The 58509-nt window shown below is 48.0% G+C and overlaps 20 protein-coding genes across 20 annotated transcripts; 11 read left to right on the plus strand and 9 right to left on the minus strand.

Annotated features, from left to right (window-relative positions):
- Nucleotides 1–1506: 1506 nt before the first annotated feature.
- Nucleotides 1507–3541, minus strand: BGW36DRAFT_288636 (P-loop containing nucleoside triphosphate hydrolase protein; the record flags this gene model as incomplete). Its single annotated transcript, XM_046210598.1, has 2 exons — nucleotides 1507–2689; nucleotides 2745–3541. 2 exons carry the CDS (start codon nucleotides 3539–3541, stop codon nucleotides 1507–1509), a joined length of 1980 nt encoding a protein of 659 aa, XP_046076681.1.
- Nucleotides 3542–4260: 719 nt separating this feature from the next.
- BGW36DRAFT_355077 (ankyrin repeat-containing domain protein) lies at nucleotides 4261–10527 on the plus strand (the record flags this gene model as incomplete). Its single annotated transcript, XM_046213601.1, has 5 exons — nucleotides 4261–4419; nucleotides 4478–5549; nucleotides 5628–5675; nucleotides 5717–5935; nucleotides 5981–10527. The coding sequence occupies 5 exons, from the start codon at nucleotides 4261–4263 to the stop codon at nucleotides 10525–10527; spliced, it is 6045 nt and encodes a 2014-aa protein (XP_046076682.1).
- Nucleotides 10528–13221: 2694 nt separating this feature from the next.
- BGW36DRAFT_89870 (uncharacterized protein) lies at nucleotides 13222–15585 on the minus strand. The gene is made up of 4 exons (XM_046222685.1): nucleotides 15335–15585; nucleotides 14871–15183; nucleotides 14292–14817; nucleotides 13222–14239 (listed from the first exon to the last, which is right to left on the minus strand). The coding sequence occupies exons 1-4, from the start codon at nucleotides 15442–15444 to the stop codon at nucleotides 13407–13409; spliced, it is 1782 nt and encodes a 593-aa protein (XP_046076683.1). The 5' UTR covers nucleotides 15445–15585; the 3' UTR covers nucleotides 13222–13406.
- A 1601-nt stretch (nucleotides 15586–17186) lies between these two features.
- Nucleotides 17187–19486, plus strand: BGW36DRAFT_369731 (uncharacterized protein). Its single transcript, XM_046215168.1, has 2 exons — nucleotides 17187–17755; nucleotides 17834–19486. The coding sequence occupies exons 1-2, from the start codon at nucleotides 17516–17518 to the stop codon at nucleotides 19247–19249; spliced, it is 1656 nt and encodes a 551-aa protein (XP_046076684.1). The 5' UTR covers nucleotides 17187–17515; the 3' UTR covers nucleotides 19250–19486.
- Nucleotides 19487–19991: 505 nt separating this feature from the next.
- BGW36DRAFT_355080 (putative aspartate transaminase) lies at nucleotides 19992–21616 on the plus strand (the record flags this gene model as incomplete). The annotated part of the gene is made up of 4 exons (XM_046213602.1): nucleotides 19992–20327; nucleotides 20432–20563; nucleotides 20626–21474; nucleotides 21521–21616. 4 exons carry the CDS (start codon nucleotides 19992–19994, stop codon nucleotides 21614–21616), a joined length of 1413 nt encoding a protein of 470 aa, XP_046076685.1.
- A 33-nt stretch (nucleotides 21617–21649) lies between these two features.
- BGW36DRAFT_89951 (uncharacterized protein) lies at nucleotides 21650–23085 on the minus strand. The gene is made up of 3 exons (XM_046222686.1): nucleotides 22875–23085; nucleotides 22070–22797; nucleotides 21650–22014 (listed from the first exon to the last, which is right to left on the minus strand). Exons 1-3 carry the CDS (start codon nucleotides 22989–22991, stop codon nucleotides 21774–21776), a joined length of 1086 nt encoding a protein of 361 aa, XP_046076686.1. The 5' UTR covers nucleotides 22992–23085; the 3' UTR covers nucleotides 21650–21773.
- Nucleotides 23086–23527: 442 nt separating this feature from the next.
- On the minus strand, nucleotides 23528–25364 carry BGW36DRAFT_355082 (putative PB1 domain protein; the record flags this gene model as incomplete). The annotated part of the gene is made up of 6 exons (XM_046213603.1): nucleotides 23528–23551; nucleotides 23608–24389; nucleotides 24437–24707; nucleotides 24756–25091; nucleotides 25145–25294; nucleotides 25350–25364. 6 exons carry the CDS (start codon nucleotides 25362–25364, stop codon nucleotides 23528–23530), a joined length of 1578 nt encoding a protein of 525 aa, XP_046076687.1.
- A 1565-nt stretch (nucleotides 25365–26929) lies between these two features.
- BGW36DRAFT_423221 (putative superoxide dismutase copper chaperone Lys7) lies at nucleotides 26930–27829 on the minus strand (the record flags this gene model as incomplete). The annotated part of the gene is made up of 4 exons (XM_046219806.1): nucleotides 26930–27438; nucleotides 27507–27641; nucleotides 27689–27761; nucleotides 27812–27829. The coding sequence occupies 4 exons, from the start codon at nucleotides 27827–27829 to the stop codon at nucleotides 26930–26932; spliced, it is 735 nt and encodes a 244-aa protein (XP_046076688.1).
- Nucleotides 27830–27949: 120 nt separating this feature from the next.
- BGW36DRAFT_369746 (cmgc/cdk/pitslre protein kinase) lies at nucleotides 27950–29791 on the plus strand. Its single transcript, XM_046215169.1, has 3 exons — nucleotides 27950–28642; nucleotides 28755–29169; nucleotides 29221–29791. Exons 1-3 carry the CDS (start codon nucleotides 28107–28109, stop codon nucleotides 29671–29673), a joined length of 1404 nt encoding a protein of 467 aa, XP_046076689.1. The 5' UTR covers nucleotides 27950–28106; the 3' UTR covers nucleotides 29674–29791.
- Nucleotides 29792–29907: 116 nt separating this feature from the next.
- BGW36DRAFT_369747 (uncharacterized protein) lies at nucleotides 29908–31337 on the plus strand. The gene is made up of 4 exons (XM_046215170.1): nucleotides 29908–30088; nucleotides 30144–30295; nucleotides 30364–30756; nucleotides 30816–31337. Exons 1-4 carry the CDS (start codon nucleotides 30034–30036, stop codon nucleotides 31122–31124), a joined length of 909 nt encoding a protein of 302 aa, XP_046076690.1. The 5' UTR covers nucleotides 29908–30033; the 3' UTR covers nucleotides 31125–31337.
- A 220-nt stretch (nucleotides 31338–31557) lies between these two features.
- On the plus strand, nucleotides 31558–33277 carry BGW36DRAFT_288560 (putative S-adenosyl-L-methionine-dependent methyltransferase-domain-containing protein; the record flags this gene model as incomplete). Its single annotated transcript, XM_046210591.1, has 4 exons — nucleotides 31558–31707; nucleotides 31765–32037; nucleotides 32094–32298; nucleotides 32355–33277. 4 exons carry the CDS (start codon nucleotides 31558–31560, stop codon nucleotides 33275–33277), a joined length of 1551 nt encoding a protein of 516 aa, XP_046076691.1.
- A 49-nt stretch (nucleotides 33278–33326) lies between these two features.
- BGW36DRAFT_414127 (Rhodanese-like domain-containing protein) lies at nucleotides 33327–34056 on the minus strand. The gene is made up of 2 exons (XM_046219277.1): nucleotides 33824–34056; nucleotides 33327–33767 (listed from the first exon to the last, which is right to left on the minus strand). The coding sequence occupies exons 1-2, from the start codon at nucleotides 33936–33938 to the stop codon at nucleotides 33457–33459; spliced, it is 426 nt and encodes a 141-aa protein (XP_046076692.1). The 5' UTR covers nucleotides 33939–34056; the 3' UTR covers nucleotides 33327–33456.
- An 804-nt stretch (nucleotides 34057–34860) lies between these two features.
- On the plus strand, nucleotides 34861–36201 carry BGW36DRAFT_355088 (uncharacterized protein; the record flags this gene model as incomplete). Its single annotated transcript, XM_046213604.1, has 1 exon — nucleotides 34861–36201. One exon carries the CDS (start codon nucleotides 34861–34863, stop codon nucleotides 36199–36201), a length of 1341 nt encoding a protein of 446 aa, XP_046076693.1.
- Nucleotides 36202–37730: 1529 nt separating this feature from the next.
- BGW36DRAFT_423228 (polyketide synthase) lies at nucleotides 37731–43334 on the minus strand (the record flags this gene model as incomplete). The annotated part of the gene is made up of 5 exons (XM_046219807.1): nucleotides 37731–38963; nucleotides 39013–42417; nucleotides 42472–42546; nucleotides 42735–42963; nucleotides 43015–43334. 5 exons carry the CDS (start codon nucleotides 43332–43334, stop codon nucleotides 37731–37733), a joined length of 5262 nt encoding a protein of 1753 aa, XP_046076694.1.
- A 526-nt stretch (nucleotides 43335–43860) lies between these two features.
- On the plus strand, nucleotides 43861–45302 carry BGW36DRAFT_423229 (S-adenosyl-L-methionine-dependent methyltransferase; the record flags this gene model as incomplete). The annotated part of the gene is made up of 6 exons (XM_046219808.1): nucleotides 43861–43991; nucleotides 44050–44059; nucleotides 44116–44239; nucleotides 44290–44413; nucleotides 44471–44916; nucleotides 44989–45302. 6 exons carry the CDS (start codon nucleotides 43861–43863, stop codon nucleotides 45300–45302), a joined length of 1149 nt encoding a protein of 382 aa, XP_046076695.1.
- A 348-nt stretch (nucleotides 45303–45650) lies between these two features.
- BGW36DRAFT_404022 (putative monooxygenase) lies at nucleotides 45651–47060 on the plus strand (the record flags this gene model as incomplete). Its single annotated transcript, XM_046218915.1, has 3 exons — nucleotides 45651–46702; nucleotides 46758–47017; nucleotides 47049–47060. Exons 1-3 carry the CDS (start codon nucleotides 45709–45711, stop codon nucleotides 47058–47060), a joined length of 1266 nt encoding a protein of 421 aa, XP_046076696.1. The 5' UTR covers nucleotides 45651–45708.
- Nucleotides 47061–47753: 693 nt separating this feature from the next.
- On the plus strand, nucleotides 47754–49260 carry BGW36DRAFT_393945 (O-methyltransferase-domain-containing protein; the record flags this gene model as incomplete). The annotated part of the gene is made up of 6 exons (XM_046217863.1): nucleotides 47754–47775; nucleotides 47806–47993; nucleotides 48049–48561; nucleotides 48618–48961; nucleotides 49020–49131; nucleotides 49207–49260. 6 exons carry the CDS (start codon nucleotides 47754–47756, stop codon nucleotides 49258–49260), a joined length of 1233 nt encoding a protein of 410 aa, XP_046076697.1.
- A 1115-nt stretch (nucleotides 49261–50375) lies between these two features.
- On the plus strand, nucleotides 50376–51260 carry BGW36DRAFT_393946 (uncharacterized protein; the record flags this gene model as incomplete). Its single annotated transcript, XM_046217864.1, has 3 exons — nucleotides 50376–50657; nucleotides 50793–51031; nucleotides 51098–51260. The coding sequence occupies 3 exons, from the start codon at nucleotides 50376–50378 to the stop codon at nucleotides 51258–51260; spliced, it is 684 nt and encodes a 227-aa protein (XP_046076698.1).
- An 832-nt stretch (nucleotides 51261–52092) lies between these two features.
- BGW36DRAFT_355094 (major facilitator superfamily domain-containing protein) lies at nucleotides 52093–53764 on the minus strand (the record flags this gene model as incomplete). The annotated part of the gene is made up of 3 exons (XM_046213605.1): nucleotides 52093–52668; nucleotides 52734–53555; nucleotides 53615–53764. The coding sequence occupies 3 exons, from the start codon at nucleotides 53762–53764 to the stop codon at nucleotides 52093–52095; spliced, it is 1548 nt and encodes a 515-aa protein (XP_046076699.1).
- Nucleotides 53765–55739: 1975 nt separating this feature from the next.
- Nucleotides 55740–58191, minus strand: BGW36DRAFT_355095 (uncharacterized protein; the record flags this gene model as incomplete). Its single annotated transcript, XM_046213606.1, has 4 exons — nucleotides 55740–57104; nucleotides 57157–57895; nucleotides 57950–58119; nucleotides 58171–58191. 4 exons carry the CDS (start codon nucleotides 58189–58191, stop codon nucleotides 55740–55742), a joined length of 2295 nt encoding a protein of 764 aa, XP_046076700.1.
- Between the last annotated feature and the right edge of the window lie 318 nt (nucleotides 58192–58509).

Raw genomic sequence — 58509 nt, forward strand, 5'->3', positions numbered from 1 at the left:
CTGCCTATTGGTAGACGGTAACGCCACTCCCGCGACGATTGGGCGACTGGCACAGCCGTTGGTCCACCATGTTTCACTGTCAGGAACACTTGAACTTTGCCTGTCAATATTTATTATTTTAATACATTTCTCAAGGTTCTCAGAACTATACCGATTCTATTAATATTAATTACCATCGTATAGAATACAGGGAATCTTCGTTATTGGAATGACGATTGGGCTCCATTGACTGACGTGCTGCCTGGTCTAGAACGGCACCGCACAGTCGTGATGACACAATAATACGGAGTGCGTGGCGCACTATTGCCGGTATGGACTAGCGTGGGTCCCCCAAAGGGGCCGCATTGAGTCCATATGGAGATGATGGATTGAGAGTCGGAGTGTTCTTACTCCTTAGTTTGTACATGCGAGCCGCTGTCACGGCCTGTCAGACACCGAATTCAATTTCGCAGGGGCGGCAGGACTACGTGTTAATTAGTATTAGTAGATTAGCGTAGTTAATTAGGGGCATGCTCGATCGCGAAACGGCTATTCTTAGTCCAGAGTAACCTCGTCGTAGCCCATTTACTCCTTGCTGTCATCATTCTCGGCCAGTATACTGCTGCGTCATCAACATTACTCACGTCGAACCATTGGCCAATGGGCGAGCCGTATACCGTCTATCATGTATTATGCTATCAATGCACACTGCACAGCATTGCAACTCTTACTATTAAATTATTATCGTGATGATATGTAGTAATGGCATGTGTTTGTCCCATAATAAAGTAGAAAGTGATATGATGCCTGGATCCGACAAATTGACTTGTCAATCTAGGGCTAGGGCTGACCATCACAAATATACATGTGACATATTTGCTTGCGATTTGACATCAATTGATAAATTCGAGCAAACTCCTTTTGCCAATCAAGTATGCTAATGTATATTTAAAATATAGTTCTTTAATATTTCTATTATAACACACTCTATCTTTCTTATCTAGTAATCCCAGATCACTACATAAATAGCTACTACACACTACTCAAAATTAATAAACAGTAACAGGCAATTCATCATTATAATTCACTTGCTAATAGAGACAGTGTCAACAAGACCCAGATGTTAAGACTGTTAAGAATAAATTTGGTGCCCTGAAGTTTTCCTATCAAGAAGCTGTAAGTCAATGCTACCTGATCTGTGTTCATGCAACTTTTGTATTTTAGGCAACGAGAAAATGACATACAGCTCCTGATATGTAGCGTCCCAGGAAGCTGGTGTGATTGTTTGTACGATGGGGAACGTCAGAGGGCTCCATTTTAGCATGGCACCAGATGATCAACGATGCGCAGAAGGTAATTGGCTCGAGAAGATGAGGTGAATCAATAGATGCTCTCTTTTGCTCCTGATATACATGAAACAGACACCAATTAGTGAGAAACAGCAGACGGTGAATGGGATCAGTGTCACTATATCGCACGATTTTGTCCTAGCTACGAAAGAAGAATCTTCTGGCAGGGATAACCGTTTCATAGCCTTCTCCGGCGGTGACTGGAGGGTTGTACGTCGTCAGTTCTGGTGGCCTTGCGTTTTGTTCGGGACTCGGTTGACTCTCGAGTGTCGGTTTCCTTGTTCGTTGGATTGCGGGTAGGGCCCTCCACTGATAGTGGAGTTTCAAAAGAGCCACTCGATCCCCGAGTCGGCATTGATGCTATTTGACGGCTCTCAATGGATAGGATAGTGTCAATGGACTCTATTCGGAGAGACTGTTTGTTGCTTAACGCCAGGAGCTGTGCCATCCGTGCAATGTTTTTGATCTGCCTCCCGTTGATATCCAGATTTGACAGCCTCAGAATGTCCTCATGGGATAACTCGTGGGACTTGACGAGTGATTTTAGCACAGTATTCCACACCTGCAGTCGGGAGTCCTGATCGAGCTCGGGATATTCCAGAGATAGATGAATGCGAGAGGAAAAAGCCGGATCAATATTGGCAGTGTGATTTGACGTCATAAAGAGAATTCCTTTGTAGTATTCTAACGTGCGGAGGAATATTGAAACAATGTTATTTTGTTCCAATCGATCTGGTGAACGAGCCTGGAGAAACACATCGCATTCATCCAGTAACAGAATGGAGTTCCAGTGTGCAGCAAGTTCAAATATTCTCGACAGTTCCCGCTCAATCATGTAAACGTGGTGGCCGAGATTGGAGAATGTGATAGCAATTAATGGAACCCGCATATCCTCCGCAATAGCCTCTGCCGTGAGCGTCTTTCCAGTTCCGGGGGGGCCAGAAAGCAACATGATGATACCTTCTCCCTTACCTTCAATAAAGTCACTGAACTCGTGTTCGCCCGACTTTTTTGCTCGGGTTATGGCAGCAAGGAGATCTTTCTTGGGCTTTGGAAGTACCAGGCCCTCTAGTGTGTTGGTCCGCCACTCGATATCTTGAATATTGTCCACAAAAAAGTCCATCCAGGTGTGTAATTGAGGTGAGTATCCGTATAGACGGTCCATGCATAGCATATGGTGATCGGAAGTGAGCGTCTTGGGAATGTTATCTTTCTCGGGAGAAAGTCTTCGCCGAACGTGCCGGAAACTGAAGGGAGAATAGCGGGCAAATTCGTGGCGATCGATAATGATACGCCCAGAAACATGGACTTTTTCCTCATTACAGGAGGATCGATTCCAAGTTATGGCTGCGCCATTGTACCTGTTACAAGATATCAGCTATAGGAAGTCATAGCATAGGCAGGATGGTGTCTTACGATTTGTAGTGGTATCCCACTGAACTTTCAAATTTCTTCCCCCGCAGTGTTAAGAGGTTCCTGAGGTTTTTATCTTCATGGAAATCAATAGGATATATTGGAAGCGTATTAATCCCCCTTTGATCTTCGTACGGGCGGATTTTTTGCTCCTGCTCGTAATAACCGAAGAAATCACCACTCCAATCCACGGAGAAGTAATGAATGCTGAAAAACTCCCCGTCCTTGTCTTTCCCATATCCGGCTTGCAGCACCTTGGATGCAACGAAGCTACCGTTGTTGTTCGTAATGACTACTTCACCGGAAATGAGGATCATCCATAGATTATGCCATGGCACCACCCTGCTAATGGTATAACCCTGGTGCATACTGATGGCATCGCTTAGCTCCGAACTAAGGAGGTCATAAAGCAGGGCGATATGTTCTTTGGTTTTGCCGTCGAGGTTCCGACGCTTTTTCAACTTTTGGAATTTGGCCCAGCGATTAACAAACGGTCTGAATGGGGCTTCAAAAACCACTCGATCGACCTCCCACACCGGACCAGGGTAGTCTTTGAAAACATATTCACTCAGGGCATCTCTGAGTGCTTGACTCTGAATCACAATGGAATGGGCTTCAAGCGCCCTGAGAGGAGATTTGCTCTGCTTCTGCCGTAGAATTATAGCAAACTGCGTAGATTTGGCATTCCTATCCGGGCCGGTAGTAATTTCTTTGGGACATTCATCCACCCAAGAGACATTTTCTTCCTCGTCGGGACGTTGGTAAATTGTCTTGATCTCGGAAAGTTCGCCGGGCGCCATCAGAATTTCGTCTTTCAGGGTGCTAGTTGCATTGTTTGGATTCGAAATGATCCCATTGATGGGCTCTTCGCTACCTGGTGAATGGGTTTTTGCCTGATTTTGGTCGTCCATGGTCTGGAAAAATGTTCCCCTTCTCTTTTTCTTTTACGCCTTTTTGATTATTTTTCGTCGTTTCTTTTGATGGGTGAAAAAGTAGATGCAATGGAAGATTGGGATTGGGCTAACGACAAGGATGGAAAGAATCAGAATGAAAGGGACGGAGAAAGAAACAGTTCTAAGATACTTTTTCAGAGCGAGGTAAAATGCCTTCCTTTTAAGAAAAGACATGAGTGCAATGGCACCTGCGAAATCAATCCTCGTAGTATAGTACTTGGCCAATACGAGGCTGAACTCCTACACAGCCCTGGAACGAAAGGCTGAGATTATGCAGTGCTGAAGTGGCACGTCGAAAAACAACCACCCAATAGGTACACGAGGACCCGCAACGAAAGGCTGAAAAAATGGACGTCTGGCATCTATCTCTAAGATTAGTGAGGCAGTGAATTTTGTGATTAATTTAAATCTTTGCGTAGCCTCATTTGAAAATTGTGACGTGGAAAGCTCCCAACACCTTTCTTTTCTACCCATCCATCATTCACCAAACTGCTTTATAGTGACCAGCCTGGGACTGAGATATCATGGAATTGCCTTTCTCAAGATTTATTTTATGAAGCCTTACCATGAAACGACTACATTCATCTCATTCGAGTTCCATGGAATGTGCACCTCGGACGAAACTCAAGCTAGAGAGCTATTCCTCAGGTGTGGTTGCGAAGCCGGAAGATCAGTTTGCGGGGACAAGTGATGGCCCGCGTACCGGGCAGGCTCCGAGTAATTTGGTTTGTCTCGCGCCATCGACATTCTCAGATTTTAATTTCCTCATTGACATATTATTAGTTGGATATTTCTTTATGGCGCTCAAATGCGGACGGACTGGAGGTGACAAGCGCATACCCCTTGTCTAACCGGAAACGGCTGGATAAGAGCCAGTATAGTGTTGGTTGGGTATGCGCACTCGCAGAGGAATTCCGTGCGGCCCTTCTCGTCCTAGATGAGGAACACGAAGACCACTTTGTCCCGGGTGATCCCAATGACTACCGCTTTGGGAAAATAGGGCAACACAACGTAATTATTGCGAGCCTACCTGTTGGGCGGTATGGAATGACATCGGCAGCAACAACGGGCATCCACATGGCACGCAGCTTTCCCAATATGAAATGCGTTTTACTAGTGGGAATTGGTGCCGCGATCCCGAATGATGAGGAGGAGATTCGTCTCGGTGATGTTGTGATTAGTGAGCCGAATAATCAGTACAGTGGGGTGGTGCAGTTTGACATGGGAACACAAAAGCAGGATAACACTTTTCAGCTGAAAGGGTCCATAAATAGACCATCTCATGCTTTATTAGTAGCGCTGAAGCGTTTCACGACAGAATTGGACCAAGGGATCAACAAAAATAGCATACCTGCCTGCCTCAGGGAGGCCCAAGCTAAGGCTGGGGATAAGAGACGCCGGTATGAGTTCCCTGGACTCGAGAACGACCACCTCTTTCCACCTGATTATAAGTGTGTGAGCGATGGCAGCAGGTCCTGCACCTCCTGTGATAAAACTAGGACCGATACGCGTCAAGCGAGTCCCACTCGATCTCTCGACCCAGCTGTCCACTGTGGCATTATTGCGTCAGGAAACATGCTCGTCAAAGACGCACAACTACGAGATTCTCTGCGGGAGAGGTACAACGCGATTTGCATTGAGATGGAAGCGGCTGGACTCGTGAATGGGACCTTGCCATGCATCGTAATCCGCGGTATATGTGACTATGCGGATACACATAAGAATGATATGTGGCATGATTATGCTTCCCTGACGGCGGCTTCAACTGCAAAGGTACTATTGTCGCATCTGAATCCCTTATCTCTCGAGAACACTCCCTCCACATTCGTAACTTGGAGGCAATCGTTTCTCAAAGGTATGTTCGCAGTCACTTTTCATGACAAAAGATGTAGTATTTAATATATATATATTGACACATACTAACGGGACATAGTAAGCAATCTAGAATTGCACAATTTTATTGGTCCCGGTCATCAACACGGTGAGTTCTTCTTCTGGTGTGGCCATGGCTGGTTTATAGAGACAGGGCTGAGAGACATGCAGACGGACCCCTGAAGGGGCCGTTGCGTAACATTGACCCCCTCGGTATGAATAAACGACACCAATATTATCTGGATAAAACTCTGGAAGGAACGTGGGGGTCTGTCTTCGAGAGTGCCACTTTTGTGGCATGGTATAACGATCCCCAAACAACCCCACGTGTTTTATATTGCCATGGATTACCCGGTGCCGGGAAGTCGTGTATGATGTAGGTAACTGTCAATTGCTTATTTTTCCTCTTCTTAGCATTAGAACGTTTAGTAATCGTTTTCAGGTCTCTCGTTGTCAAGTGGCTTGAGGGGGAACAAAAGCAAAGAGCCCGCAATGCAGGGCTTGCTTATGTCTATTGCAGACCTGGGGACCTTGATCAGACTAGCGAAGGTCTGCTAACCTCACTGGCTGCGCAGTTGGTGATGAAAATCTCGATGTTTGGAGTGGATACGCTAGTCGAAGGTCTATTACCTCCCGACGAACTACTAGAATTTGCATGTTCGAGATACCAGCGTACTTACATCTGTATCGATGCAGTGGACGAAATGAATGGGCGCCAAAGAACAAAACTACTGGAAGAGCTATCTAAGATCGGCTCAAATCTCCATATTTTTATAACAGGACGTGATCATGTCAAGGACAAGATAATGAGTCAGTTCCCTGCCGCAAGAGACTTGACTATAAAGGCCAGCAGGGTTGATCTTGAGCAATGCATCCAAACTCGGGTCCTTGAATCAAGTTCCGGGTGGAACGATATTGGAGAACAAATGATGGACAAGATAATCCAAAATTCCGGGGAAAACTTTCTCTTCGCGGATAAATTAATCGCATTCGTCCTCGCCGGGGTTACAGAAAATGAGATTCGTGAACGCGCCAACATGATACCTGATAGTCTTGAAGCCATATATTCTGATATGCTGTTGAGAATCCAGAAGGAGACGCATAGAAAACTCGCCAATAGTATTCTTGCTTGGGTTTCGCACTGCAGAAGGCCATTGAAAATCCAGGAACTCCAGATGGCACTTGCCATCGAGCAGCAGATCTCAGGAGATGTCGTTTGGAAGTCACGTACCGTTCCCAGGTTGGAACACGGTGACCTGGTGAACCAGGAGGTCCTGAAGAATGCTTGCCTCGGAATAATCATGATTGACGAATCTGACCATACGGTTCGTCCATTTCATATATCGTTCCAGGAGTATCTCCGGGATTCGACACCCCCCAAAGGGGATATTAGGCGCCGCCTTTTCAACGATACAGAAGAATTACTTGCCAAAGTGTGCCTTGCCTTTCTCGCACATCCAAAAGTAATCCGATATTCCACCAAGCAGTCTGAGGCGCTCAGCTCTTGTCCACCTGAGTCTCTGGGTAATTGTCTGGATCTTCTTGATTACGCATCGTGTTTCTGGGGTTCGCATGCAAGGAAGTCACCTGGAACAGACTTTATATTAACTGGTTCCGTTGAATATCTTGCTGGTGACCTAACCGATCGATACGCCAGCCAGTGGTATCTCTGCCGTAGAATTGCCACCGAATACAAACCGCCTGATATGAATTCATTGGTGTTTTCCTTCTCAAGATTGCATATAGCGGCATATTTTGGTCTTAAGAATATTACTAAAATATTGGTTGCAAAGCGTACCCTGGATATTAATATGAAAGACTGCTATGGCGCCACAGCACTACATTGGGCAGCAGGAAGAGGACACAAAAGTGTCGTTAAACGATTGCTCAAAGCCGGCGCTGATGTCCGCATACGGGAATCGGTGGAAATAGGCGGCGCAACAGCCCTTACTCGCGCAATCTATTGGCCCACACACGCACTACTACACGACTCGAAAACCCAGGAGGGAGATGGGCCAGACTGTGTGAGAAAGGGGGTCGCTACTATCGTCAAATTACTCCTGGAAAGCGGCGCACCAGTCAACTACTGGTATCACCGTTACTCCGAGACCCATGCTCAATTTCTTGTCATAGCTGATTACAATGAAACTCTCAAGGAAGCAATCGCCAGAGTACAGAATAATCAAGGCATACTTCTTAATCAATACCAAACACCTCTGATAACAGCGGTCGAAATAGGGGCCACAGACATTATGGAGGACCTGGTGAGTCATGGGGCAGATATAAACGCGCAGGCCGAAGATGGCTGGACTGCGTTGCACTGGGCTGTAGCCTTCCGGCGTATTGATGCCATCACGGCTCTCCTTCGCTGGAAAATTGATGTGAATATCATAGATGCAAAGTCCAGGACGGCCTTGGAGCTAGCAACTTTCATGCGGTATGAAGAGGTGATTGACACCCTGTCAGCCTACACTGCAGTTGACAGGTCAAGAGTGAAGGGAGCAGGTTCCGATGACGCATCTGGATCAGTTTCTGTCCTTTTTAACATCGAAGGAATAGATCTTGGATATGCTGCCAAACCGTTGAACACTTTAATAGCCATCAGCCGACTCGGCGAGATACAGATGGCAAAAGTGGTTTTAAATAGCGGGGAGAAAGTCGACACACTGGACAGTGATCAGCGTACTGCTCTGTCTTACGCGGCTCAAGCTGGGAATATATCCATGATAAACCTCCTCCTTGATAAAGGGGCATATATACATCACTGGGACAAGGAATTCCGGACACCACTGTCTTGGGCGGCGCAGGGGGGGCATGTTAAAGCTGCAGCGCTGCTCATCAGTCATGGAAGCCGAATTCAGATGACGGACTTGTGCCATTATTCGCCGCTTACGTGGGCTGTGATATATCGCAGGACAAGCATGGCTAAGTTCCTTCTTGAACGAGGGGCTGATCCAGATACCAAAGATCGCGATGGATTGACACCACTCTCTTGGGCTGCTGCCATAGGTAGCAAAAAGCTCATTTCAACATTGTGCAAATACCATGCGAGCTTAGATCATGTCGACAAAGCTGGCCGTACTCCGTTGATCCACGCTGCGACTCACGGACATCATGGGTCTTTTCGTGCATTGCTTGGGCATGGCGCGAATATGATGCAGCAAGATAAGCTAAACAAAACCGCGTTAGCATGGGCAGCAAAAGGTGGATACATTGATATTGTGAAAGAGCTTCATCGGAGAGGGGAAAGCATCGACTCTCCAGACGCAGATGGACGGACGCCCCTGCACTGGGCTGCGGGAAAGGGTCACATGAAAGTCGTCAAATATCTCGTTGACAGTGGTGTGAATGTGAGAGCATTTGATGAACAAGGTATGAATGCGCTAGCATGGGCAGCTGCAGGTGGACATGAGGAACCTGCAAAGTATTTGATCAAACAGGGAATCGATGTTAACTGCCAGGACAAAAGCGGCTGCAGTCCTCTTTCATGGATGATCAAGAATAGTGACCAGATATCTCTATACATTGAAAAGCCTTTTCGAGGATTCTCTGGCTCTACACCAGCAATGCCAACTCTGGTGACACATAAAGGCGACCATTGGCGACTCGAGCACCAATCACAGATGAAGAGGTCGATTGGACATTACGAGACGATCGCTCATTCAGTTGTTAAGGACTACGCAAAGCTCTTTCGCACAATCTTCAAACGTGGAGTAACGCTTGATCTGGCAGATCGCAATGGACGGACACCTGTTTCGCTCGCAGCCGAGACTGGGCAAACACAGCTTCTGCGTGACCTCATTGATCGTGGCGCAGATCCGAACTCACCAGACATTGCGGGTCGCACACCCCTCTCGTGGGCAGTCAGTAGCCGAAAGGCACTTGAGGCATTGACGATTCTCCTAGGTGAAATCACAGATAATGCGGTTAATGCTACAGACGACCTTGGACGGACTGCGTTATCTTGGGCAGCAAGCCTTGGAAATGCTTCCGTCATCCGGAAGCTACTAGACAGGGGAGCAGACCTAGGCGTGCATGACAACACAGGTCGAACACCCCTCTCCTGGGCTGTTCAACGAGGGAATCGTAACGTCGTCGAGCTTCTTCTAAAGGACGGCATCTACCCTCTCTGTGAGGATACTAGTGGTCGGAGCCTCCTGTCCTATGCCGCAGAGGGTGCGGAGATCGAAACCTTCAAAGAAATCCTCCTGCATGATTCGAATCCTGACCAGAAAGACAAATATGGGCGTACTCCACTATCGTGGGCTGGGGACCAATATGATCATTTTCCCTGTGAACTTCGTCCTGGTATAAATCCTTCTCAAGAAGACTGGGAGTTATCAATAGAGAATATGACCGGGGGCGGGAGATCGAACATAGTGGAAGCTCTGCTTGAGAAGGACGTTGACCTAGAGTCTCGAGATCAAGATCTTCGAACCCCACTATCCTGGGTAGCGGCTGCTGGCTACGTGAATATTGTGCGCAGGTTACTGGAAAACGGAGCTGACGTTGACGCGAAGGACCGTGCTGGACGTACTCCTCTATTGTATGCCATAAGATGCGGATCACGGGAAACAGTGAAGGCCCTGCTGGATGCAAATGCAACGACTACCACGCCATCAGGTGAGCGTGATGACACCTTGTTCATAGAAGCTGTTAATGAAGCTGTTAATGGAAGGCGATCACAAGGGGCCCTAAAAGAACTTGCAGATCTCTGGCGCAGAAAAGGCCTAGGTGTTAGAGTTGGAAAAATAACAGATTCAGTATCAATTAGTTTTCGAATAGGGTATTGTGATCATTGTCATGAGGATATTATAGACACAACCTTCTACTCCTGTGAATCTTGCCACGTTGATGGTAGAAAATTCTGCCTCTGCGCAGCCTGCTTTCAAAAAGGAACCCGGTGTCCCAATCAGCACACCCTATCCCAAAACAGGATTGATGTATCACCAGGTAATTGATAGGCAAAATAAGAACAGGTCAATGTGTCTTTATACGTAATACAATTAATAAAGAGGAAGTAAACGATAGGCTTCGCTACCGGTGACACTGCAGTTGTGCCAGACAACCCTGCGCAGACTCACGAGCTAGAACAGTTATTTCCATCGACGATGACACCGATGAGAGAAGGGAGGCTTCCTCGTCAACCTCCTTCCACAAGCGACAACGAACAGATCGTAACATTCCACTAGTGCAAGACTACCTTGATGAAGACGAGCCCGAACTGTCACTTGCGCAAGTTTACTTTACTTAGTGAGAATACGCGTATTAGTTGTTGATAGCAGCGATACAGAACTGCCTATCTTGGACAATGTGGTTTTTTACCCGAAAGAATGCCACCTCTATCAACACGGATTTGAATGCAGCCAGTCTTTGCAGCCTCAAACACCTTGAGATATATTCTATATGTAATATATTGCGAGACCACGGGATCCTTTCATCTAGTGAATGATAAGTGGATACACCATTGGCCCTAGGGTACGTCTTATTCTTTTTGTGTCTATAATTGACTTCGTTGGTGTGGTGAACTAGATCTATGACTGGCCCTTTGCGATGTATTTTATAATTCCTCAAAAGGACTTTTGCTTCTTAATAGAAATTCCTGCCTAATTTACATGTAGTTAATGGTAAATATGTTGTCATGCATAATGTTGAATATATGCATATTAAAATCGTCGATTGATACTTTCAGTCCTCGGTTCTTGACTCCGTAAGATATAGGAGATGTGCAACCGAACCCTAGGGGACGAGGGGTTATGACGAAAAATATTGAAGTTAAGTAGCCCTTCGTTAAATTACCCCGATACAGGTCCTTGATTAAGATCTTAGTTCTTATAAAAGGAAACAAGGTAGGTAAAACAGCCTTTCAAAAAGTACGCCGTCGCCCACCAGCAAATCCATCTATTTTTTACAGTCTGCTGAGAATTGCAAAAACTGTAGTTTACCTGGCTAAATGAGCTCTCCATCACCCTAACAGCGCGTACAACTTGTGCGGCTGGAGAAATATGAGAGCCAAGCGAAGTAACAGCTGGATATGGACTCAGCTGTGAAGGACTGATCAACTGGTTAGAGAAGAAAAGCATGAGAGGAGAAGTTTTCATATGAAACGCATTTTCGTTTGCACACGTGGTACTGTTGCGTCAGGCAATAGCGAACGGTCAAAAGGAAAGAGAGCTCTATCATATGGCAGACTTGCTTGCCGTGTAAGTACCAAAGTTGCAATGTCAAGGATCATTGGTCACTGTTCACTTGCAAGGGCCAATAGTAGAGGATGCATGACAATACCAAATATCGTCAGGAATAAATATCTGTTGCCCAGGATATCAAATGCTCCTTGTTTCTCTATCTCCTGCTTAGGGAAATCCTTATGTCGGGCCGAGGCGCCGGGTGCCTCAGGCACCGAGAGCTAATACTGCTCAATCATATGTCGTCAACCATCATGCTTACGTTTATGAAGTTTAAGCAACTACATTCGTCAATCTTATATTGGAAGGCTCCTCTTGGGATAAGGCTCCTCCAAAACCAAATACATTCTCGCACACGAGCCCTCTCATTCGCCACCGCAGCATGGAAAAGCGCAGGGATTGAAAATTACCTCATCTCCTTTCTCCAAGGATGTGGGTGATATATCGTGACTAGAAATAATCCCGAAACTCTAATATCCGGAACACCATTTACCCCCCAGCTGAAACTGCTTGGCTGAAAGGTGAAAACCTCGTTGGGCCGGTTTTAAATGGCAGACGGCGCCTTACAGGGTCAGGAGCTGGCTGGCGATGTGCGCCGAGCGCGGGAGGGCAAGGCGCAGTGGTAGTGGTCGTGGACACCGAGATGGTAATCACGGTGCGGGTTCTGCGCTTTACCGTACCGGTTTCACGATGTTGGGTTGTGCTGTGATGTGGTATGCAGGGCCGGGCTAGGCATCGCTTAAAGAGGCAGAGCTAAGGAGTTGGGGTACATATTAGGTGACAAATGAGGGGCGGGGTTGGCGAGGGCTTGTTTGCTGAAGAAGTTCTAGATGCGGGTATTCGGCGCCGGTGGTGGCGAGTGTGGTCGCCTGGTTTCGGATGTTGGTTTTCGTGAGAGATGATGCCGTGGAAGGTGGATGTTTACATCTTTCAAGACGAATACGCCTGGGCCATAGACGAGGATGGTTGTACCATTCGTCCCGTAGCTTTCCGATTGTAGCTGTGTTACTGAGCTGGTGAGAGGGGAGAGCGAATTCCACAATATTAATCCCAACATTGAATACACGTAGTAGTAATGACAATAATATATAACCAGACATACCTATTATCAGAGTCCGTCACACACAACATCCAATCTACAATGTTACATGTAATACCCGTTGTCATGTATATGCAAAGTAGCTCACCGATATTGAAAATTGAAATTATATAATAAATTGATTCATAGTGCTACTATTGATATTTATCAACACCCGTCTATATCTACCGGTCAAAGGATAAACTGAGTCTGCAGAGAAGAGTGAAACATAGAACGGAACCAAATCCGCCTGCTTGTATTGGAAGATTGATAATTATGTAATGGTAGTTAAACACCGAACATCGAACTCGACAGGAATAACGAGGGTATAATAAACACTACTGGATAAGGAAACCATTCCCTTTCCAAGAATTGAAATCGAAAGAATGAATGGCATTATACCTTGCTTGCCGCTGCAGGCTCCCGTTCCCGTTCCAGCCCGTCCGTAGCTTTTTGCCATATCCCAAACGCCATCATTATGCGCACAAAATACATTCATCGTCACTGATTCATCGTCGAGTCCAAATTCGCTGCAAGGCACGTGCAAAAGAAATACATAGAAGAGTGAAAGAGAAAGTTAAGCGTCGATATCCATGGTATCTTCATTCACCACGTGGACGTGCGTCGGGTCCGTGGTTATAAGCAGTCCTCGGCCCTGGTTGAATGTATTCTGAATAGCCTGGCACTGTCCGGCGGTCGTAAAGAGAACTTTGATTAAACCGTCTTTGGGGATGCCGGTTTGCTGCACGTCCGAGTGAGCGGTTGAACAGCGGGTGGTGTGAGAGACTAGTAAATCAACCAGAGGTTTGACGTATTGCACTGTCGACTCATCTTCTAAAACGTCTAATGCGTCGATCACGCAGAACAGAACCGGTGGTTTATATCGTAGCAAGGCATCTAGAATTCCTAGAGCGTCGGTCCATGATGACATTGTCCCGTTGAGCCGACAGAAGCGTTCCTTTCCCAGGTCACAGTTGCTGTCACAATCCATCATGGGAGGCGCAACGTCGATCAACTGCCGAATAAGACTGTATACCAATGAAATAATTCCAGCCTCCTTGCTGGCACGGGGGGAAGCGGCGCAAAAGTGCGATACCGTAGGTATGCTATGTTTGCGGGCTATTGAGACATAACAAGCCGATATCAACGTCAGTCTTCCGGGAAGTCCAAGAGAGTGAGACCCCTCGACGGCAAGGGGTAATGACGGATTAACCCGCATCCAATTGTAAATTTCGGTAGCAACAGGCGCCGGGATGGCTAGTCGTTCGTCCACACCGAAAGGATGAGTTTGTTCGTTGTTGTCAAAGAAATCCTGAAGGGATGAAGAGTCTTGTTGTACTCTTAGTTTTAGCAGTCGACGTTTCGTGGTTATATCCACGGACTCGGGCTGGTGGTTCTGTTGATCCACTACTGCAAACATAATTAGTACTGAGCAATATACTGAACGAGTAATGCAACTCACGGCTACTCCCCGATAACTGGCAAAAAGCGCCATCAGCATCCACCTTGCGCACGCGGACCTTCAATTCCGATAAGAAGAGATCGAATATTCTACGCCATCCTTGGGCTAGTTTGGCGTTGACGGCTTTCTTTTTCTGGACGTTCCATATCAACTGGCGGATAAAGGTTGTCTGAGAAGCTTGAACGCGAGCATCTCCCTCCAAGCCAACCTTTACCAGACCGGCGGTATCGGTATATACGCATGGACTTGAACAGACCGAGTCCGTTTTCATAGCGGCGAAATTTTCAACGCTATCGATGAGGTTCTTGAAATTGGTCTTGAAGTCTTCGTTGTGACTATACAAGATGCGGCATCTGGACTTGGCGACATAGTCACGCATGAATTCGCCGAGGAAGAGGAAGATTTGGGCGTAGAGCGAGGCAGCGAGCTCGCTGGAAGCCAGGACTAGAGCGGATGAGACAGCCTTGTTGATCTTGGTGAGGAACTTGAGAAAGACACCGGCCACGCGGTATTGTTCCTTCGAAGCCTATATAGTGTTAGAACAGCCTGCCTGTCGCACGGTTAGTGTAGACGACGCACATTGATAACCGAATATACGACACCAAAAAACAAATCGTAGGCACGCTGGGGCTCCGGTAGAAATTCCATCAACCGCGGGTGCACATCGAGGGTATCGAGACATGTTTGGGCCCATTTGACGGACTTTTGGAGTAAAGGCTGTTGTTTGGGGGTGGACCAGAGCTGCACGGCCTCTTCTATTGATTCACGGACGAGGTCTAGGCTGGCCAGTGTCTGTGATCGTTGTTCATGATGGCGAAGCGAGTCTTGAAAGTCTCTCCACGACCGTTGCAGCTGTTTGATCTCGATTTCGAGTTTCATTCTCGCATTTCCACTGCAGGACCAATCAAGTTAGCCGATGAAAGAATACTGGGCTCGCTATTCTAGCCTTTGAATAATATATCCACGTTTAAAAACCCAGATATAAAGATCAAGACAGGGAATATCAAGTTCACAATTGTACCGCAGCGGGGGCGACGACTTACATTGTAGTCATGTTTGGTGCAGCACACACCGGGAACGATTTCAGACCGATAGTGCTGGGAGTAGGGCCATGCTGTCGAATCTGCCGAATGGTCGCGGTGGTCATTGACATGCTGCTGCTGCCGAGAATCGGGGGATGCTTCAGCCGGGCGCTTGGTTGGATATATGGTCAGCGGGACTGTGCGACGGAGGCCGGGGGAGTCGCAGCTGCAGATGGAGGAACTCAGCGCGCAGCACCGTGGTGGTGATGGCGAGGGTGAGGTCGGTGGCAGCAGTGGTGAAGGCAGTGTTGAGGGCAGGAAACAAACGTCTCAGGCAGGAAGGCAGCATTAGTAGTACGGTAATACTAATAGTTCATAGCAGTAGAGCAGAGCAGATGACTCGCGAGTGAAACATGGGCCGCCCATCGAGGCCAGACGCAGCTCGACCGGGGCTAGACCGCCCGGTGGAATGCAGACCCACCGCTGGGCCCGGAGGGGCTTGTGGCTGGACCGGCCTTTGGGTGTGTGTGCATATTTGCGTGTATTTGGCCGTATTCGCACTGTTTTTGCGGTTTGTCATCTGTTTTAATCTACGCGATGTCCATGCTGACTGGCTGCCTCGCCGCCTGTCTGCACGCAGGCACAAAGAGAAGGCATCGGCGCCGCCACTAAACCTTATCCCGGTTTTGCTTGACACTATCCAATATTGAACAACTTATTGAGAAGGTCTTGCGGCTAGCAATAGAAGAGACCTGTCGCACAGCGGCTGCACAAAGCAAATAGTACCAGGACTCTCCGTTAGCCCGTTTATCAATCTTTTGCGTGTGTTTCTCTCACCAAACGTCGTCTCGCGGTCGACGCGACACAACTGGCCACTGGCTGCGCAATGCCCTGTGCATCATGTACGAGATTCTCATTGCGGTTTAGCCCGGGCGGCAGCAGGCACATGCTGCCCGGTGTCAGCCGGTGCGTTTTACTATGCATTCTGGATGCCGCTGGCTTTCCTGTCAACATGGACTACTTTGTATTTCCAGACACCCTGGATGGATATATGTACACGTCTATCTTTTAATTGCAAGTGCTGGAACAGGGCACCAAAGTACCTGATGGTGGTAATCGCCCATCGGCGACACCCCTGCCGGCCGCCAGCACATCCCTGTCAGCGCTTGGACTATTGGCATCCCCTGCATCGTAGCGCAATCCTCCGACAATTTCGTAGATGGAAATAGCCTAAGCGAGGTGCAGTGCAATAGTACACACAGGCAATATGTATCTTCTGGTTGTCAGCATCGACGGAAGAATAGAAGTAGATAGTGAACAGATAATAATGAATAGGTAATAATTAACAGATAATAATCGATAGATAATTGATACTAGGTAGTAGTAGTAGTAGGGGAAGCAAGCCCGGAATCAACAAGCACAAAAACAAGAATGGATGAATTAATAGAAGGATTTAAGAGGAGGAAGCATAATTGATATTAATACGAAATGCGCAGAAGCACATGACCTCGGGAGCATCTCCGCAGTGGCCGAGACTGGTGACCTCATCGTGCCAGGGGCGGCAGTCCCAACTTCCAAGCCTCGGCGATCATCCGCTTAGCATGATATTCACCATCAATGCCATATGATTAACCTCATGCGCGTGCATGGCATGATCATGATCCCGACTTAATATTGATATTAAGGCAAGTGCTTTTCTTACCATGTACGTGTACGTGCTTAGTGCGCACAGTATACCACATCAGTCGTCGCGACCCGGTTATGAGACGCCTGCTAACCCGATGCGTCGTGCCGCCCCCCACGCATCCCTCACTGGTCGCTGCCGATTAGATACCACCAGATACCGTAGCCTCTCGTATCGCTCGCTTTGCCTGCTCATGCTGTTCTATGCTCTCTACTATTAGATTCATGCGTCGAGTCGATCTCACACTGCCTGATACTATTTTACGTACACGCCCACGCTGCATCACCTCCGGATGACTTAATTTTCTGCGCTGGTCGCCCCGTCGCTAGCCTGCTTACGCTCCTCTCTTTCACAAAAATTATCCATTATCCATTATTCTGATGACTGCAGCGCACTCTCCATCCTGAAGCAGTTGCCCCTCTTCCCTACCACCGGACGAAAACCCGACGCAGTCTGCGTCTCGGCCAGTCTCAGGCTCTTACCACGAAACTCACCCAGTCCTTCGATCCTGATTCAGAATGATGCTTCCCCACATCGATCGCCGCGCAGGACCCGGGAGCCTCTGTGTGCGATTCGCGTTATTAGCATTAGTATTAGTGTCAGCCTCCGCCACCCTCAATGCCACTCCCTCCAACGACTCTCTCCCGTATGGGAACCGCACTTTTCAATTGAGAAACACGCAACACTCCTATCCGACCCAGATCAATCTCGCGCCGTTGACCGCGTCACTGGCCACTTCGAGCTCTGGCGACTACGAGGTAAGCGACCCTATTCCCCTCACTTCTAAGCCACCGCACCGCGCACAACCCCGTTGCCGCTGACATCCGGGGCACCAGCGATTCCAAATCGGAGGAACCTTAATCCACACGACAACGTCCAACACTGCGTCTATTAACGCGCAGGATATTGCTTTAATTAGCTGCGACCCCTTTGAATATTCCGGGTATCTCAATGTTACGCAGACGTTGTCTTCTGCCATTTTAGTGTCTGGTGGCCCCGTTGCGGTGGTCTTGTATACGTCACAGTCCGACCACTGCACATACACCCCCGACGACTCAACCGCCGGCTTCTCCCCTGTTTTCTCAATTATTCACGCATCGGCATCTCAGGTCGTCCTAAATCAGCTTGCCACCAATCCCAGCGACACTCCCAACGGAATCTTTGGCAGCATGGCGACAAGCAGTAGTGGTGCTGGGTTCGGCGGCAATAGCTCCGACTCGGGCCCAGGCTCGTCAGGTCTTGCAGTTGCATCGCCTACCACGGCGGTAGCGATGATTATCCTGTACACAATTACAGGCATCATCACTGCGCTGTTCCTGGGGATTATTATCACTGGAGCAGTACGTGCCCATCGACACCCAGAACGCTATGGGCCTAGAAATATTGTTGGGCGGCCTCGGCAAAGTCGAGCGCGAGGCATAGCAAGAGCAATGCTCGAGACTATTCCCATTGTCAAGTTTGGAGACTCCAATGGGACCCAAGTGGACGCCGCTAAGCGGGATGTCGAGATGGCCTCCCGTAATGACGAGATGGCCTCCCGTAACGAGGAGGATGGAGTGACTGGAGCGAATGCTCCACCAACACAGGATGAAAGCAACCCCGATCATTCGGCTGCTGATGAGCAGTCGCGGGAGAATGCAGCTGAAGGACAGGGGCACAGTCATGAAACTGCGCCGGCTGCCGTAGAACCGGCACCGGCAGTGAGCCCCGAGGTGGCCCATGGCGAACCCGGAAACAATGTGTGCCCGATTTGCACCGATGAGTTTGTCAAAGGCCAAGACGTGAGAGTCTTGCCTTGTAATCACCAGTTCCATCCGGAATGCATCGATCCGTGGTTGATCAACGTGTCGGGAACCTGCCCTCTGTGTCGAATCGACCTGCACCCGGCTGCAGAAGAAGGAGCCTCGCCAGGCGATGAATTGCCTCAAGAGCAACGAGAAGATGCGACAGCAGAACCGACTCCAGAAGAGTCTACCACCGCCAATCGACCAGGGGCTGGCTCCGCTCAACACCGCAGATTCACGACATACCTGTCGGATATTCGCCGCACTCGTAACGCGCCCGTGGAAGAGCGCCTTGCTGCTCTTCGTCGTTACCGTCAGACGAATGAGCAGCAAGCAAATGCCACCGAAGAAGTGGCCGAGGAGACTCAAGGACGCCGTGGACTGACGATGCGTCTGCGGGAACGATTCCGTATCCGCACGCGACCACACGAACCGGGCACTGCCACGCCAGAGCCTTCCTCTTCATGATTTATTGCTCTTTATTCTTTTTGTTTATAAAATGTATGCGATTCCTGCTGGGACCGGGAACGCTAGCTGGCGGCGCTGTACATTGGTCAATAGCATATTTGTTTATATGGGACTGGGGATAAAAAAGGCTGGATTTGTCTTCGTCTTTTTCCATTGATGAGTTGGCGTTGCGAGCATGGTTATGTATTGCATTGTACATGAGCTAGAGGTACATACTATCCTCATTTTTTTTTTCCATTCCAATCCAACTTATCCTACTATTCTTAATCGTAGTATACTGGCTGTTACACTGTAAGTAAATAATTAATAGTAGCCAGGTAAGCATGTGATGGCAGCAGGCACATGAAGCAATAATTCACGCAACCACTTAAATCGGGCACTTTACTAAGAGTAGGTCGGCACTGACTCCGGACCTCGGCTGCTAACTTCGCAATTCTACTCTTCTCATTCCTTATTTATTCATCCAGATAGCCTCACGAGCCTGCTGTATATTATTTCTCCCGGAGTTTCTATTGTACATTATTGTATTTCTTTCATTCCTATCAATATATTGCATTCGGAGCGCTTCTAGTGCGGCGACCACGGCTAAATTCTGCAGCCAAGAGGATAATCCTTGCAGTATTCCTTATTCCTGCTACTAACCGCCGGTGAGCAGAGTCAGTTATTGTTACCAGCATTGCACTGCTGACGGAGGACTCGCCGCGACGATAGTTTAACTAGTATTCCTGACCAGCTGTAAAAGATGGCTCCCCCTCACCTTCTCCAACTGCAGTCCCCACAGCTGCCATCTACAAATAATCCCGCACCTTCACAATCATCATCCAACTCTACATCTGCACCTACTTCTTCTGCATCGACTCCTGTTTCTCGTCTCTCACAGCTCTCCTCGCACATCATGGGCTCGACTGCCACCGCGTCGGTCTTCACCCCGGCCCAGGTCGCCCAGGCGCCCGAGGACCCTCTGTTCGGCCTGATGCGTGCCTATCGCCAGGACGACTTCGACAAGAAAATCGACCTGGGCATTGGCGCCTACCGCGACAACAACGCGAAGCCGTGGATTCTTCCCGTGGTCAGGAAGGTACTTACTCCTATTCCTTTTCTCTCGATGATGTCCCTTCATCCGGATAAGCACGAGAATATGTCGGGTGTCATGGAATCAATGGCGTGACTAACACCCGCTAGGCCGACGAGATCCTGCACAACGACCCCAACCTCGATCATGAATACCTGCCCATCTCGGGTCTGGCGAACTTTACCTCTGCTGCCCAGAAGCTGATTCTAGGAGCTGATAGTGTGGCCATCAAAGAAAACCGCGTACGCCCCCCCTCACCCCGCATCATTGGCCCTAAAGTAGCTGCAGCTAACGTGGCGGATAGGTGACTAGCCTCCAGACAATTTCTGGCACTGGAGCAGTGCATCTAGGTGCGCTGTTCCTGGCCAAATTCCACCCTCGCCAGCCCCGACCGACCGTCTACCTGTCCAACCCGACATGGGCGAACCACAACCAAATCTTCACCAACGTCGGCCTGGCCATTGACAAATACCCCTACTTCTCGCCCACGACCAAGGGCTTGGATATTGATGGCATGCTCAGCAGCCTCAAATCTGCACCTCTCGGCTCGATTGTCGTGCTGCACCCGTGCGCCCATAACCCGACAGGCGTTGACCCGACCCAAGAACAATGGAAGCAAATCGCCTCGGTGATCCGCGAGCGCCAACATTTCCCCTTCTTCGACTGCGCATATCAGGGCTTCGCCTCTGGCGACCTGGCACGTGACGCATGGGCCATCCGGTATTTCATTGACCAGGGCTTTGAGACGTGCGTTTCCCAGTCCTTTGCCAAAAACTTTGGTCTGTACGGTGAACGGGCTGGTGCATTCCACTTTGTATCAGGCCCCGGCGCCGAGGCCCAGCGTGCAACCACCAATATTGCTAGTCAATTGGCGATCTTGCAGCGCTCAGAGATTTCGAATCCGCCTGCGTACGGCTCGCGCATTGCTAGCATCGTGCTGAATGACCCGAAATTGTATGCGGAGTGGGAGCACGATCTGAGGACGATGAGTGGCCGGATCATCGAGATGCGTCGCGGCTTGCGTCAGCGTCTCGAGGCCAAGGGCACTCCGGGGACGTGGGATCATATCACAAGCCAGATTGGCATGTTCAGTTTCACAGGGCTGAATGAAAAACAAGTCCAGATTCTGCGGGAGAAGTGGCATGTTTATATGGTATGTCCCTTTACTTGTACTTGTATACATTTGCTAATGATAGTAGACTAAGAATGGCCGTATATCCATGGCGGGGCTGAACACTCACAACATTGATTATTTCGCCGAGGCTGTGGATAGCACTGTCCGCGAGACATCATGATCTGGATATTGTGTCTTGTTCTTGTTTTTCTTAGCTATTCCCACCGTGTCTTACTACCCTTCTGACTATATGTCAATTCTGATTGAACCCTCATACAAATGACCATCGCATATTCTACCCATATATATATATTCATCCATTCATAAATATTGTAGAGCTAGAAAACAGCATCCCAAACAATCAACCACGTACACAACCCCACCGTCCCCCAAAACACCATCTGCGCCGGACTTCGTCTCTCCGTCGCCTTTTTCAGCTGCTTATTACCCTGCCCGACATTCTCTGACGTGCTCGATGCGTCCGTGACTAGTTGGCCGATAAATTCTTCCTGCGTGGACAGATGGCCGACGAGCGTTTGCTGGAGAGAGGAGATTTCGAGTAGCGATTTCTCCGCGTTCCTTATCCATCTAAGTTAGCTACAACCATATAAAGAATAAAGGGGTGCTGACGCACTGGACTTTGCTTAACGTATCCTCATAGTGTTTCAACATGCTATCATTCTCCTCTGCAAAGAGCTGGAGCTGTTCCGGCGTCAGCTGTGTCTCAATGGCCGCAGCTTCTTCCGCGGACAGAGCTGGATCTGCGCGCGAGTCTGGTCGCAAGCTAGGCTGTTGGTCTGCACCATATTCTCGTTGTTGGGGATGGATTTGTTTCTGTTGTTGCTGCTGCTGCTGCTGCTGCCGTACTTTATACAACACACTCTTCTCCTTCTCGCGCACCCGCTCAATCCGCTTCTCCACCATGCCCCTCTGCACCTCAGCCGCCTCCTCGAGCTCGCGACGTAAAAACCATAGTATGCTTTCGCGCACCGTACGTATAGACCTTGCCGTATCTTCTGCAGCGATTTGCGCGTCTGATTTACCGGCATTGTTGTCGCCGTCGTCCCCGCCGCCGCCGGCCCATCGCCAGAGCGCGCCCCCCGGCTGTCCGTACTTTTTCCTTAGAAGCCTGCTCTCTGTTTCTTGGCGGAGCGATTCGGCGGATTGGAGGTTTGTGATGCTCGACGAGAGGTCGCGGAGGAGGAGCGCGGTGGAGGAGTCGATTGAGTCGCGGTCTGCGTCGGTGAGGGGTTTTGGTTTGTTTGTTAACGGGGGTTGGTGTTTGTGGCTGCTGCTGCTGGTCGAGAGGTAGGATTGGCGGATGGATTGGAGGTAGTGGAGGAGAGATTGGATGTGGGAGTTCTATAACTCTTGAGTTAGTGTTTTTTTTTTTTTGTGTATGTGTTTTATTCAGGTGTAGGGGTTTAGTGGAGGTGTACAATTCGATATGCCTCTTTGAGAAACTCGTTGACGGTTTTCTCTGTCGGAGGCGCAGGCGTGCTGACGGGTTGTTTCTCCTGTAGGAGTTTGTGGATGGAGGGGGTTAGGTCGGTCATTTGCTCGTTCCTTATCGAGAAACTGTGATAAGTAATAAGTGAGGTGATAATTGCAGGAAAGCGTAGAGAGACGAGGGTGAAATCTGGCAAGACGTCACAGCGGTAGTCCGACTATTAATATTTAGCTCAGCAGCCAACTTGGCTTGGCGGTAGCCCTAACTCCGCATAACCACCAAGTGACTCCTGACATCCATTCATCACTCAGTTGCAGGGGAGAATTAATTAGAATACAACAATGTCTATGAATACAATATTGAATAACAACATGCTACCCTCTATACAAGGGGGGTAGTTAAATTCTCCTGGTCAATGGTGATAAGGTGACGGGGGTGTGACTGTACGAGGTGGAGGCTTGGAATTGATTGTAAATTTGGGATATCAAGTGCTTGAATACTGCTAATCATCGTATGTATGATCATGCTTATCTGAATAACTCCGCGCTCAACTCAACCAGTGCATGTATATCAACAAAATTAACCCATAAACAATAAAGAACAACAAAAAGAACAAAAAGGCCATCAGTTTGTCGTATCTATTTATTTCTTTTCTTCAACCCAAATCTGCAACCAGTTAGCCATGCAAAAAGCTTCAAATCATTGTAAGTGAAGAGACATACCTCCATCTTCCCCATCTCCTGATTCTCCCTTCTCGCCTCGTCCTTGGCCACACTCAGCAGCAGGTCGAGATCATCTTGATCCCCCATCGTAATCATATCGCCATCATCACGCATCCGGATTCGGAGTAACCCAGGAATCCTGAATTTATCTCTAATTTTACCCTCGAGTTCACCAAAATCAATACTCGCACTGATCATGATGTATCTTGTCTCTTCTTTAGCATGCACTTTGACTCGGAATTTGCGGATTTCAGGTTTTCGTGACGAGCCGCGGCGGGGAGCGCTGCGCTGTGATATAGATGATCTCGCTGTCTTTGTTTCTGGTTCTGCTGCTGGAGCCGCCATCATTTCAAATTCGCCCTCCACGATTGTGTCATCTTCGTATTCACTGGTGTATTCATTTTCCTCGTCGATGTATTTTGGTGCCCGACTTCGATTCGTGCCCGTCGACCGAGGACTGATGTACATTTCGTAAACTTCTTCGGCAAGGCCGTCTTCTGTAATACGGCCATATCCGTTACCAGTCGTCTCCCCATATAACCGGGGCCGTCCAGATGAACCCGAATACTGTCGAGAAGGTGGTCCTCGTGGTTCAGAGGCCGTCCTGCTTGTGCCAACTCGTGTTTTACCCATCGATGGCATGTCTCCCCCAGTCTGACCATTGCTTCCTGCAGCCCCTGGTCGTTCTAGGTTCAGGCGAGGCGGAGGCCCAGCTCGGACAGATGCAGCACGCTGTGTTAGACCGCCATTATTGTTACCGCCAGAGTTCCCCTTTTCTGACTCTGGTGGCGGTGTTGGGGGAATGTGTTTCGACCGATAGGTGGCTCACTCTGCTGCCGACTACGACTGCTAAGACCCTTGTGCACGAGGTTTGTTGCCCCAAAGGAAATGTTTTCGGCTGGGCGGTCATCCTTAGCGATGGCTTCGGCAGCCAGCGCTTTCTTCTGTTCAGACCCTTGGAATCCGGTGAAGGCATTGTTTCGGTCAGATGCGGCGACGAGTCTAGCTTTGCCAAGGTAATCTTTGGTCTTGAGGTTCTTTACCTTGGCCTCGTTGGGTCGGTAGATAACACCGACGGGGATTGAGAAGACCGTGTAGCCCTTGAAATTTGTGAGATTGGGATTTCAGTTGCGTTCGTGAGTACTTACATCTGCCTGTTCCCGAATGGCCTCGTCAATCACATCGTGATCAGCTGTGACCTTTTCTTGTTTTGCATACTGCAGATCTTGCATGCCAGGCTCGATTTGTTGGAGGTAGATGTAACATAGACCACGATTGAAGAGCACCTCGCATGAGTATAAGCGGAACTTCAAGCCCAACTGTTCATAGTCAATTGAGGTGTTTCCTCGCAGATATAACAATGTATCATTGAAATTGGCCAGGGCTTCTTCGAAATCACCCAAGAGAAAGTTTGAGACGCCTTCCTGGAAATAGGCAATAGCCAAGTAGTTGTCGCAGGTGATGGCACGCTGATAGCATTCCACCTGTCGAAGATTTATTAGCAGATGTATGACATATACAAAAGTTGTAGACATACCGCCTTCTCATGCTCGCCCAAGGTCGCATGGATAACTCCGCAATTAAACAATATTCTAGATGTATCGGCAATGCCGTCAAACACCTTCAATGCCGCATCGAATTCATTATTATCGTAGTGCGCGAGTGCCTGCACCCACGTCTCAATTTCCTAATGAGGTGTCAGAAATCACATCCTGTGACGATCAAACATACAGGTGACTCACTTGCTTCAAAGACATGTTTACTGTCTGCAAGCGGGCTTAATGTCGGGAAATTCGCACTTCTTTCGCTGGGGCAGAGAGGATAATAATATGGGTTCCGGTGCGTCGTACCACTAAGCGTCTAATGACCGGAGACCCGTTGATAAAGGTGGGATGATTGGCGTGTGATGAGTGTATAATCAGTGGCTGGTGGCACTCGAATAGTGCGGGGCTTCATGCACGATAAAAATAAGCCATCAACTAGCGCGAGAAGGTCATAGTCGAGTAGAATTCAAATTGATCATGTGATTGCCCGTGCAGGTACTGCGAGCGAATGCTTGGTGTAGGTCAACGTTGCAACGATGTGCGGAGATGCGCGTTGAATGCGGTGATAGGAGTGAATGGAGTGAATGGAGTGAAATGAGGATATTCGGTCCCGCCGATTAGCTACCCTCAGTTCCGACTTCCAGAGTCGGACCTGCAGTGTTCCTTGGTGGTGTTCGATGATTCGCAATATTTATAGAACGCCGGCTAGCAGCACATGGAAGAATTAAGCGAATTCGAAGAGGATCCAGCCACTACTCCAGGTAGTGACTCTGGTGAGCGATTTGGAGAGGACTTAGTGAAAGCGAGTCGGGGATGGAAGCGCCCATATAACGGACCAGCCGTGGCCATGGCCAGTCGGCGCTCGCAGGCCTCAAGTGAGCCACAGGGGCTTCGAGTCGTCGTCGAATCTGGTCGCTGAGTGGATGGGGGGGGCCAATGTTCCAGGGCGCTTGTTAGATGCATCATCTGCAGCAGCCCGTGCATCGGCCGTGATTGGCGTGGAGTCTGCCAATCAAGCATCTCACGGCACATCCTGATTCCACTGCATGTACACCTCGTATACTGAACTCCCCGTTCGCGTTGGTATAGGCATGATTCGCAATGCTGCCAGACGAGGTGGGACAGTGTGGAATTATGTTCCGGGCGAGGACAGGAAGGGGAAAGAGAGGGGAAAGCAAGCAAGGTGCGGGCCGTTGCCGTGCCTGCGTCGCCAATCGGCTTCACAACGACCTTGCATATAACATATAAAATTATCCTTGAACAGCCAACCGCGTCAGTCCGAGTTCGTGCCTTGTGGCATTCTATTTTTATATTCGTCGCTTCAAAGAACGCTGCATGCACAGAAAGCTGGTGTGATCACCTTGCATAAGGCCCCGTCCCCGATTGGCTGACGCGCAGCCGGGCAGCCACGGCGGTTGTGACCGTCGACGTTTGAGGATGGTTTTGCCTCTATACTGATCCTCTCATCGCATCTATTACTGATCCCGCTCATATTTACTAAGGACTTACTGGGCCCTGCGTCTCATATGCGTCACACATGCCGTCATTAAATTTGTGGATAAGCGAGCTGTCTACCACGGCATCGTATCAGACGACCTGTTATGCCTAGCAAACTCATGGCTGGTTCATGAAGTCGATGTATCTAATAGTCGCTAGGAAACAACAAGACAGATCTATGCAGTATTGCATTAGTTGCTGAGATGGAGGCCTTGCATAAGCCAAACCACTGCAGGCTCAGTCAAGCCGCTGCTGCTAAGAATATCACTAGACATCATCCATCATAACATCCCCTTGCTGACTTGCTCCTTGCGCTCTTCCCACACGTTCTTCCCGGAACAGGAGCAGACCATTTTATCATTATCCCAGACACCTGCGCTGCGGGCAATTACGCCCACGATCGTGTCAGGGTCGTCCGTCTGGAACGGTCCTTCTTTGCTTTTGGACACCACCATGCTGCGTCCAATCATCTCCCATACGGCAATTGGCTGGTCCAGCAACACGTTGCCTTTCCCCTTCTCATTAACGTCCACTGTTCCAAAAACTCCACGTGGCTCTTCTCGTCCTAAAACCTTGGCTTTCAGAGCTTCCCATACACCTCCTGTAGATGCTGCGCCGGCCGAGATATCTCCGGTCTCCCGAATAGTGGCCCAATACCGCCCAGGAGAAAGCCCATTTATTGTCAGATCAATCAAAGTCTGGTTGTTTGACACCTGCACCATGCGACTGAGCCCGCGAATCTTTTCCGGGACAGTGGTGTTGTGAGTCTCGAGAATGCAAACGGCAGCACCTTGGTGTTCAGTTAGTCAAACACAACAAGCCGGCAGTGGCCAACTGTATGCATGAAAAGGCACTCACTATTTGACTGCCCGCTTCCTCGTAGAATAGCGTCTCTACCAGTGTCTTGAATGGCAGCAACTATGGAGCTTGGCGCTGCTGTGCCCTCAACGAGGACTATTTGGTCGGCGAGTTTTGCTTCCACCTTCTTGATGCCTGCTCGAGTTAGACATGTGCATGCACCACCGCATCAAGCTGCCTACCCTGAAGCTTATTAATAGATTGCGAGACATCTTCCACGCAGCTGTCGCATGTCATGGGGACAGAGAAGGTGGTCTATGGCTGCATTAGTGACGATGCGGGGAATGCAGGTTGGATATGCATACTTGGAATGGCTCGATCATAGTGGCCAGCGATATTCTATCGTATCAGACTGTATAAATTCAATCTTGAATACATCAGCAAACAGTTATAAGTCCAGCAGATGATAAATGGGCGATTGATTCTCCTCTTACAAATCGGCGCATGGTGGGGTGCTCCTTGCTTTGAAATCGGCGCGGCCTCGGCAGGCGCTTCGGATGATGCGTGAGCTCCACAGCTCGACCTCGTTTTCCCTTACCTTACCTCTAGGAACCTGGAAGCTTCCGCACGCAACGCCATTGGGAGTAGTGTATACGCACCATGTCTGCACCGTCGAAATCGCGATGGGCAAACGAAGACCCCGAAGAAGAAGCTGCCATTGCGCGGCAAAAACGCGAAAAGGAGGAAAAGAAACGCGCCAAAGCTGAAAAACAACGAAAGCTGGAACAGCAAAAACAACCGCCCGCCACACAAGACAAGATTGAAAAACTTGAAAATGCAGCAGAAAGACCATCAAAGCGACGGCGACTCTCCAACGAACCAGGTACGTCCGCTGAAAACGCGGAAATTGAGACTCGCCGCAAGCTTCTCCAGTTCCCAGCGCCAGAGTGGGCACCGTGTCGTCATGTCGACAACTACCAAAGGCTCAACCATATCGAAGAAGGATCTTATGGGCTAGTTTCGCGTGCGAAGGACCTGGTGACAGGAGAAATCGTCGCCCTCAAGAAGCTGAAAATCGATAAATCGCCTGATGGATTTCCTGTCACCGGGCTACGCGAGATTCAGACTCTACAACGCGCGAGACACAACAATATTGTCCGTTTGCGTGAGATTGTCATGGGGAATAACATGAATGAGTGAGTATTTTTATTTTTATTGTTTTATCCCCCTGAAAAGTTCTAGATGCACAAGATTATTGACCACATGATCCCGGGGGCATTCTTGCACCTCGTTCCTTTCCTTTCGTAGTGTATACCTCGTTATGGACTTTCTCGAACATGACATGAAAACCCTACTTGATGACATGCAAGAACCGTTTCTCCCATCGGAGATCAAGACCCTACTTCAACAAATGATCTCAGCCACGGAATTCCTCCATTCGCACTGGATTCTACACCGCGATTTGAAAACCTCGAACCTGCTGATGAACAACCGTGGCGAGATCAAGATCGCTGATTTCGGCATGGCAAGGTATTACGGTGACCCGCCGCCGAAGCTGACACAGCTGGTCGTGACTTTATGGTACCGGTCTCCGGAATTACTTCTCGGAGCGGAATCCTACGGCCCTGAAATCGATATCTGGAGTGTTGGATGTATTTTTGGCGAGCTTCTAACAACAGATCCTCTCTTCCAGGGTAAGAACGAAGTTGACCAGCTGTCGAAAGTGAGTTCCTTTCTTTTATTATTGTAGACGTCATTCGCTAAATATCTACAGATTTTTGCCGTCACTGGCCCCCCTACACAGCAGATATGGCCAACTTTCCGTTCCCTGCCCAATGCAAAATCTCTCCGTCTTCCACCAGGGTCGGCATCATCGTCAGGCTCACTCACAAACCCACCATTACTTCCTCGCTCCAAATTTCCATATCTGACAAATGCCGGATTGCATCTCCTTTCATCGCTGCTGGCGCTTAACCCTGCTGCGCGTCCAACTGCTGCAGAATGCCTCAAGCATCCTTACTTTCGGGAAGACCCCAGACCTAAAGCAAAGGAGATGTTTCCCACCTTTCCCTCGAAAGCTGGGCAAGAAAGACGTCGGCGTAGAGCAACGCCTGAAGCGCCCAAACATGGCGAAGAAGCTCCGCATTTGGATTTCGCTAATGTTTTTGGGGGAGCAGCTGCTAGTGCTGAGGAGACAGGAGCTGGGTTTGCATTGAGACTGGGCTAGAACTATTCTAAACTTTACTATATCGTGAAGCTATATTCATCGTTTTTAAGCAATATCTATGTAATATATCTCGAACGAATATAAATTTTCGATCGGACTGCTTAATTACCTATCAAACAGCAATTGTATTTGGAACAACGCTCGCTAGCCGCGAACGAGGCGGCTCTGTTGTTATCGATTGGCTCCGTCCGCCTTCGCCGCCGCTATTTATTAACATCGGTTGCTCCGAGCTGCAGCTACACAAACACCAATTCCATTCTGTCTCACCACTTCTATCTCTTCGTTTTCTTTTACTCTCAATCTAGATCCAAAATTCTGACATAGTAAATAACTGTGCGACAAATATTACAAGACTAAATCATGGCAGCCGGCAAGAAAGCTGCTGCCCCATCGTTTGATTCCTTCATTGAGGCTGGTAAATACTCGACAGTCCAACCCTTGAGCTCTCCTTTTTTGACTAACGCGAAAAGAACGCCTTGAGCGACGAAAGAAGGAAAACCAAACCCTCGCAAATGAATTACTCGGCAAAAAGAGTAGAAGAGCTAGCGCTCCTGGTCCTGGAATCGGCAGCAAGAAAGCGCCTATCGAACGCAGCCTTGCGAGTAGGATTGGTGTTGTAAAGGTTGGCCTTCCCTATATATTTATAATACTTTCATGGCTGTATTGTCTGACAGTTAATGTCGATTACAGCGCTCCGCTTCAGCCTCGTCAAGACCGAAATCAAACCCCATCGCCGTTGCGCGCGCTGCCGCAGCTTCATCACGAACCGCTCGCCCCAGCGGCGCCCGACGCACTCGCGAGGATCGCATGATGGCAGACATTGACATGGGGAACGACGTGCAGGTGAATAGCTTCGGGAAGGGAATTTCCATCAAAGGCACTGGCTCGGGTCCCTTTGTCGTCCTCGGGAGAAATTTTGCACCGGGCACTAATGCGGCTGATATTGAGGCTGCCTTGGAACCCGTTGCTGGAGAGATAATTGGCGTGAATATCAAGTCGTATTCGCCGCATGTGAGTGCTGAAATCGCGTGCGCAGAGAAATGGGGCGCCGAGGCAATTGTCGCTCAGTTTCATGGTAAAAAGGTACAGATACGGCGTGGCGTTATAGTTTATACCGTGGCACAGAACTGACTATTAGGTAGGCGGATGGAAGGGTTCTTTCGCTGGAATATAAGGGCATTGGGTCTTCATCATCGTTCAACAGCTCTACCGCCCCATCTAACTACGACGCTTTCAGAGAACGGGCAAACCGCGAGCGCGTGGAGAACCGAAAGGGAGATCTATTCCAAGACGGGACCTTCGATAACAAGGGCCGATTTGGACGAGGTAGAGGGCGTGCTAATGGGTTGAACAATCGCAGTCAGCACCAGACCAGTGGTTTGTACAGCGATAAGATGATGGTTGATGCTCCGGCTACACAGACGTCGCAGCGCGGACGGAAGTTTCGTTGATCTTTTCATCCTACGAAGTTATTTCTCGTCTATTTGTTCGTAAATCATTTTTTTTTCATGGCGCTTGGATGTGGATGTAAGAGGGTTTATGGTGATTTTAGTTATGTATTACTAGTCATGTCTCTGGTTGAAGTGGAAACGGAGCACTCTGCGTATTTAATAACCATATCCGTCAAAAAGCTATTAAGAATACTCAACATCATTCAAAGTGGGAATATTGATTGAGACAACAGCACCATTTAAGCATTGCAAAATCACGTGAAATCGCGGAGGATGCGGAGTTTGCGGAGATCAAGAGAACAATTTTGATCAACCCAACACAGTCACATAAAGTGACAGTTGAATCTCGATAAAGCTTTGGTGCCAGATAATATCATATATCTGAACCACAACACTTGATTTGAAAGCATTGACACCATTGGAGGCGTCAAAAATGAATCATGGACTCAGGCGCGGAGCACAACACATAGCCAAACAATGCAGTCGCCAAACCTTGCTCACTCAAACCCGACGATATGTCTCTGACATCGTCAAAAAGGAGTGGTCAACACCCCTGGCCAAAACACTCGCCGATGCCATTAGGGTATACATCTCCAGACAGCCCTTTCCTCAAAGCTCGACTAATCTAAGAGCCATGCAGACAACCGGACCAATTTCTATAGCAGCGTACATGCGACAAGTCCTCACGAACCCCGACGCTGGATACTACACAACACCGAGCTCACAGAGCGGCACAGAAGTATTCGGCACAAAAGGTGATTTTATAACATCGCCGGAAATCACACAGGTATTCGGCGAGTTGGTTGGTCTATGGACGATTACAGAATGGATGGCGCAGGGGAGACCGAAAACCGGTGTCGAGCTTATCGAGGTTGGACCAGGGAAAGGCACGTTGATGGATGATATATTACGGGTGAGTGAGCATCTATTGCATTGTATGGGTTGGGTGCTGATTAGTGAGGCGGGTAGACTATTCGCAATTTCAAGACCTTTTCGTCGAGTATTGAAGCCGTATACCTCGTTGAAGCTAGTGCGTCGCTGCGGGAGATCCAGAAGAACCTGTTATGTGGATCAGATACCACGTTGGAGGAGATAGAGGTTGGACACAGGGGCGTCAGTAAGCATATTGGCGTGCCGATTATTTGGGTAGAAGATATCAGATTATTATCACACAGTGAGTTCTACCTGCAAGTTTCAGATTATTTACATGTTATTGATTCCTCCATCTAGATGATAAAACGCCGTTTATTTTTGCACACGAGTTCTTTGATGCTTTGCCAATTCACGCTTTTGAATCGGTTTCACCTGATCCAAACTCAAAACCGCAGCAGATCATGACGCCGACTGGCCCGATCAACATAGACAATGCCAATTCGGCGCAGGCCCATGCTTCCACTCCACAGTGGCGCGAACTGATGGTGGCACTCAACGCAAAATCCGTTGTTGAAGACCAGAAAGACCAGCCGGAATTCCAGCTCTCCCGGGCCAAAGCCGCTACCCCCAATTCATTAATTCTACCTGAGATTTCGCAAAGATACAAATCCTTGAAGTCTCAGCCAGGTTCTATCATTGAGATTAGCCCCGAGAGTCGTATTTACATGGCTGATTTCGCTCGTCGAATTGGTGGATTCACGCCATCTCCAAAGAAAACACCAACGAGGAAGCCCGGTGAAGTAGCACCAAAGGAGCCGATTGAGAACACCGATACACAAGCCCCAAAACCAAGGCCGTTAGGAGCAGCATTGATTCTAGACTATGGAACATCTTCAACCATCCCAATGAACTCTCTCCGTGGAATTCGACAACATGCAAAAATTTCCCCTTTCGCATTACCAGGCCAGGTAGACGTCAGCGCCGATGTGGACTTTACCAGCTTAGCCGAGGCTGCCATCGAAGCTAGCGAGGACGTCGAAGTTCACGGACCAGTGGATCAGGCCGATTTTCTCCGGTCAATGGGCATTGCGGAGCGTGCAGAGCAGCTGCTGAAAGAAGTGAAAGACGAGGAAAAGCGAAAGAATATAGAGAGTGCCTGGAAACGATTGGTCGACAGCGGACCAAACGGAATGGGTAAGTTGTATAAAGCTCTAGCAATCATCCCGGAGAACGGTGGCCGGAGGAGGCCAGTCGGTTTTGGGGGTGGTGTTGTGGGTTGATATCCTTTCTTCTCGATGTACAATCATGCATCAATATTTGTATTAATAGTGTAGTATAAATCGATTCTATCGAGGGTATCATCTAAAGACATAAATCCTGCCTTTGTAAAAAAAAACCGTTGCTCATTCAAACCATCATAGTGTGTGCAGAGACAAAGGAAGCCGCGAGTAGGAAAATTTCAATACTCCTTCCAGATATCCTCCACATACGCCTCTGTCAACCTCTCATCCGCGCCGTACTTTTCTTGCCATTGCACGAATCCGCCTTCAAGCACGTATACTTGCTGCTTTTTGCTTTCCTCGACGCCCAAAGCATTCTCTCGCTCGCGGGCATAACGCAGAGCTGCAGACGGACCTCGTTGCTGGCTGAGCGCGCAGTGGAAAACGACTTTTTCTTTATCTTTCAGGGTGCGTACGAGTTCGGGCATGCGGTAGTCGAGGGTTGAGCTGGGAACCCATGTAGACGTGTAAATGTGGCCGCCTACATGATCTGTACAGCAGATAGTGTTAGAGTAGGTATATATGAGTACTACAGGAGCCACGTACCAGAGTCTCGGACGTCGATAATGGCGAGTTTGGTGGGCGTGCTCGTCGAAAGGAGCAAGGACGAGAGAACATCTCGACTCATGCGGGGAAGAGTTGCAATGGAGATGGAGGACATTCTGGGGTTTGTTCTGTTTTTTGGCAAGTTTTATATTGTTGAATATCTTCAAAATGTGTATGTAAATGATAAATTATGTATGTCGTCTTGCACAGATTCCGTCTTCTTGCAGAGTTATACCAGCCATCAATTGATTATTATTGTCGAATCTTTAAGCGCATTAGATTACTCAGCAACAAATTTAGCTTAGTGACAAATTTAATTAGATTAAGATACAAACCTAAATTTATGAAAGTTATCTAAATATATTTATATACGAATTTATACTAATATTTATTATTTCATAAATGTCCGTTCTGGTGAAAGCGTAGTTATTTTCGTCGTCTTTTGACACCGTTTTAACCGACGTTTTCACCAGCCGGCCCTCACCCTTTGCTGGCCGCTTTAGAGCTTCCCACCGACTTCCTCTTCGACTTGCTGTCCTGGTCTCGGTGTGCCTTGTAACGGAGCTCAAATATCAAAATAAAACGTACGGCATAGAAAACTAACAAGACGTGAGCTGAAGAAGAGAAACTAATCTATATGGGAGCAAGCCTGTATTTAAGCCTGCGCAGGGCTTGCTCCAGAGCATGATTCCTGACGGAGTATGCTTTTATATCAATACAAAGATCCTAGAATAAAACCGTATAATAGAGCAAGCAACAAAGCCCTTGGTGAAACTATTCCCAAGACGTGAAACTGATGGAACAAAGATCGGCGGCGCCCAAAGCAGGCTCCAGGATTGGGACCGTGACACATCGCACAAGGCTGAGCTAATAATTTCTCTTATATCAACGAGGCTGGGTGGACTTGCATGGTTATGCTGTGCGTAATTTAATTTAAATCTCTTACGTCTCTCCTCTTACCTGTAACCTTGGGGTGCATTTCATAAACTTGTCCATACTTGTGAAGCCTGATTATATCTGCCCTCTACAAATCTAAAATGTTCACGCCAAGTTTCGAGTCTCTAGTCCTAGTTGTTTATACAATCATCCAGTTCCTAACTCCAGGTGCGGAAAGTGTCGGCGGCCTCTCTGGAAATGATTCAATTTTCCGGGCATCTATTGCATGCCTCGATGCTCCATCAGGCCTTCTATTTATATGGGCAGTTTCCGATTTCATTCTACACCTAGATCCGAATTCGCGATTTCGTTTAGCACGATTTGGTTTACTTCATATGCGTGATTCTCATGATCGAGGAACTCGGCTCCGAATTTCTACTCGACTATCACCACTGCAATTTTTTTCCACCAGTACAAGAATCGCAAAACTCTATGTTGTGAATGAAAACGATGAAAGCCACGATCCAGGTCCGAGCAATGTCCGCCCAGTTAACAATAAAGAAATCACATTTTACTTGAGTCTAAACTCTTTTATCGTACCGTATTTGTGGCAAGACCGTACAAAGGTCCTGGAAACCCGTCGATTCAGACTTTCTAGAAGGTTAATTCTTGAAGCCGGTGCTTTGTCTTTAACCAGGCTCTGCCACTTCTTCACCATATGTATCAGCTTGCTCGCCACTCGAATACTGCTCATTATCTTTTTATTTCCCCCGAGCTGGTCGAGAGTTGTGATAATTCTGTCTGAACTCAGCCGGTCCAGCATGGCCATCACCCAGGAGATCAGCGTCTTTACGTACTCATGTTACGCAAAGGGTATACACGCTTGGTTTGGCCCGCATGATGTGCAATTCCGTGAGAGACGGAAAAAGTTACCTCCTGATTTCCAAGCCAACTTTGAAGATAAATTCTATGAATTTCTTGGGATCAACTACCCAGCAAAACTCGCGTTCATAATGGCTAAGCGGCTATGGACATATCAATACCGAATTTGGGTGTTCCTAGCTTTGCCAGAGGGACTCAATCCTGGTGAGAAAATATTCTCACTTCTGAGCATACCAGCCGAAGAAGAATTCGACAAAAGAGCGGAGGCCAGGTCGATTTTACTCAAGGTATTCGAAGAGAGGCAGAATGGCGACAGTCATCTTTATGATGTTCAATTTGACAACGTACCGCGTCAGCTCTACAATGAAGCTATGTCGTCGGGCCTTCAAGCATTGCCAATTCTTCGCTATGGCCTTGGATCACTCCTCCTAGTTGGGCTTCTGATAGGCTTACTGGCTCCAGTTATATTAGCTTTGCCCGATACACCCTCACATGCTGGTATATACTGGGCTGTCGAGCAAGGTCTTGTGACATTGTTGAAATATTATGACTTCAGTACCTGTCGGGTTAATACAGCGTTCGGCGAGCCTCCAGCACAAGTACCAGACTCTGAGGCATGAGGGAACTCTAGGCTGAATAAGATTGTTTGCGCACCCTATTCTATCACGTTCGCATGGACTATCATTTGTTTGTTTTTGCTGGAATATAACGGTATAGTATATAGGCAGTGCAATGTGCCGTCAAAAATTCTTTGAATGTCTCTCAGTACCTAAAGAATCTGGATTCACTCTGCCGTACCTTGGTGGAACTGGACAGCATTTATATGGGGGAGGGGAGGAAAGAATGTTCCCAGCAGCCCAACTCGTATTATGCTTTACCATGCAGAAGAGTCACAACATGCCCCTCCATCTTCCTCCTTCGCACTTTGAGGAACGCAATCTTCCAACCATTCTCGCTCAACTCGAATTTCATTAGTATTCAGCCCGTCCTCTTTTACAATGTGAAGCTTGCCACTTTCATATGATCTCCAGTGTGCAACGCGGATCTGAAAATTGAAACCCCATCTTTGCTTCTCTGGCAATTCTTCCCATCTGCAGGCACCGATGAAATATTGACTGGATATGTCCGGATGTCCTAGTGGGCTTGAATAAGTTTGAACAAAGGCCTCGGGTGTTGGTATCTTTTATTTTGTTGAAGTATCGGATCGTCATAAGCCCTCTTCAACAGATCCCTTTGAGAGGGGTAGAATGTTTGTTGGTCACCATCATGGATATTGAAAAGTCTCATAGTGTGCTGCACTTGTTGGCCTTGGAGGGGTAGAGTGAGTAAACTATCGTAATAGTATGATCACTCACCTCGAATGACTCTATCGACTTGGATCTTTTCCAACAAATTAACCCTAACCCTGAGCATATAAATTATGGGGACGTTCATGATCCTCGACGGTATGGGAGTGATACAACAGAGCCTAATAAATGATGAAGGAATTTGAGATTATGGAATAGTGGAGACACATGCGCGGATTGTGGAGAATATAATTGTGATGAGCTGAGTTTTGGAGGAGGGGTTGATAGGCTTTGGGGATTGTTGGAGGGGTAGATCTTGGACATATGGTTAGGGCTATTTTCCCAATCTTAATTATCATCTAAAGCTTCAAAGAGATTTACAATAAGCGTTCTTTTTCTTCACTTTCTTCAATTTAGGTTTATATGATAAAGCGTCTATGTGTACAGTATGTCCACCTTTTTATAAGTGGATAAATGCAAGCCTCTTCATCGCGCTTCGCATCCCGTAGTATTATAAGCTTCCAATGAACCGTGATAGCAGATTGAAGAAACCTCACCACAAGTCTAACATATATTCTAACATCTATTTCGATCCTGTAAGAAGCATATCATTGGCTCGTCACATAAAGCCTTAGCGCCATGTAATGCCTCACCCGACTCTCGCGGGGTAAGACCCCAAGTGCAACATGGAGAGTTGATATACTTCACAGTCCTGTACGATAGATACAGAGAGTGATAGTGAGTATAGCATCATTCGCACCTCTAGTAGGTGACTTCCGTGTAGCTGGATAGCGTTCACTTTACCCCCTTTTCCCCTGATTTCACAACAGACCCCAAGGCTCAATAGCTATAAAATTGTAAAACTACCCCAACAAAGTTTTCAAATCCCCAAAAGTTGATACTTCCAAAAAGAAAGCGTCTCGGATTTCGGTCTTGAGCTCCTCACGTAGTCTCTGAGATAGTACGAGAGACATAAGTGAGTCCAGCCCGAAATCGGAAATGTTTGCATCATCAGTTAGCATCCGGACGTCAATGGCCAACTCCTCAGCTATGATTTCAAATGCGCGGACGACCGAATCCGACGCTATTGTGTTTGAATCGTCCTTGCTTTCTTGTGCTTGAACGCTCCGTGCTGGCGAAGGAGGAGTCAACAGACCTGTACCGAATTTAGGGTTGCCCACAAAGGGTGACGGCTGAACCGACTGCGTCTTGGACATAATTGCACTCGAGCCCAATGAAGTCAGAGGGAGGGCAACATGAGAGACATCGGGAGCCTGAGATGCGCCCTTTGTAGCTGGAGGGCGGAAAAAACGATCCAGCATGATGCGGGGCCATTGTGTGAACACAATCGCCTCGACGACACCGACAATCTCGTCACCTTGAAGGATGTACACATCGCCAACGAAGTCATGGTTGTTGTCGGCAGGGACCATTCGGACGTAGGCTAGGTATCGGCCGCCAGGCGCGAGCGGCTTTGCAAACCGCATGGATTTCCAGGATGGCGTGATGTAAAAGTATTTAGTGTTATCGAAATGGGTGCCTCCATTCAGGATGAAACCAGACAGAGACACGCATCCGTCGATGAAATGGGGAGGCACCGTCCACGAGCCCGCGGTATCGGCGGGGAATTCCACCTCAGCCACGGCTTCATCTTTGTTGAGAATCACAGACTTCATTGTTCGATACATGTCCGAGTAGCCGACTAATTTCCCAAAGAGGCTGTATGCAAGACTGGTCGTCAATCTATCGGCATTACCGCTCGCGGCCAGATCGTTCAGGGCCGCGATACGACTTGTCACAAGGCCTGCTGAACGGGACCATGTCGACAGCCAAGATGAGGGATCTTCGTAGAAGATAGACGCATGGCAATACCACAAGCCTTTGGCGGGATTATACCATTTGATATGGGCTTGCCCTTTTTCTAAATCGGCTTCGGCACTCACCACGATCGGCTGAGCTTCAGTTGGGCTGCGGTGCTTAACTACAGGTTCGTGATACTCGAAGTCGGCAACGTTGATGCCAATGTTAGCTGAGTTTGGAAGCCCTTTGTCAAGAATACGTTTCGCGACTGTGAAAGCCATATCCGCGTGGAGGAACTACTGATGTTAGAAATGGAGTGCTGTGGTCAATAAATATCAAACTTACAGAAGATGCAACTCCGTAGTTGTTCATGGCATGTCCGTCGATAACATCCTTGAGCGCTGGGTCGGTCATGTCTGACTCAGTCACGAGCTGGGCTAAGGATTCAGTGTAGTTCTCCGAACAAATTTCATGGATGCTTGTCGTGCGGAAGCCCTTGACAGTCTGAGTCAAGGCTTTGGTGAAGTTGGGATCAGACAGCGCCCGTCCCTTGGTCAGATTCCAGTCTCCGCTGTACTGAATCCAATAGTTTTTATTGTCCCACGCGTATGTCGGGGTATCGACCAGTCGGAGAGCCTGCTCGAAGGGTAAATGGTACTCCGTCCAATCTATGGTCAAACCAGCATTGTACAACGCAGTGAGTGCCTTGCCGAGCGTGGTCCAGTTGTCTTGGTCTCGGTTCAATGTTGGACACGTCAATCGAGTGTCTGACAATGTCTTTGCGATAAAGCTGACACAGCAAGGATGATGGCCGATCTCTATCCAGAGGCTGGATTTCGACAGAACGCCAGATGTCCAAGCGGCATTGAGTCCACCAACATAGTCGACTGTATCTCGAGTCGCCTTAGCCAAGTATGTAACATCAATTTCGGAAGTAAGAACTTTGGAGTAGAGGGGTGAAATGACGGGAATTCTGGGCGGCTTGCATACAACAGCCTGCGTCAGTTTGACAAAATCATTCACCAAAACTTCCATCTGGCTTGTGTGGTAGGCATGGGGCACATTAAGCCTTATGGTCCTGTAGCCCGCTTTCCCGAGAACGGTTGCAAGATCATCCAGGTCTGCGAGTGCACCTCCGAGTACTGTTTCCTCGGGACCATTGATGCAAGCCACTTCAAAGGGAATGCCGTCGGCGGCCTTTACGACATTTTCGTGAGACGCTCGAACGGACAACATGCCGTGCGTAGCAGGCGTACATTTTGTCTCTAGCAGTGCCGCACGTGTTCCGACGAGAAATACAGTGTCACTATCGGAGAAGACACATGCTGCATTCAATGCAGCATACTCGCCCAGGCTGTGGCCTATAACGACGCTTGGCTTGACGCCAAACAAGGCCCAGAGTCGTGTTAGAGCGATCTCTACGCACACGATAGCTAGATGCATGGAAACTATGGGAACATCTTCAACATTGCAGGTGCTCTTGATGATAGGCAAGAACGAAGGGAACTTCTGACGTCGCCCAATACCGTCGAGTCGGTCCAGTTGTTCCCGGAAAGGCCTAGAGTCGCGGTAAAGTTGTGCGCCAATGCCGATGTAGAATGTCCCTTGGCCAGTGAAAGCGAAGGCCACTGGTGCTTGTTTGGAAGAAGTAGGTAAGTGGTCTAAGGCGGTTTCAATATGCGGACGAAGCAGTGTAGCAGCCTCCGTGAGGGAAGACGCAAGTACCGAAACCCGGTAATTGTAGTGATTCTTCCGTGCAGACAAAGTGTAGGACAGATCAGCAATAGAGACATCTGGTCGCGTTTCAATAAAAGCCACGAGACGTCTGAGGTTCTCTTGAAGAGAGAATGGTGTCTTTGCCGAGATGATGATGGGGTGCGTAGGTCGCGTGTCGTTGCCAACCGTTGGACGCGGCGTCGCTTCTTCCAGTATCATTGCTGTATTTCCTCCAGCTGCTCCAAAATTGTTCACCATTGCCAATCTTTTCTGATCGCTTCTCCGTTCCCATGGTGTGGCCGTGAACGGAATGACAACGCCTTTCTTATCCAAATCCTTGGGCAAAGCCGGATTCAGCCGAGTCTTGATACCAACATGTGGAGGGATAACACTTTTTTGGAAAACTAGAATGGTCTTGATAAATGACATGATACCAGCTGCAGCCTCACCGTGCCCGACATTGGATTTTACAGATCCAATATGGAGGCTTGTGGTTCTGGGTTGCCCGTTAGCAAAGACACTGGTGACTGACCTCATCTCGGTTGGATCCCCTGCGATAGTGCCTGTCCCGTGAAACTCGACATAGCCTACAGACAATGGATCAATACCAGCACGTTTGACCATCTGGTTATAAAGATGGGCCTGTGCCAAGTCGTGGGGGTGTGTGATGGATACAGCCTCAGCCGAATGGTCGGTGCCTGCAGCAAGAACAACAGCGAGAATGTTGTCGTTGTCAGCTTCGGCATCTTCGAGTCGCTTGAGGACGATACTGCCGACACCATCGGCGCGACAGTAGCCGTCTGCTCCCTCGTCCCACGTTTTGCACCCTCCAGTAGGTGATAGAAAATGACCCTTGCTCAAGCCAGCGCTGACATCCGAGTTGGTGATAATGTTCATACCACCTGTGATCGCCATATCAATATCACCGCTCCAGAGTGAAGAACAGGCAGCTTGAATAGCTGCCAAACTGGACGAACAAGCTGTATCGATGCTGTAGCTTGGTCCCCAGAACTTCAGGAAATAATTGATGCGGCCAGGGCCAAAAGCTCTACATCCGCCAGGAATGAAATAAGTTCCAATATCCTGACCAGAGTTGACCTCACGGTAATCGTCGCTAGCACATCCGTAGAATGTGCCGACGCGACGCTGGTGAATACCTCTGCTATGAACGTATCCTGCACTCTCCAAAGCCTCGCAGGCTGTGACTAGAGCTAATCGCTGCATGGGATCGGTCTGCTCGGCTTCACGCGGAGACATACCGAAGAACAAAGCATCGAAGAGCCCTGGATTGTCTACAAAACAGCCGTAGGGTGTTTTGGATGTGTTAGACTTCTCTCCCGTCGGGTCGACATGACTTGCGACATCGAACCGATCAGCTGGTACAGGTGAATGGACGTCGCGACCCTGCACCAACAGCTCCCAGAACTTCTCAGTGTCGTCTGCGCCACCAGGAAATCGGCATGCCGTGCCAATGACGGCGATTTTGGCTGCTTTTGCATCGCGTGGTGGGCTTTGCTCCAGATTTAGACTTATTACGGCGGGCATCATCGTCTGGTGCTCTAGAGTTGTGGCAGGAAGCTCGGTGCTCCATCGTTCGAGGACGCTCTCCATATAATGCGAAGGTTGTAAACTCCACAGCTGTGCTTCGTCTGGTGAAAGTCGTTTCAAACGCGCAGAGACACCATCAATAGTCTGGTCCCATCGAATGCTTTGTGTTAGAATTTCCGTCATCATCTCTAGTAGTAGTGATGTACCATCTGTCGCCTCGAAGGGTCGGCCGGTTACAGGAGAGAATATAGGGAAGCACAATTGACTATTTACTGTGATGCCCTCGACAATCTGCTTGATATGCTCTGGGCCATAAGCTTTATTAGTATGCCACATGCCCTGAACCTTCCTCATTGGAACGTTTTTCGTGTGTTTGAAGAATTCTGACTCTGAGAAAAGGGATCTGAGAGTTGACGGCGGGCCGCCAATGCTCACGGATTTATCGTCGGTGTTGAAAACCGTCACCATGCTGGCCTCAGGGTACGCCTGAGATGATTTGTTGATCAGCGGTCGTTGAGTCCGCAGGTGCTATGAGCTTACCTTTTTCGCATTGAAATCCGCTACTGCTTGTTGGGACTCTTTTAGATCAGCCCCATGGGCGCAGTACACCCAAGCCTGCGACATAAAGGTCAGCAAATACTTCCTATTTAGGATGTATCGGGGTTGAAACATGTATAAGATACTGTCTTTAGAGTTGTTTCGAGAGTAATAGGCTCTAGTAACCTCTATATTTCCTCATGTGACAGTATCATAATTATGAATCCCCCCGGATTAGAAAATTTTCCTCCTGAAAGATTGCTTACTCCTTCAGCATTGATCTCGTTAGGCGACACCTCGAGTGATCGACAAACTTGATCTACGATAAGTCCAAATCGGAATGTGACTTTCGTGATTTCAGCGGCCATGACTGGAAGCAACAGCGGAGAAGGGGAGAGTGCAATGGCGGCCCCAGAGAGCAAACCTGGCCCCCGTCCGATAAGCACAGCATTTTCTGATCGAAAATCGTATTCAAGAGGATGAGCTTCATGGTAGCTTTGGTTGATGGGTCAGCGTTTGAAGTCTTTGCATTGCTTCTTGGCTTACGCAATGAAGATACCCAACTGGAAGACGAGAACAAGGACTCGCTCAATAGCTCCACCTAACGGCGTCTTCCTGAGCTCAATAACACTATCGGTCAGGTCTAATACGCTCTCAAACGTAGGGATGAACTCCCTTTGAGACTTCTCCAGTCGCCGGCATTCTTGCTTCACAGCAATAGTGATCGCCTCGAGAGCCGACGCAAGGATAGGGTGATTTCTCTCTTTGCTCAATAGATGCAATTTTCTAAACAAAGTACGCTGGTCTCCTTCGGGGTCCCCTTGAGGGATTTCGCCAGACAAATAGATGATCTTCGCGCGCGTCATGGTACTTAGGCTTCGCATTAGGCCTTTACCACGCGAAGTATCGGCGGCGATTCAGTATAAATAAGGGGCATTTACCAGGAAATAAGTCAGTCAAGGAGCACGTTGAAGTGATTGACTGATCAGGAAGTTCACTGTTCTAATCTATCAGCTTAACAGTCTATTTAAGTGATTACAGTGAATTGAAGGCATCTGGAATCTGAATAGGTAGAGTAGTCATTAATCAATGACAGCCGAATTGCCGACGCTTATATTTTCTGACTGTAGCCCTAAGCCCGCTAGTCGTTAATCCATGACGGCCGAATCCCGCAGCTATCTTATATCGGACTTTCGGCTGATCAAGCTATTCCCTAAAATCAGGTTTGAAAGAATGCAAGGTGTCGAGGTTGGCAGCCTGTATTTTCAAGAGGTGTACTTCTGTTAGCAACATATTGATGCTAAGCGATTGATTCGAAACATTCTTCCAGCCGAGCTTACACCTCTAGCCGTCCTATTTGCACAAGCATCTCAACCTCAAAAGTTTAACACGATGGCAGATCTTTTGGCAGAAGTTAGGAAACGCTTGACCTCCGAAGATGAGGTTTCACGAAAACTCTTCCAACGCGAGTTACACGAAACAATTGCCTCTGCTGAAACGCCAAAAGAGACGGCAATCCGCTTGTAAGCTTAGAATTTGCACTTGAAATAAAGAAGGAGACATGCCGCTGACTTTAGGGAGATCTCTCTATGTAGGCTCAGTCATTCTTGCAATCGCCTGCACGCCTTCACTAACTCTGCTCTGTAGCCTTTGCAAGCCGCAGCAGCTCGAATAGGTCATGACTTGAAGATTTTCCAGACATTGGATACCAAAGGCCCTCAGACTCTGAAAGACCTGCAAGCTTCGACAGGCGCTCATCCTCTGACCCTTGGTGTGTTTGTATCCCCCGGACTCCAACAGCTTGGCTGATCCCGCTGTCAGGCCGTCTGCTGAGATACATGGCTTCTGTTGGATTAATTCACCAGAGCGCGGCCGATAGATTCGAAGCAAACAGCAAATGTCACCACCTTGCGGCTCCTGAGGCTATCACAATTGTGACGCATTTGTACGTACCGCACTCGAACAAGTTATGCGTAAGCGCGTTGTAACCAAACATTTACAGCTTCGAGAACTGCGGTCCTCTCTTCCAGGAAATGCCAGCGTTCTTGCGGAAGAACAACTACCAAGATGTTACAGATGGCAAGGCCACCGTCTTCCAGCCTGCATACAATACAGAGCTCGATACCTACGCATACTTTTCTCAACACCCCGAGAATATGCAGGCTCTTATAAAGTACATGGGTCTGGAGCAAGGTGTACGAGGTCGCTGGCTGCAGGAGTATCCGTTTGAAAAGCAGACGCAAGGCTGGAACCCAAATCCCGAGGAGGCGCTTTTCGTGGATATTGGTGGCAATGTGGGACATTATTGTGCTTTGTTTAAAAGCAGATTCTCTGAAATCCCAGGCCGCATCTTGTTGGAAGATTTGACTGACACTTTGACTCATGCTCTGCCGACGCCAGGAGTCGAGAAACTGGGACACGACTTTTTCCAGCCGCAGCCGATTAAAGGTGTGTGCGAATTACACTTAAGCAGCTCCGAATGGTGATTTGGACCCGCAGACTGATTTTAGTGATTCTTAGGTGCCAAATTCTATCATCTAGGCTGGGTTCTGCGCAATTGGAGCGATGAGAAAGCAAAGACCATCTTGCGCCAAATCAAATCGGCCATGACGCCACGTTCTGTGCTGCTCATAAATGACATGATCCTTCCAGAAACGCAGATTCCGCCATTTGCCACTGCGCTGGACTTGGTCATGCTGGGTGCATGTGGTAGCCTAGAACGGACTGGGGAGCAGTGGAAGGATCTGCTCAAGGAGGTCGGCTTGGAAATCAAGGAGGCCATTGTATACGACCATGAACTCTTCCATGGTATAATCTCTGCGACAGTAGCATAGATAAATTAGAAACCAAATTTCAGGTTTCATAAAGATCAGCATAATTTTGCGTCTGACTCCTGTTATAAAACTAAAGTCTTCGGAATCGCTTAAGTCGCGCACCACCCTACGGTTAGGATTTTGCTTGTAATAAGGTGCGTTTGACCTCAGCTGATGACTGACTGACTTACTGGACAACTTGCGACTTAGCAAAGCATGCCCCTGTAACTTCATTTTTCCCTAGGGGTTCTGCGGACTTTCAGCAAGCCTTCCGTATGACAAGTGTAAAAAAGTCCCTCCGGACCCCGGGGCCCGGATTTTGAAAAGTTCGATTTAAGGGCTAAATTAGAATATATATACTAATATCGACGCAAACGCAGACTCGCAAAAGTACTGTGAAAACTTGGACTTTTCATTCACATACAACATGACAACACCCAAAATGTCGTCCCCTCACGTGCTTATCATCGGCGCTGGCATGAGCGGTCTCACGCTCGCGCAACAATTGAAGAAAAACAACATTTCCTTCACCGTTTTCGAGCGAGATCTGAACGACGACTCCCGCGGCCAAGGTTGGGCGCTATCGTTGTTCGGAGAGGCCCTCGACTTAATGAGGGCTTTGATGCCGTCGGAATTGGGCCCCGTGGAGCGGACGAGCGCTCTGTTTCCCCTTGAGCTCCCACCACAGTTCGCTTTCTATGACATTACCCGCCCAGACTTCCGGGTCGGTGTCGTCGTCGATGACACTCTCAAGGCCGTCCGAGCGAACCGCCGCAGGCTGCGCGACTGGCTGATGCAGAATATCGACGTAAAGTTCAACAAGCGTCTGCTCCGCGTGGAGGAGCACGGTGATAAAGTCACGGCGTATTTCGAGGATGGTACTTCGGCGACGGGTGATTTCCTGGTCGGCGCCGAGGGTACACGCAGTGTGGTGCGCAAGCACCTCCTCCAAGGCCAGGACGTGATGAAACCATTACCGGTCGGCTCAATTTTCGGCGAGACCTCGCTCAGCGACGACGACTTTTCACAGCAGCTCACACTCTCACATTCAAACTACATCGTCATGGACTCTAGGCTCCCTCCTGACCAGCAGGCGGTCATTTTCGGCGCCCTCAACCGAGTAAGCCCTGATGGTAAGACCGGATATTACTACTATATCCTTCTTTGGGTGGACCATCAGGCTCCTACGGACGCAGGTGAGAAGCGTTGGTTTGAGTCGGCATCAAAGGAACAGTTGGCGGCCTTTGCACGTGAAAAAACCAAGGGTTTCCCGGACAACCTCCGCTCCCTGGTGGATAGGATCCCTATAGAGGGATACAATGCCCCTGGCTTCCAGCTTCAGGGTGTGGAGTTAGAACTTGAACAACTGCCGGCTGGAAGGGTGCTGTTGATTGGGGATGCAGCGCACTCGATGGCTCCATGTAAGTCTTTTTCCCCTGGATGTATTGAACAACATACTGACGATAAGGGCCAAAGTCCGTGCTCTAGCTGCAAACACGGCCTTCGTCGACGCCTTCAAGCTCGGCGAAGTCCTCACACGCGCGCGGGATATGCAGGCGTCAGGCGAAACGCTGAAGGATCTCGTGTCAGCGTTCAACGTAGATATGATTACACGCGGCAAGGCGGCGATCAAGGCATCCAACTCGGTGCTCGAAGCCTACGGCGAAGAGACTAAGTTTGTTACATTCGGCAGGGAGGCGAGACCGATACCGCTAAAGACTGTAGTGTTGTCAGATGTGAGTGTTGTAGGGTAAATACTGCTTTTAGCATCGGATTTAGCTTTCTGGAAGAAACTTGCATAAAATATTATTTCTTATCTTTGATAATAAGTCTAGTAGCAAATGGATTCTTCTAAATCCAAGCTAAACCCTTTTCTTTTGCGATATAACAGTTCCACATATTCTAAGGCTTTATAACACTTCATACTTAGTTCTAGTAGGGTAAAGATAAAGACTGCTTACTGTAAATAGCGGGAATTCTAATACATTTTGGAATGACGATTACTGCAGTAAGAAGAACAGACATTTGGGAGTAATCATAGCCATATTATGTGCCAATTATTTATAACTAACTCGAAGAGAGAGAAGAAGATCTAAACTTAAAGCTAGATGCACCGTATTCCTTCTCTTGACGGATATGGGATTCCAAAGTCAGCGCTGGATTTGGCCGACTCGGGATTCGGGACATGAGTAACTAGGTTATTAATACTAGCTGCACTCAACTTAAACCCGAGCTTAGTGCATTCTGCTTTTGAGCATAGAAGCTCGAGAAGGTCCAAAAATAGCTTCTTTGAATGTAGCTGTACGGCCCGGCCGGCCGAAGCGAAGGAGCAGCCAAAATATGGACGGCCGAGCCCCGATCTAAACCAGAATGCAAGGCTATTATCTAATGTATTGAGAACTGCATATAGAATTGTGGAGAGCCCATGCTCCAATGACCAATTCCACAAGAAGTCCCGCGCAAATATCCAACATGCCTTCTATTAAAGATCTCAGTGAATGAATTGCCAGCAACTCGGCTCTAGTCGAGAAATGGTTGGTCAGCAGGAACGCCAGAATGCCGTCCTTCGAGCAGGATGCTGACGACGAATTCCCTGACACTGCCGGTGAGCCCGAGATCGAGGCAGCACGGCTGGCGGTTATAGACGACACAAGCGCACTACAAGACTTGCTTCTTGGCCCACGAGAAGTTCTGGCTCGGGTTTGGGGTGGTGTAAGTAAGCTTGGAAAATGATAAAGCATGGCTTGCTAATATCACATATGTCTAGTCCCTCGACAATGCCGCCCAACAATGCATCTACCACTTCAACATTCTTCAAGCAATTCCACTGGAGGGCGGTGCCACCTATGCGGAAATCTCCGCAAAAGTCGGTTTGGCTGAGAGGAAAATTAAAACCCTTGTGCGTAAAGCAGCCATTAACCGTATGCTGCGAGAGGACGTCCCTGACCATGTTGTTCACACCGCCGCCTCAGCCCTGCTTGTGCGAAATCGTAGCATGATGGATTACTACGGCTTCTTCGTTGAGCAGATGTTCCCTACCAGCGCAAAACTCGCCGAGGCGCTGGAGAAATACCAAGACAGCACAGCTGCAGAGGACACTGCCTTTGGTCTTGCCTTCAACACAAAAGAAACCCTATTCCAGTTTCTAGAGCAACGTCCCGAGTTGCAAGCTCGGTTCGCTGGTGCGATGGAGGGTGTTGGCAAGGATCCTAGCCAAAGCCAGAGACACGTTATAACGGGATATCCATGGGCAGAGCTTGGAGAAGCTACTGTCGTCGACGCAAGTTGATTTGCTTCTTCATTTTCTATCTGAATAGCTAACGTCCATTCGTGTAGGTTGGCGGCTCATCTGGCTTCATGAGTGTAGAGCTCGCGCAAGCATACCCGAACCTGATACTGGTAGTAGAAGATTACAAGAAGAACATTGAGCAGGGAGCTGCACAATTGCCACCCGAATTAACCAGTCGGGTGAAGTTTGTGCCGCATAACTTCTTTGATCCCCAACCGGTGGTGGGTGCAGAAGTTTACATTTTGCGTCACATCTGCCACGACTGGTCCGCCGAAAACAGCGTCAAGATCATTCGCCAGATTGTAACGGCCATGAAGCCTGGAAGCAAGATTCTGCTGGTCGAAATTGTTGTTTCACCATCAGATCGACCGATGTCAAGTATAGCAGAGCGGTACCTGCGGTAACTTTTCCACTTCGCAGTCAAGTATTCTTTGCTAATGCTTTACTAGAATCAGGGACCTTAATATGGTTCAACTGCTAAATGCACAGGAGCGAAGTGAGTCTGAGTGGAGGGAAATCGTCAGCGCGGCAGATTCCCATCTCGAGCTGACCCGCATTATCGTAAGCACTCTAATTCAATTGACTCATAAGTTGAGACATCCATAATAGAAAATACTGACTTCATTAATTGCGCAGACGCCTCATAATAGTACCGACTCGATCATCGAGATTTCGTTTAGGCAGAATTGAGGCAAGTGATTCATTGATGCCTGCTATGACGGCGAGCGCGGCTCTATGCGGATGCAGGGTTGTGGCCCTAACCAGTAGTGCCAAATCTGGGAATACTCTCATCGGGGCTGTGTTGAGAAGTTACTTGACTTTAGCTAGGATTGTAAAGGATGTATGCAAGCTCTTCCTTTTTTTTCCTTTCCCCTATGTTTGATGTTCTTGTGCCGGTGGTTATAGCTGGTTGTGCAATACAAGTCGTTCCACCTGCTTCGTAGTTAGTTAAGGCTCTCAACATAGAGAAAGTTTGTAGTATTTCCATGTCCTTCATGGTACTTCAGATGGTGCATTAACAGCGTCGTCAATCATACTGTTAAATAATCAACTACTCGACTTCAGTATGCAATCAAAGTCAATTCAAATTGTTAGTAATACTAGGCTGCAAACAGTTCAACTTGTTTGTTCATCCATAATACTTACTAATCCTTTTGTTCCTGGGCCTCATACTAGTTCGTACAAAAATTCACATCCGGGAAACTGGCAGTTCCAAGCCAGCTTCTGACAGCCTTCTTCAAAGTGGGTTTGATCTTCAGTAATCGACGACCTATAAGGTAATCTTGGTCCTATACCTGTTCCGGAAAGATGATTCGAAATTCCGGAGTTTATATATCAAGCGGTAGTTGGCAAGCAGACACCCCGCGTTCATAGTTTAGGAACAGACGAGAACAAATCGATCAGAGGGATTCCGGAACCCGAGGAACGAGAGTGACACAATGGGCGAAATCAAAAAGGTATAGACATGAATTGTCTATGTTGATTTCAAAGCCGCGCGCCACGAATCCCGCTGCGTACGCCATACGCAGTTCTACATTTGACCGCTGCAAGGTCCTAGCCAACCAAGAGCTCAGGTTTGAGTAATATAAGGCTGCATTTCAGTATCGCGCGCGGGTTATGGGTCTCACACCCGCGCGGCTTAATTATACTATAGAACCGATTACTGATATAAGCAAGCCTCTTTCCTCTGGAATTATTTTCATGATCATATCATCCAACACTTCTATTTATACATTAATTTCATGAGATTATTCTCTGCAAACCTGCTGCTTCACGCACGAAGCTATTTGACATCCTCGAAAAACATGGCCACCCGCACCGTTCTTATTCTCGGCTCAGGCCCCCGTATCGGCGATGCTGTTTCCGAAAAGTTCGCCGCAGAGGGATACAAAGTCGCCCTTGTATCGAGGAAAGGGACAAACTCGATCAATGAGAAAGGCTATCTTTCGCTCCAGGCCGATTTTGCCAATACCGATCCCAGCCTCCTAGCCTCCATCTTCGACAAAGTCAAGAGCGAGTTCAAGGCGGCTCCTAGCGTAGTCATATACAATGCTGGGTCTATCACTCCTCCGCCTGATGAAAATTCGGTCTTGTCTATTCCGAGTGCAAGTCAATCTTGATTCCTTACTTCTTCAATCCTCAAATCCTTTACATCTTCCTCAGAAGGAAGCATTTTTTCAAACCTTCTTGAATAAGAAAATGCTAACTTTATTTTTCTGCAGGCTCGTGTCACCAACGACTTGAACGTCAATGTTGTCAGCCCGTACATTGCAGCACAAGAGGCTATCAAACACTGGGAAACTCTGCCCACGGGGGAAAAGAAGTTGTTCATCTACACAGGCAACATTACAAATGTCGCTATAGTGCCTGTACCCCTTTTGTTGAACGCTGGTATGGGAAAGGCGGCGTCCGCCTACTGGCTTGGTGTTGCTGACGGGGCATACGCAGCCAAGGGTTACCGGCAAGTTCTCTTTCGAAAATCATGTTCCATCCGCACAAAGAAGAGCAGAAATTCTGACTTTTCTAGATTCATTTACGCCGACCAGCGCCAAGCGGATGGCAAGCTCGCAGGCCCAACGGTTAACGGGCCTGCGCATGCAGATTTCTTTACGCAGTTGGCGGCGAGCGGCGCTGAGAATATCCCGTGGCATGCCACGTTTGTCAAGGACAAAGGCTATGTCAAATTCTAGGTATTCATTGGCTTATTAGTTAGCTAGGTACTTATTGTCCTACTATTTTGCAAAAGAAAACTCTTTTAGTCAATGCTTATTATCTATGCACTCTTCAGCTTCCTATAACATTGAAAATATTCGCATTTTAGCAATCGAAATACTTGAAGCAGACTTACCCTTTTCTTCTCCTTTCTGCTTATTTCTCATTACACTTATGACCTATAGTAATAAGGTAAATATTCTTCTCCTACGTTTATTCAATAGAAGTGCGGCAGCGGAGAGAGTGTTTATATGCATGGTCTAACGTAGTCCGACACACTTGAAAAACTGGGTCTACCTCGATAATATATATCCACAACCAATAAAGTTATAATTATAAGAGTCTGGCATATTATTAAGGAGAATTTAGAAAACAAGATTGTATAAAATTTTAGTCCTTAAATTGAATACGGAGGTTGATTTCTCGGCTTGAGCGAGATACCCCTGTTTTTGACTTCTACGAGGAAAGCTCCTCTACACTCTCAGGTTCATGCTTAGATTGACTTATTTTAAGCCTTATCTACCGCTTTTGCTTATCTTGATACTGCTTGACTTGCTTTTTGGCCTCCTACCCTACGTGACGATGTGTAACGGCTTAGTCAATGGGTGCCTTCATGTGGCCCCGATTATATCAACTGTTTGCTAGTTTTCCTTCTTCTCTCCCTGTCTTAGCATTCTAGTATTAAGCTTCCTAAATAGGGAAATCTATATTGATTTATTGAATCCTGATTTATAGACTGGGCAATCGCCACACGTTGCTCCGTTGCCAGCTCCTTTTGAAGCTGTTTTTTCTTCTCGTGCCTGAAGTCTTTTAACCCCTCGCATATGGACTCGCATCCCTCAGCCGGTTGCCGAAAAACCAGAGGACAAAAGCCCCGGCATAGCCAACGGCCAGAACGGCGAACCCGAGCACACTATTACCCCAGCCATAACCAAGTTTGTCATACATAGCGGGGGCGAACAGCGGGAACCCAAACCCAGTCAAACTTCTCAGCACCGCTGTCGCACCTATCGCAGACGCTGCAAAAAGAGGGTAAGAATCGATAATATATGTCTGTATTGAGGTGAAAGTCATAGCTGCCCCTATAGAGAAGATAGCAGCACCGATGTCTGCAGAAACCCAGAAAGTCCTCGCCTGGGCAGACCATCCATACATGAAAAGTCCCGCTGCCACTAAAAAGGTGGAGAGGAAAAGAAGCGGCACACGAAACTCGGGTGCGCCAGTATTATCAGGCGATCGAGCTTTGAGAGTTTTGTATAGGTAGTCTACGATACGACCACCCCCCTGTGCGCCGATGGTTAAACCGATCATGATAGCGATGTAGTGGAGGCCGCCAATCCCAACGGATTCGTGATAATAAGTCGTCCACAATGATGGGAAGCTAGACTATGGAAGAGAATGCCAAATCAGCTCATCGAATATTGAAGATGGAAAATTCGATAAGTACTCACCAGCATAAGGTAAATGATGCCATAGACCATCGCAAAGTAGACGGAGAGGAAAATAATGATGGGTTGAGTGCTAAGCAGAAGAACGACGCGAACAAGCGAAGTTCGCATGATAGAGGTGAGGCGCAAATCTTTAAGCTCAAAGTCCGTCCGCAGTTGGTCATTCCCGGACTCCTTACGCAGCTTCTGGGCTTTCATTTGCAAGATTCGTGGGCCGTAGGTCTCTTTCAGCGTAAAGAAAACGAGGACTTGCACAATCACTCCGAAAATGGTGATGGAAAAGAAGCACCAGTTCCACGTAGATTTCTCGACAATCCAAGCTCCAAGCAAGGGTCCGAGGGCAGGAGAAAGTAAAGGCGCTAAAGTGTAAAGTCCAATGGCCATACCAATCTCCTCTGGACGCCATAGATCAGAGAGGACACCTCCACCAATTGTCAATGGAGCACAAGCGCCTAGACCACTGAGAAAGCGGAAGGCTAGGAACTCGCCGTCACTATTCGCGAAGCCGTTCACAAAATTGAAGATCAAAAAAAAGATATTGGCGAGCTGAAGAATTATGGACCGTCCGTATACCTCGGAGAGCGGAGCTAACACCAGGGGTCCGATAACATAAGCAAGTTGGATGATGGAGAAGTTAAGCTGGCTTCGAAAAGAACTGTGGATGTTAAACTCATCACCGATTACATTGCTAGCAGGCGCGATGATGGCAGAAGATATGCCCGTCATGAATGTGATAAGCGATACTAGAACAGTGATGCCCCATTTACGCTTGAAAGACCAGTTCTTAGGGTTTGTGGGGTCGTCTGCACCATCCCAGGTCACGATCTAGGTGGAGCCCAAAGAATCAGCTGCTGGCGTCTGTATTTTTAATCTTCTGGACATACCGTTTGCGCATTTTCATTTTCAACTGCTGGTCCCTCTTCAATATCAGCCTCTGGCAGCTTGTGGGAATGGGAGGTTCCCGTCGATGGTGTTAGTGTTCCAGATAGCTCGCCATCATACTGCGTTCTTGCCTCGTCGTCGACTATTGACATTTTAGATTTATACTCAAAGGTAAAAGCGAAAGACTCCAACACAATAAATTTAAGAGGAGGATAACGAGGTAGAGGAACAATGAAATAAGATAAGTTAACTTACCACCGCAAACTCCGTTACCGTATAAGCGTAAAGAGGATCAAGAGCGCGCGCGCCAATATCATGTCATTTGTCAGGAAGCTGAGACAGAAGTGTGATTTTTAATTAGTATAGTAAAGCCGAGAGTCCGAAGAGGAGGAGTTTACGAAGGTTGGGCCCGCCGATGTTACACTAAGATTAGACTACAATCCGACCCGCGCGGCTTGTGGTTCCAACATGCTGCACTAGCGGAAATAGCGGTGCTAGCCTCTCATATTAGAAAATTAGAAACGCCACAGCCAATAAATCAATACGCCAACCTTAGGCATCATCACGCAAGTAATAATCCGACGGGGATGTCAGCCTCGTAGTACAAGTCATGTGACATATAGAGTAAGGGCGATTTGATATATTGAAGCAAGGTGATTCAACATTACGGACATTTAAGGACGCTCATTCACCATGTATTTAGTTTCTTTTTACTGTCTTGGATTAACTGTACAACCTTGAGCATACTGCTCACAGATCAATTCAGGGTTATAGTTTATCTGATTGCTATCTCCTCTGAGTCTTTGACTCTATTGTCCTTTTGCTAGCAGAATACTATTAAACCGCTGTTCAGTGAAGAGTTTACTCTGATCTGGATACTCGCTAAGTACCGGTTTACGACACCGTGCTACACCACCCCCCGACATCTCCGTTTTTGATTCAAATATTGATCCCGATTTTAATGAAATACTAAGTAATACTGGTGCGAAGTGACCGAGAGCTTTTAAGACCCATTATAAACTCACTAGGATGTTGAAAATTCTATAAAATTAGTACTAGTCTGTTCCAGGTTTCATAAACGTTATACAGGCAAATAGAGTCACTTTTAGACGGCATAAAAGCTATTACCTTCATTATAACGTAAAAGAAGTCTCTATTGAACAGTCTTTATACCTCCGAGTTATACCAGTTATACTATATCAAGAATTTAGTCAGCCATCCATCCTGCTGTTTTTGTGACGCGCTAAACGTGCTTTATTACTCAACTAGCTACCTAACTATAAACGGTGCCTCTCGACAAAATACTCAACATGGGGAAAGGGAGAAAGGAACCAGCTATGCTGATGTACGTCTAGTGGCTCTTTATAGCCCTCACCTCGCTAGATAAGCTTCCCAATTGGGCTCAGATAATGCTATTTCCAGATTCAGCACCACCCGTAGGGTTTGAGCCCTTGTCCACTTACGGGGACGTACAGACATGGCAGATCCAGGAAGCTACTCATCCAACCGTCATAGTTTTCGGAAAGTTCAATGGTTCACCAAATATTAGTAATATTGACTTCAAGGAAGCTTAGGATAATATTCAACACAATGCGCTTTTACGGGGACCAAAGTGGTCAATTGTGAAGTTGTCGGGCCCAGGAAACCGCATCCTTGGGTGCTAACGAAACCTGGTAGTCTGCTGCCAAGGCCTGAGAATTCCAGAAATCGACATCCCTGCCAGTGTTATAACGGTCCGCTGATTCCGGGCTGAACATTTATTCGATAAAAGCTCGTCTTGCTTTTTGAAGTACCTGGACCCATTAGAAGCCTTATATGCCGAGGCTCTAAAAATACCTTAGGAGACGCTTGGAAGGCATGAGATCATTATAGGAGAGGATGATGTTACGATAGTCAAGATATGTGATACTAAGTTGCTGGATGTTTTAAGTTCTTGCCGCAGGATCTTAATGACTAAAAAATACAGGGATTGGCTAGTGATAATTCTAGATAGCGAAAATACTCAAGTGGTTGAAGCTTTTCTTTGCTTTGACAGTAGCGCATTGGAAGTAATTCAGAGTGTATTGTTATATTAGTGGCGAACTACTGCCAACATTGGTCGAAAGAAAGTTTCTTACCCGAGGATTATTAAAATTCATATAAACTTGCCCCATTCTTCTCTGTGGGAATATCTGACTCTTCATTAGGCCGCAAACGCTTCCTGGTTGTGGGAGGCTCAGGGGCGATTTCAGACCATAACATAGACCGCTCTGGGCTGCCGTTGGGGTCGCCTTGTCTCAGCTGATCGAGCATATCTGATATTCCAGTCTCTGAAGTATCCGCCGAATTTGCCGAACCAAAGGGAGTATATAGTCCTAATGAAGGTGGGACCGATGGCCTGATATCCCAAGAGAAAGGCTTTCTCGTCGTCTGTTGTGGCGAGAAAGAGAAACTTGATCCGTCTCCTATTGGGCGTGAGGGGGACATGTGGAAGAAATCGTCTGTCTGAGTATTGAGAGAAAACATCATCTGAGACGTGGATGTTGTTGGAGAAACAGATGCCGGCTGATGCTGTTCGGGGTTTCTGATCAGATCACTAATTGTAAGCAGCTGCTCGAAGGTCCACGCTACCTTGCGATGGTAGCTGTTAGATTGCATCCGCTCTGTGCTATTGATGTAGCAAGTAGACACTCTCCGCAGCAGGTCAAGACCAGCATTATAGCCGTTGTCATTCTCTGAGGGCCGGAGAAGGTCTTCGAGTAGTATAAAGAATGCTGGTAACGAGAAGGCGTCGAGTATACTGGCGAAAGAGATTGTGCTTACTTCGATGGCGGACAAGTTCTCGTCCCGATCAGAAGGGACGGTCCCCTGACAAGTCAAAGCGTTGAAAGTATCGATGACTTGACGGTCTTGAACCCCGTGTGCTATCAGCAATAGGAGGCAGCTGGCCCTTGCATCGGAACGTACTTGTTCGGCATGTCGTTGCTCGGACCCGTGCTGTAGCGCAAGAATACGGGTGGTCAGGAACTCCAACGTCAACATAGCACGACGGGAATTATAAGAGGAAGCCTGGCAGTTTAAAATACCGAAGGTTCGTGTATACTGGTCCAGTTGGTGCTCGATGGATCGCAATGCCTTGGCAGTTTGTGACTTACTAGGTCCACTTGTCCGAAACGAGGCAGTATGCGTCAAGCGGTAAATATCATCCTGGATCATTGCCAGTTGCAGTGTGTCAGAATAGGGCACCTGCCGCTCGATGGCGGCGTTTAGTTGGGGAGCAATGTTGCAGTCGTGAGTCGGCATCCAGGACACAGAACCTCGAGTAGTGCACAAGCTCTTGTCCCGGACGTACAACGACTGTACGACTTTTGCCCTCTCTAATGTCTCATATGCACTGGTTTCGTGGGGGAAGAGTTGTGTTTGGTGGAGTCCCATGGTTCTTGCAAGCCCACAAGCGTGGGTGAAGATAAACCCAGCCCATCCAGGAGGGTCAAATTGTTGTGCTACGACGCTCTAGACAAATGGTCAGCTGGCTAGTGTGATATTTAATCGAGGCGGCACATACTAGAATTATCAAAGTCTGCACGTTGATGAGTCTGGGCGTGGTCAGTAAACGGGAGCTGACCAGCGCAGCACGACTTGGAAGGAATGAACGTGCAAAGTCGCCAAATAGGCCGTTCCCTGCTTGGGCAGAGATTTCCATGCCCCAAACAAGCACAGTAATGGCCTGTAAACAGATGGCCCATACATCGTCCCTAGGCTCTGTTGATTGCAAGTATATACGTTCGACGTGGGCAAGGAGATTACTCTTTACGAAAATATCGGTCACACGGTCAACATGCTGGAAGAAATGGCCAATAATGGTAGCGGCCTGTTGCTTGGGCGGGAGATTGATGACGGGCTGGTCACCAAAGGGTGGGAAAGGTTCAAGCACGCCGGCTTTCTCACATAAATTCTGCAACATATCTTGTAAAGGTAAAGGAGCACCACATTCAGCATTGCTTACAGAGAGAGCACAAGATCTAAATTGCTTGCAGAGGACGAATAGCGACATTGGTCCGTGATAATAATCGACCATGTCCACCTGGTTGTGGAAGACGTGCAAGTCGGTACAGTCATAGCTGTACGGCGAAGGATTTTCATCATCTTCTTCATCAAAACTTCCGCCCATGGAGGCTTGTCGGGTCGATGAGGTAGAGCAAGAATTGTCCTGGTCCATGTTCTGTGCGATGTGGACGGTTAGACGGCCAAGATGCGATTCTATATTAACCAGGCGCTCCTTGACCCCATTGACACTGTCAAATCTGCGCGCCAATCAGACATGTTCTCATTATATAGAGGGTAGTAGCGGAACTCACAGCGACTTTAGGTGGTTCACTCTCTTGGTGGGATTCTGATAAACGCATGTCACGCTATCGTCCCGCTCACAATTATTGCATTGAGGGAGCTCACGGCCACAACGAATCTTGCGCTCACGGCAGCGAGTGCATGCTTGGTCTGCAATGGAATCCTTAGGGTGTTTTTGTTTCTATTTTCTCAATTAGCGGCAGCGTGATATAGTGAAGAAGGATATATATACGCTTTTCTGATGACCCGACATTTTAGAATATATTCGAAGACATTAAAATCTGATTCAATTGGTTTTGATGAGGTCTTCTCGAGTAGATAAATATGCTTTATATATATTTGCGGCAAAGCCAAACACACTATAAGTCATGAAGGTATAATAAGCACGTTTCTAGAAAGGGCGTGAAGCGGCTTATCGGTAACTCATAGCCAATGAATAAAAGACGGACGCTATTGTGTAAGCAAGGCTTACATATGAAAAGCAACAGGGCTGTTGAAAAGCAAAAAGCGGCTTACTCAGAGCTAGATACCTCAGTTTATTGGGCTGGTAAGATCTATGTTGGGGGTCCAA

The sequence above is a fragment of the Talaromyces proteolyticus genome (assembly GCF_021365285.1).
Source record: "Talaromyces proteolyticus strain PMI_201 chromosome Unknown BGW36scaffold_2, whole genome shotgun sequence".
NCBI lineage: Eukaryota > Fungi > Ascomycota > Eurotiomycetes > Eurotiales > Trichocomaceae > Talaromyces > Talaromyces proteolyticus.

Bases quoted from the DNA above. Each gene is read 5' to 3' on its own strand.
- BGW36DRAFT_369731 (XM_046215168.1), top strand. From the start codon at position 17,516: ATGATGCTTCCCCACATCGATCGCCGCGCAGGACCCGGGAGCCTCTGT. The intron at 17,756-17,833 runs GTAAGCGACCCT...CCGGGGCACCAG, and splicing joins CGAGCTCTGGCGACTACGAG to CGATTCCAAATCGGAGGAAC.
- BGW36DRAFT_414127 (XM_046219277.1), bottom strand. From the start codon at position 33,938: ATGTCCTCCATCTCCATTGCAACTCTTCCCCGCATGAGTCGAGATGTT. The intron at 33,768-33,823 runs GTACGTGGCTCC...TCTGCTGTACAG, and splicing joins TATCGACGTCCGAGACTCTG to ATCATGTAGGCGGCCACATT.
- BGW36DRAFT_89951 (XM_046222686.1), bottom strand. From the start codon at position 22,991: ATGACCGACCTAACCCCCTCCATCCACAAACTCCTACAGGAGAAACAA. The intron at 22,798-22,874 runs GTACACCTCCAC...CAAGAGTTATAG, and splicing joins TCAAAGAGGCATATCGAATT to AACTCCCACATCCAATCTCT. The intron at 22,015-22,069 runs GTGCGTCAGCAC...TAGATGGATAAG, and splicing joins GATACGTTAAGCAAAGTCCA to GAACGCGGAGAAATCGCTAC.
- BGW36DRAFT_369746 (XM_046215169.1), top strand. From the start codon at position 28,107: ATGTCTGCACCGTCGAAATCGCGATGGGCAAACGAAGACCCCGAAGAA. The intron at 28,643-28,754 runs GTGAGTATTTTT...TTCCTTTCGTAG, and splicing joins ATGGGGAATAACATGAATGA to TGTATACCTCGTTATGGACT. The intron at 29,170-29,220 runs GTGAGTTCCTTT...AAATATCTACAG, and splicing joins AAGTTGACCAGCTGTCGAAA to ATTTTTGCCGTCACTGGCCC.
- BGW36DRAFT_89870 (XM_046222685.1), bottom strand. From the start codon at position 15,444: ATGTCAATGACCACCGCGACCATTCGGCAGATTCGACAGCATGGCCCT. The intron at 14,818-14,870 runs GTGCGTCGTCTA...AACACTATATAG, and splicing joins TCGTATATTCGGTTATCAAT to GCTTCGAAGGAACAATACCG. The intron at 14,240-14,291 runs GTGAGTTGCATT...TTATGTTTGCAG, and splicing joins CCAGTTATCGGGGAGTAGCC to TAGTGGATCAACAGAACCAC.
- BGW36DRAFT_369747 (XM_046215170.1), top strand. From the start codon at position 30,034: ATGGCAGCCGGCAAGAAAGCTGCTGCCCCATCGTTTGATTCCTTCATT. The intron at 30,089-30,143 runs GTAAATACTCGA...TAACGCGAAAAG, and splicing joins TGATTCCTTCATTGAGGCTG to AACGCCTTGAGCGACGAAAG. The intron at 30,757-30,815 runs GTACAGATACGG...ACTATTAGGTAG, and splicing joins CTCAGTTTCATGGTAAAAAG to GCGGATGGAAGGGTTCTTTC.